The following is a 70,147-nucleotide window of genomic DNA, read 5'->3' as shown; positions in this document are numbered from 1 at the left end:
TTCCCTCTGCGGAAGCCATGCCCACTCCAATCCCCGCCGCGCCGCTTCCCGCACACACACACCCCCTGCCGCACACACACACACAACCCCACGCTCCATCACTCCCCCCACCGCCACACACACACGCGCAACCCCACTCCCCCCCGCTGCCGCACACACACACGCAACCCCACGCTCCATCACTCCCCCCGCCGCCGCACACACACACACACAACCCCACCCTCCATCACTCCCCCGCCGCCGCACACACACACGCAACCCCACTTCCCCGCCGCCGCACACACACATGCAACCCCACGCTCCATCACTCCCCCCGCCGCCGCACACACACACACAACCCCACGCTCCATCACTCCCCTGCTGCCGCACACACACACGCAACCCCATGCTCCATCACTCCTTCCGCTGCCGCACACACACACGCAACCCCACACTCCATCACTCCCCTGCCCCAATCTTACCTCCTTTTACTTCATGCCACCTCCAAACCCCACCCCTTCCCTTCCCGCCCTGTCAAAATCCAGGAAAGACAGGAAGGAAGGAAAGAAGGAAGAAAGAGAAAGGGAGATAAAGAAAAGGGGGAAGGAAGGAAAGTTAGAGAAAAAAGGAAGAAGAAAAGGAAAGAAAAGGAAAGATGGAAGGAAAGAAAAGAGAGACAGCAGAAGAGAAAGAAAAAGGGGGAAGGAAGGAAAGAGGTAGAGAAGGAAGAAATGAGAGACAGAGGGAGGGAAAGAAAAAGGGGGAAGGAAGGAAGGCGAGAAGGAAAGGAAAAAGGGAACAAAGGAAGGAAAGAGGGAGTGAAGGAAGAGCGAAGATGTAGAGAAAGAGGGAGGAAAGGAAAGAAGGAAAGAGAGAAGGAAGAAAAGAGACCAGAAGAGAAAGAAAAAGGGGGAAGGAAAGAAGGAGAGAAGGAAAGAAAAAAGGAAATGAAGGAAGGAAAGAGGGAGTGAAGGATGGGGGAAGATGTAGAGAAAGAGGGAGGGAAGGAAAGAAGGAAAGAGAGAAGGAAGAAAAGAGACCAGAAGAGAAAGAAAAAGGGGGAAGGAAGGAAAGAGAGAAGGAAGAGGAGAAGGAAAGATGGGAGGGAAGGAAGGAAGGAGGGAAAGAAGGAGAGAAAGAGGGAAGGTTGGCCACAGCAACGCGTGGCGGGTAAAGGTTGTTATTTCTATGATTATTATGATGCTATTATTCCTATGAGACCCTTTTAGGGGGAATGGGAGAGGTGTCAGGTCCCAGAGGCAATGCACTGCATTATTGTTATTGTTATGATGGTGGTGAAATAAAAGGAAATAAAAAGAGAAAGAAGGAAGCAAACAGGGAGGGAAGAAAGGCAAAGGAAGAAAGGGGGAGGGAATGAAGGAAAGAGAAGGATGAAACCAAGTAGTGAAAGAAGGAAAGAAAGAAAGAGGTAGAGAAGGAAGAAAGGAGAGAAAGGGGGAGGAAAAGGGGGAAGGAATAGGTAGGTACCTCTCTTTCATAATAGTTCAGATATCTACCTCAACTTTGATAAGTTTTACTATAAGCCACAGCAACGTGTGGCAGGGCATAGCTAGTGATATTATAAATATTATAGATATATTGTGTTGTATTGTATTATATTATATTATTAGAATAGCACAGGAGACAAGGTGGAACTGTCTTCTGGCCCCCTCTCTCTTCACTCTGACCCAGAGCAGCAGTTAGTGCACGGGGAGGGTCCCCAACTGATGACATATGCAGGAGACAAAATGGAATATATATAATGTTGGTCCTCTGCATGTACAGATTCTGCATCCACTACTTGAAAATATTTTCCTCCTCTGCAAAAAAAATCCAAAAGGAAAAGCTTGTTTTTTCCAATTTATATAAGAGACATCATTTTGTTATGCCATTGTACATAAGGGACTTGAGAATCCACAGATTTTGCTATCTGTGTAGGGTCTTGGAACCAAACTCCTGCGGATACCAAAGGACCACTTGTAGATCAGTTCATACATCTGGGTTGTTGTAGGTTTTCTGGGCTATATGGCCATGTTCTAGAGGCATTTTCTCCTGACATTTCACCTGCATCTATGGCAAGCATCCTCAGAGGTAGTGAGGTTGCTTGCCATAGATCTAGGCGAAACGTCAGGAGAAAATGCCTCTAGAACATGGCCATATAGCCCGGAAAACCTACAACAACCCAGTGATTCCGACCATGAAAGTCTTCGACAATACAAATTCATACATCTCTGAGTACCTTTTATCCCTGTAGTAATTTCTAGATTGTAACTTCTGCATTCCCTCACCATGTTTATGGGCAAATAAGAGAGGTAGCCGCTTGCACAACAGGCAGACAAATCTCAATTTCAGCTGGACAACAGCATCTCTTCCTTGGGCTTATCACATGACGTCATTCCTTTCCTGCTGCTCTCTTGGTGAGAAACAGCTTGGAAAGCATTTCTCTTACAGGCACAAATAATCCATTAATGACCTCCTTTTGTTAAAAGAGATGCTTTTTAGGAATGACGTCATGTGATGAGTCCAAGGGCATCAGCCTGTTGTCTCACAACCTTCACGTTGTGAAGCAAACTGGAACATACACTTTGAAGATAATCTCTTATCAGCATTCATATTATGCTGCTTTGACTTAATCCATGGTCCTGCGCTTGATCTTTCCCACTGCCTATTAGCCACCTTCACCTTCCTCCCCATGTATGCTCTACTCAGCGAATGTGTACAGTCCAATCTTTTATATTTATTTTTGAAACAAATATGCAATAACAGTAAAATAAAAAAATGAAAAAATGAAGATTGTTTGTTATTTGGGGGGAGGGATTTGACATTTGTCTAGCTATAGATGATAGGGACTGGACAGGGGAAGCCTATAGGCAGAGGACAGAATCAGAGGTCATCTTTAGTGATCAGCAAAGGATGTTAGGGGAGAACGCCAGATCTGACAAGCCTTGCGTTTAGACACTAGTATTTTATGAACATTCAAAAAGGCACACTTTACTCTGATTGGTGCAAATCAAGATCCACTGTCTTATCGTTTAGATGTACATGCCCTGTTGGCATGTTTTATAGCTTATGATTAGTGGAGTGTGTATGGTGAGAACTTTAATAGCTTTTTCATTGGAGGAAACCTTGTGTCTGAACCATCCTCTTTAGGCTGGCAAAGGTTTCCGAGTCAGGGAAATGGGTGCTAGAAAGAGAAATGATGGAATTGATTACTATCAGGGAGGAATGAATCCTAATTCATCTAAAACACAGACATGTGCTTTTCATCTTAAGAGCAGACAAGCATCTCAAGCTCTGAAGATTACCTGGGAAGAAATCCCACCAGAGCACTGCAGGACACCCAAATACCTGGGAGTTACCCTGGACTGTGCTCTGACCTACAAGAAGCACTGCTTGAATATCAAGCAAAAAATGTGCCCTAGAAACGATATCGTACGAAAGCTGACTGGCACAACCTGGGGATCACAACCAGATACAATGAAGAAATCTGCCCTTGTGCTTTGCTACTCTTCTGCTGAGTACACATTCCCAGTGTGGAACACATCTCACCACACTAAACAGTGTATGTGGCTCTTAATGAGACATGCCACATTATCACAGGATGTCTGTGCTGTACACCACAAGAGAAATTACACTGTTTAGCCGATATTGCACCACCTGACATCCACTGGGAAGTAGCAGCCAATAATGAAAGTACCAAGGCAGCGACATCTCCAACCCATCCCCTGTTCGGATATATCAGCCAGCACGCCTACACCTTAAATCAAGAAATAGTTTCTTAAGATCTACAGAGATGCTTGCAGGAACACCTCAGCAAGCGTGAGTCCAAAAGTGGCACGCTAAAACCCAGAACCTCCACCCATGGCTGATACAAAGTGAGAGACTCCCTCCTGGGCACACAGAAGACTGGGCGACTTGGAAGGCGCTGAACAGACTGCTCTGGCACCACGAGATGGAGAGCTAGCCTTAAGAAATGGAGCCACAAAGTGGAGTCCACGCCATGCGAGTGTGGAGAAGAGGAAACCACAGACCACTTATTACAATGTAGTATGAGTCCTGCCACATGCACAATGGAGGACCTCATTATAGCAACACCAGAGGCACTTCAAGTGGCCAGCTATGGTCAAAGGACATTTAATATAATGCCAAGTTTTAAAACTTTGTGTTTTTAAAAAATACATTAAAATAAATTACATTACATTAAAATAAATTACAACTGTACTTCTTGGTTCGATAAACAATTAGGGAGGAATGGCCCTTAGGTGGCGGGATCTCCTCATTTCCTTGATGAAACAATGGGGAGTGTAGCTGTGGTGATGGGCTTCAGAGTCACTTTGTGTGGAATTCATTGAGCCCCTGGATATCCGCTGCAGGCTGATTGAATATTGGCATTCTGATATATTATTCAGCGTGGTGGCTTGGCTGAAGAGGAAGTTCTCTGCCTTGTGTGATAAACTCCATAGACCAAAACACCTGAAAGATACAGATATTTACCCTTGCTTTAGTCCACAGCATCACAGAACATTTCATCTATGATGACTCACCTAAAAGCTCTGCTATAGAGTCAACATTAAAACAGGCAATCAATTTTTGTCACCTGGAAAAGTGCCAAGACTGTCTGTCTCCTAGTCACAATCCAGTGTATTTTCTAGATCGAGGTAATGCATTTACCTGTGTTCTAGCCATATGTATACATCAGGCAAAGGGGATAAAAAAGGAAATATCACCACATTTTACATGATACGGAAAAACAGTTGCTGTGGCCTAGTCTTGTAGTAAATGAGTTTACCATTTGCTGTAAAACCTGCATAATTCTCATGGGAGTAGACAAGATCTATAATTCTGAGAACTTTCTTCATTCATCAGGTTATAAACTGCAGAAGATGTAGTTTTTAAAACTTTTAAAGCAATTTAAAAAACAATAATGTTCAAATCTCTGAAACTTTTCTGCAGCTCATATTTTCATGGTGTCTGGTCCCCCTCTCATGTTGATTTGTCCACAATATGAGGTGCTTGAAATACTGGCCAGAGTTCACAAAGAGGTCATCTTGCTTCATGTTTCATATATACATACATACATACAATTTATTAATAATACATAGGCACACATAGGGAAATCCATAGAAAGGAGGGGGACCTGTGCTGGCGGAGGCCTCTCACTATGGAGTTTTTGGGGAAACATACAGAGTGGGGCTCAAAGATCAGACTGGGGACCTGTGTTCGTGGAAGTCAGGCTGTTCCCGAGGGATTTGATGAGGGGTCCCTTGCAGGCAAGGGGTTTGGGGGATCCCTAAGACTAAAAGAAAGGTGCAAGGAGGTTTTGGGGGACATGCAGGATGGGGAAGAGGGGTCCCTTCCACCTAAGAGTTCATAAAGGGTAACACGGGGTTCAGCAAGGTACCGCTCAGCCAATTATCAATTCATAAAAATGATCCAAGTCATAAAAATGATCCAAAAGGTTGGCAGAAGGCTTGGGGTTCATGAGTGACACAAAGGGGGTCCCTGGGGTCAGTGGGCACCACTCAGGGCGATGCACACAGGGACGGGGAATCACACGCCAATGTTCAGTGGAACCGTGAGACTGTTTTAATTTTGATTTATATGTTTATTAAATTTAATGATGCATTGTGTTTATTGTATAACTATGGCATTGAATTTTTGCCAAAACTTTTAAGCTGGTCTGAGTCCCCCACGGGGTGAGAACAGTGGGGCAGAAATAAGTAAATAAGTAAATAAATAAATAAAGTGTCCAGACCTTGAACCAGTGCTTGGCTGCTGTGTCGGACTGGATGAGAGCTAACAAATTGAAACTGAATCCAGACAAGACAGAGGTCCTACTGGTCAGTCGTAAGGCCGAACAGGGCATAGGGTTACAGCCTGTGTTAGACGGGGTTACACTCCCCATGAAGACGCAGGTTCGCAGCTTGGGAGTGATCCTGGATTCATTGCTGAGCTGGGGAGGCCCTGCTCTCGACCCCACCTCTATCACAAGTGAGATGTATACGAAAGCTGACTGGCACAACCTGGGGATCACAACCACACACAGTGAAGACATCTGCCCTTGCGCTATGCTACTCTGCTGCTGAGTATGCATGCCCAGTGTGGAACACATCTCACCACACTAAAACAGTAGATGTGCCTCTTAATGAGACATGCCGCATTATCACAGGGTGTCTGCGCCCCACACCACTGGAGAAATTATACTGCTTAGCCGGTCAGAGGCGGCCCTAGGTAATTTTCAATGGTAAGCAAACAGTATTTTGCCCCCCCCCCCCAACCAATCATTGATATATATTTTCTGTTCGTTGTGGGAGTTCTGTGTGCCATATTTGGTTCAATTCCATCATTGGTGGAGTTCAGAATGCTCTTTGATTGTAGGTGAATAATACATCCCAGTAACTAAACTTGCCGCATTTGCTCCCTTGCCTAACCCGCTTTCGGTCCAGAGGCATGCCTGAAGACCCCGGCGTGTTCACCAAAAGTCACCTCTTCTCCTGACTTTCTCCTCAGCCATTGGGACCAAGAGAGAGAGAGAGGACCTTCTTGTGGCAACACCAGAGGCACTCCAAGTGGCCAGATACTGGTCAAAGGACATTTAACCAACTACCATGTTTGCAAAATCTGTGTGTTTTTTTCTTTTTCTTTTTAATCTGTGTGCTTGTTTTGTTCTGTTAGAATTGTAACACAATGGTATGGTTGCTGATGACACGATAAATAATTAAATAACAAGTGAGATTGGTGGGGACGAGGAGCAGGGCCTTCTCGGTGGTGGCCCCTCACCTGTGGAATTCACTCCCCGGGAAAATTAGATCATTGACATCCCTCCTCTCTTTTAGAAGGAAATTAAAAACATGGTTGTGGGACCAGGCTTTCGGGCAATCTGGTGGTTAGATAAGGACAATGGCGACCAGAATCAACAGTACTTGACAATGTGGAATGAATTTACGGACTCTGAGATGGCGAACGCTGAGCATTAGATCGTTTTTATTGATTTTGATGTATATACTGACCGTTTTAATTGTTATAATTGCTGGTTACATGTTTTATCCATTGTTATGTTTATGTTGAATATTTATGTGAATTGTGCCTTTGTAAGCCGCCCTGAGTCCCCCCTCGGGGGTTGAGAAGGGCAGGGTAGAAATGCCCGAAATAAATAAATAAATAAGGTGCTATATTTTTACATGAGAGCAGAGCTCTATAGGAATTTTTAGGTCTTCCAGCACAACTCTTAAGGACTGCTTCCACTGCAAGCTGAACAAAGAGTCATATTGAATGATATAGAGACTGCTAGAGAGGTGTTTTCTCCAGAAATCTCTAGGTCCTCCAGTCTTGCTATAAAGTCATACTGGATGACTTAGAGATTCCTAAAAAGAACATTTTAAATCAATTTTTGGGATAATCAAATCTGTAAATCTGTAAAAGTTAAAACTGGAAATGTGGAGGGGTGACTATGGTCATGGATCTCCCACATCGTAGCTGATTTTGCCCTACAGCCTTTAATTCAGAGATGAGGAACTTTTAATAATAATAATAATAATAATAATAATAACATTTTTAATATCCCGCCACCATCTTCCCAAAGGGACTCGGGGCGGCTTACATGGGGACCAATCCCAGCATAAACAAAGTTTACAAACTAAAACACAATTAAAAACATAATAACATAAATCAATCTAAATAAAACTAACAGAGTATAAAAACACCAAAAAATGAATCAAACAACCTCAATGGCCAGTGACCAGGACTATGGTGGGCATGAAAAAATTAGATAAGGCTGGGCAAGGACTTGTGCAAAACGCAGGCTATAGGGCTGGGGGTAAAATGCTGAATGAACCTAGTCAATAAGTTAGGGCTGAGCAGCCCTGATCAGCAACTAAAACCTTTAGTCTCCAGATGTTTCAGATTTCAATTACATTAACCTCTACACTGCATCTATTAGGGAGTTCACATCCAAAATATCCAGAGGGCAAAGTTTCCCATCCCCGCATTAACTAAAAGATGATACCTCTAAGTCAGTGATTCCCAACCTGGGAGTCAGGACCCCTTGGGGGGTCACAAGGAGGTGTCACCAAAGACCATCAGAAAATACAATATTTTCTATTGGTCATGGGAGTTTTGTGTGGGACGTTTGGCCCAATTCTATCGTTGGTGGAGTTCACAATGCTCTTTGATTGTAGGTGAACTATAAATCTCAGCAACTAAAATTCCCAAATGTCAAGGCCTATTTCCCTCAAACTCCACTAATGTTCATATTTATTGAGTATCCGTGCCAAGTTTGGTCCAGCTCCATCATTGTTTGAGTCCACAATTCTCCCTGGATGTAGGTGAGCTACAATTCCAAAACTCAAGGTCAATGCCCACCAAACCGTTCCAGTATTTTGTGTTGGTCATGGGAGTTCCATGTGCCAAGTTTGGCCCAATTCTATCATTGGTGGGGTTCAGAATGCTCTTTGATTGTAGGTGAACTATAAATCCCAGCGACTACAACTCCCAAATGTCAAGGCCTATTTCCCCCAAACTCCATCAACGTGCACATTTGCGCATATTTAGTATTCATGCCAAGTTTAGTCCAGATGCATCATTGTTTGAGTCCACAGTGCTCTCTGGATGTAGGTGAACTACAACTCCCAAACTCAAGGTCTATGCCCACCAAACCCTTCCAGTATTTTCTATTGGTCATGGAAGTTCTGTGTGCCAAGTTGGGTTCAATTCCATCATTGGTGGAGTTCAGAATGCTCTTTGATTGTAGGTCAACTACAAATTCCAGCAACTACAACTCCCAAATGACAAAATCAACCCCCTTCCCCAACCCCACCAGTATTCAAATTTGGACATTTCGGGTATTTGTGGCCAATTTGATCCAGTGAATGAAAATACATCCTGCATATCAGATATTTACATTACGATTCATAACAGTAGCAAAGTAACAGTTAGGAAGTAGCAACAAAAATAATTTTATGGTTGGGGTCACCACAACATGAGGAACTGTATTAAAGGGTTGCGGCATTAGGAAGGTTGAGAAACACTGCTCTAAGTAAAGATCCCAAAACAACAAGTAACCCTCTTCTCCGTTTTAGACAATATTAACTCCTAATAATACACTTAGTTAGGAAATTGTATTTTACTCCCAGAACCTCGAATTGAATCCTTATCTGCAAGTTCCTGTTTCAACTAAATGTTGACGTTTCCATGGTTTTGTTTTCGACATCACACCAAAATTATAGCACACTTTGCAGTCGTTCATTGAAATCCCCTTTCTTTTCATGCTCTGCAAATGTTCAGCCATTTCCAGCCCAGTTACTTGGTACTTCTCCCCAGAGAGTCTTAAGCTCTTTAAGTATCTCCAGGTTGCCAGATTTCTTATATTCCCTCCCTCTCATTCTCTCCAGGAAACTAATTTTATATCTTAAACTCTCAAGATTAGCTTGACAGCATCCTCCGTGTGTTCGGTGCAATCGCCCAGTAAAACGCTGCCTAATTGCTGCTTTTGCAGAATCCCAATGTGATAGTATTTGTCTTTCGACTATCGTTCTGGACAATAAATTCTTCTCAGGCTGGAACGAGTAAGCTTTACTGTTGAAAGCCAAGCTGCCTGCAAAACTAGCTCTTTATCTAAGAACCCAAGTAACTATGGTTGTACTTCATACTCAATGGCAAAGTGGTCTATATCAACAGTATGGCCTCCAGGACAGACCTGGGGGTCCTATCCTCATTTATAGGTGGAATTGCCTGTGTTTACTTCCTATCTAATGTGCCATGGAATTGTACTTAACTTGTTACATAAAGATATCTTAGGTCCCTTCCTCACAGCTGTACAAAATCCACACTGAACTGGATTAAATGGCAGTGTGGAGTCAGATAACCCAGTTCAATGCAGATATTGTGGATTATGTTTTGATATTCTGGGTTATATGGCTTTGTGGAAGTGTTGTCGGGAAGTTTAGAATGGCTGTGGATAGTGAGATCCAAGCCACTGTGTGTTTAGCCTGGTGAGAAAAAGAAGCCAATATCCCAGAATAAATCTCACCAAGTTGAAGCAGAAGCCACCGAGGTTTTATTTCTATTCTAGCTGGAAAAGGATGACGGCTGCATTAATTTGCTGAAGAAACCGCCATGTATTTTAGGCAGAAAAATACAGAATATATAGTTTTCCATTCATATTTCCCTGTGCCCACTCCCTGAGCCGGCTTCGCTGTGATTGGCTGTGATGCCAGCAAGCCAGAGGAGCAGCCAGGGACCGAGGCTGTTCGTCCAATCAGAGCCAGGGTCTCGCTTCGGCCGCTCAGCCAATGATGAGAGAGGAGGCAGGCAACAGTGGAAACAATGAGAAAATGTCATGATGATGGGTTATGAATGGCCCTTTCCGCGCCTGTATGATAAGTGACCAAGGCGATAGCTTGAGCCTTCCAGCCTTGATCCTGGCTATTGTCCTGAGTTTTGAGACAAAATCTGTGTCTGGCCCCGAAGAGCCAGTTCCATTGTCAAGGAGTCCTGTAATATTGACTTGTTGATGGGATCTGGGATTTCTTTTCTGAGATGGGGAATGGTACAGTGGGGGAGAAGCGGCGACAATCCTGGATTCATCGCTGAGCCTGGAACCCCAGGTTTCGGTGGTGGCCAGGGGAGCTTTTGAACAGTTAAAGCTTGTGCACCAGTTAAAGCAGCTGCGCCCGTACCTTGTCTGATCTGGCAACAGTGGTCCACGCTCTTGTTACGTCCCAAATAGATTACTGCAACACACTCTATGTGAGGCTGCCTTTGAAGACTGTTCGGAAACTTCAACTAATCCAACGGGCTGCAGCCAGATTACTAACCGGAGTGACATACAGGGAGCACACACCACCCCCTTGTTGTGTCAGCTCCACTGGCTGCCGATCCAAACTCAATTCAAAGTGCTGGTTTTGACCTATAAAGCTTTATACGGTTCTAGCCCAGCTTACTTGTCCAAACGCATCTCTCACTACGTCCCGCCTTGCAGTTTAAGATCATCCAGGACCGGGGAGACCCTACTCTTGCTCCCAAAGTGTGGGTCGGGACACATGAGTGTGTCCACTGCAGTGTGTAACAGAAAATGACACAAGATTAAAAATTATATGTGTGTGTGTGTATGAGAAAGATTTCCATGAGATATGTTGCATTCCTATACATTTCGTTATTACAAATCTGCCCAGGCCTGGTCTAGACTTTAGAATTTATTTATTTTATTTTACTATATTTGTATACCGCCCTCCTCAGCCCTTAGGCGACTCAGGGCAGTTTACAATGGCAACTATTCGATACCTAAAAACACCAAAAAAACACTAAAACATAATATAAAACCATAATACGAATACTAGAAGCATTCAATTAATGCACTTTGGTCCCACTTTATCAGCTAGCTGTTTTAAAATATGCTATGATTCTGTATATGTATTACTATAGCTATATTTATGACTCTGATTCTGTGATTTATTTATTTGTGTTTTAAGAGCCTCTACAGATTCCCAAAAGGTTCCAGGGAAACAGCTTTACAGCCCTGAGGACTTCCGGAGGGAATAACAGCTCTGCTCATCTCCAGCTAAGTGATTACAGGCCTGTTGGCACGTCTACTAGGTTCTGAGACGCAGTTCAGCCGGTAGTGGACTCAAGTCAGTCAGGTTTAGGTTCACAGCAGCCTGGGAGGAGCTAAAAAGGGGATTTTTCCTTTGAGCAAAGTTTTTGAAGATAGTGCCTGTTTCCTTTAAACAAGATTGCAAGACCTAATAGTCTGTTAAGAAAGCTTACAATTCCTGTTTGTTCATTAATAAAGAACTGTTATATTTAAGCTCAAGCCTCAAAAAGACTGCTTAGTAAGGGGGATTTTCCTAAAGGCTTCTTTTCTGGGCCCCTGGCTTCCCGCTGGATGCAAGCCTAACATCCTCTCTTAAAAGCACCTCATTTCGGCTCCAGCGGTGACAGAACAATAGTGTAGGTCGCGACACATTAGTGTGTCCGCTGCAGTGCGTAACAGGAAATGACACAAGATTAAAAATTATATGTGTGTGTATGAGAAAGATTTCCATGAGATATGTTGCATTCCTATACATTTCGTTATTACAAATTGGGCCCAGGCCTGGTCTAGACTTTAGAATTTATTTATTTATTTTACTATATTTGTATACCGTCCTTCTCAGCCCTTAGGCGACTCAGGGCAGTTTACAATGGCAACGATTCAATGCCTAAAAACACCATAAAGGTAAAGGTAGTCCCCTGACATTAAGTCTAGTCATGTCTGACTCTGGGGTGTGGTGCTCATCTCCATTTCTAAGCCGAAGAGCCAGCGTTGTCCGCAGACACCTCCAAGGTCATGTGGTCATATAAACTTGGATGTTTGAACAGGCATTCGGTTAAACAGTGCAATGAATGTGATGATTACAGGAATGGAAATTTGGACGACAGATTGGATCACGACTCCAGTTATGAGATGTATTGTGTTGTCTAGGGTTGTGTCAATATTGTATATTATGCTTTTATGGTTTTAAATTGTATATCGTTGATTGTTTTTTATCCTTGTTGTAAACCGTGTTGAGTCGCCTGTTGGGCTGAGAAACTGCGGTATACAAGTAAAGTAAAGTAAATAAATAAATAAATGACTGCATGGAGCACCGTTACCTTCCCGCCAGAGCGGTTCCTATTGATCTACTTACATTTGCATGTTTTCGAACTGCTAGGTTGGCAGAAGCTAGGGCTGACAGCGGAAGCTCACGCTGCTCCCCGGAATCGAAGCTGCGACCTTTCAATCAACAAGCTCAGCAGCTCAGTGTTTTAACCCACTGCGCCACCGGGGGCTCCTTAAAAACACCACAAAACATATAAAAACATTAACACATAATATAAAACCATAGTAAGAATACTATAAGCATTCAATTAATGCACTTTGGTCCCACTTTATGAGCTAATTGTTTTACAATATGCTATGATTTTGTATATTTATGACTATGATTCTGTGATTTATTGGAGAGCCCAGCCAGCCATGTTATCTTCCTGAGGAGAACCTTCTCCAAAGGCCACCAAAGCAGACTGAGACGGTTTGGATCAGGCAGTGGGTGGAGCTACAGGGGGCGGAGCCACAGACGCTCTCGCCCCTCCCTTCGCTGTCTCCATGGTAACCAATCGCCGCCACTGCCCTTCGCTCCCACCAAAGACCCAACGCCTCGGCTACCGCGAGTGCGCATGCGCCCGCGCCCACCAGCTCTCCTAAAGGGGAGGCTGCACCAACCGATAGGCCCACCGCTCTTCCATTCATTGCTTTCTCCCCCCTCCACTTTTTCCCTCTTTTTCTTTTTTATTCGCTCGAGTCGGGATGATGTCCAACGACAACCTTCTCCCGTCACCAGGAATCATCCTTAAAAAAAGACGTCCCTCCTGATTCAAAGTAAGTCCTTATATATATAAATAGAGGGCCGGGAATGGGGGAGAAAGATCTCCCCCTTAACGTTTTGTCGCAAAGCAGGATGGGAGTCGTAGTCTTAGCGGCAACTGCTTTGTACGATCGCCTGTGGAACCGCGGGCCTCCGAGAAACTACAAAACCCAGAAAGCTTTGCGGGAAGATAATCAGATTCATTTTGGCTCTTACACCTTGAGGCCTGCCCTCCCCCCGTTTATCCTAATAGAATGGCTGGCCAATGGGAGGCCCTCTGGCAGGTAACCGTTATTTGTAGGAAAGGGCAGAGGGAGGGGTGGCTGGTGTTTGGAAAGGCACCCGAATAACGGTGATGGGGAAGCCCCGCCCCACTGTGATTGACAATTCGTTCTGCCAATGACAGTGGCTGATTATTTGGGGCTATATGCCAAGGTGTGCCAAGTATGTAGAGAGGATATAGACCAGACCTGGGACAGCTTGAGCCCTCCAGGTGTTTTGGACTTCAATTCCCACCATTCCTAACAGCCTCAGGCCCCTTCCTTTTCCCCCTCGGCTGCTTAAGCGGCCGAGGGGGAAAAGGAAAAGGCCTGAGGCTGTTAGGAATGGTGGGAATTGAAGTCCAAAACACCTGGAGGGCCAAAATTGGCCCAGGCCTGATATAGACTAAAAGGTGGCATAGAGTAAGGCAGGAATTAGATGCAAACAGAGGCTGCCAAATAGATGACAGGAGATTGAAGGGTTTCTTACATACTATATATAGGTCTTCCTTTGAAATATTGTTACCTGGGGCCGACAAATACAAGGCTGGGGTAAAAATTGCTGGGAGAAACATTAACAAGCTTAAATATGCAGATGATACCACTTTGATGGCCGAAAGCGAGGAGGAGCTTTCTAATCAAGAAGAAAGTGCAGAAGCTGAGTTGCAGTTAAACATAAAAAAAACCCCCAGGATTATGACAACAAGACTGATTGATAACTGGCAAATACAGGGAGAAAATGTGGAGGCAGTATTTATTTATTTATTTATTTATTTATCGTGTCAGGCAGCCGAGCAGTTGTACTACATTTTTGACAGAACAAACAAACAAACAAACATACAAAAGACACAGAGTTTGCAAGCTTGGCAGTTGATTGACTGTCCTTTGACCAGTATTTGGCCACTTGGTGTGCCTCTGGTGTTGCCGCAAGAAGATCCTCCATTGTGCATGTAGCAGGGCTCAGGTTGCATTGCAGCAGGTGGTCTGTAGTTTGCTCTTCTCCACACTCGCATGTTGTGGATTCCACTTTGTCACCCCATTTCTTAAGGTTGGCTCTGCATCTTATGGTGCCAGAGTGTAGTCTGTTCAGTAGTTTGTTCAGTGGAGGCAGTGACAAGCTTTTTATTTCTAGGTGCAAAGATTACTGCAGATGCGGACTGCAGCCAGGAAATCAGAAGATGCTTACTTCTTGGGAGGAGAGCAATGACCAATCTTGATAAAATAGTGAAGAGTAGAGAGATCACACTGGCAACAACGATCTGCATAGTAAAAGCAATGGTATTCCTCGTAGTAACCTACGGATGTGAGAGCTGGATGATAAGGAAGGCTGAGCAAAGGAAGATAAATGCTTTTGAACTGTGGTGTTGTAGGAATGTTCCGTGAGTGCCTTGGACCGTGAGAAGATCAAACCAGTCCATATTCCAGAAAATAATGCCTAACTGCTCACTGGAGAGAAGGATAGTAGAGGCAAAGTATTTTGGCCACATAATGAGAAGACAGGAAAGCTTGGAGAAGACAATGATGCTGGGGAAAATGGAAGGAAAGAGGCCAACCAAAGGCAAGATGGATGGATGGTATCCTTGAAGAGACTGGCTTGACCTTGAAGGAGCTGGGGGTGGTGATGGTCGATGGAGCTCTGGCGTGGGCTGGTCCATGAGGTCACGAAGAGTCGGAAGCGACTGAAAAATGAACAACAACAAGGAAACTCACTACAAGGGCTTTACACGTTGTGTAGTTTTATTGACTTTGATATTTTGTCAGTCTAACATCATTAGGAAGGGAATTCCATAGATGAGGAGCCACCATTGAGAAGGGTTTATTCTTTTTAATCTGTCTGGCAAGCCTGAGCTCATTTCACAACTTAGCCTTACAATCCTTTCCCGTACATATGTTGGTCATTTGTTTGAATTCCTCTATGGTGATTTTCCCCTTTTCCATTTCTTATGCATGTCTCTTAAATCTTAACTCAGTTAAAAGTTCTTTGGACATCCATTCTGGTTGCTTTACACTTCTCTTATTTTTTCTCCTTGCTGGCATTGTTTGCAACTATGCTTTCAGTATTTCACTTTTTAAAAACCTCCCATCCACCATTTGCTCTCTTCTCTTCTAGTATTCCTGTCCATGCTCAATATTTCCTTAAATTTCCTGAAGTCAGCTCTCCTAAAGTCTGGAATACTTTATGCATGGCTTTGCTGATACTTGTTGCATGATCATGGATCCAAGGCAGGTTTCTGAGTATTAATGCCTGATTTTATTATGATGTTCTTTTATGCTGTTCTCATTCATTGTGTTGATACGTTTTTATGATAGTCAACTAACACTCAATCATTAATGACGTTGCATTCATAACCTTGACTCAGTCATCAATCCACATAGAAACTGCAGTCAAGACATCAGAAGAATAACTGGAAGGGCAACTATGAAGAAACTAGATAAGACCCTCAAGAGGACAATGAAGTAAAGCAACCCATTTGAAATGTGGTGCTGGAGGAGAGTTCTAACCCTCACCGTAAGCCTGTCAAAAAGACAAATAGATGAGCCTGAGAGCAAATCAAGTTGGAACTCTTTATTACAGGCCAAAATGACTAATCCAAACCTACTTCATTTTGGATATACAAAAAACCCTGGAGAAGACAATAATACTTGGTAAAGCTGAAGGTAATAGGAAAAACGAAATGCTGTATTTCTGTTTTATTGGCTATTCTAAAGCTTTTAACTGAATGGATCATAATAAATTGTGGCAAGAACTTGGTGGTAAGGGGATACCAAGTCACCTTGTCAATCTTCTGAGGAATCTGTATAATGACCAAGTAGCAACAGTAAGAACAGACCACGGAACAACAGACTGGTTCACTATTGGGAAAGGAGTACAGAAGGACTGTATACTCTCATCCTACCTATTCAACTTGTATGCAAATCTGGGGAGAAGCGGATGAGCTCCCTCTATCAGCTCCAGCTCCACATGCGGGGACATGAGAGAAGCCTCCCACAAGGATGATTAAAACATCAAATCATCTGGGCGTCCCCTGGGCAACGTCCTTGCAGGTGGCCAATTCTCTCACACCAGAAGCGACTTGCAGTTTCTCAAGTCACTCCTGACACACACACACACACAAAAACTTGTATGCAGAACACATCATGCAATATGTAGGGCTTGATGAATCCAAGACAGGAGTTAAAATTGCTGGAAGAGACATTAATAAACTTAGATATGCAGATGATACCACTTTGATGGCTGAAAGCGAGGAGGAGCTGAGGAGCTTTATAAACAAGGTGAAAGAAGTGCAAAAGCTGGGTTGCAGTTAAACATCAAAGGAACAAAGATTATGGCAACCAAACGGATTGATAACTGGCAAATAGAGGGAGAAAACGTGGAGGCAGTGGCAGACTTTGTATTTCTAGGTGCAAAGATTACGACAGATGCAGACTGCAGCCAAGAAGTCAGAAGACATTTACTTCTTGGGAAGAGAGCAATGACCAATCTCTATAAAATAGTTAAGAATCATAGAGTTGGAAGAGACATCGTGGGGCATCCAGTCCAACTCCCTGCCAAGAAGCAGGAAAGTCGCATTCAAAGAGTACAGACATCACACTGGCAATGAAGATCCACATAGTTAAAGCAATTGTATTCCCCGTAGTAACCTATGGATCATAAGGAAGGCTGAGCAAGGTAGATTGACACTTTTGAACTGTGGTGTTGGAGGAAAATTCTGAGAGTGCCTTGGACCGCAAGAAGATCAAACCAGTCCATACTCCAGAAAACATGCCTGATTTCTCACTGGAGAGAAGAATATTAGAGGCAAAGGTGAAGTACTTTGGCCACATAATCAGAAGACAGGAAAACTTGGAGAAGATAATGATGCAGGGGGAAAAGGAAGGAAAAAGGAAGAGGGGCCGACCAAGAGCAAGATGTATGGACGTTATCCTTGAGGGGATTGGTTTGACCTTGAAGGAGCTGGGGTTGGCAATGTTATGAAGAGTCGGAAGCCACTGAACAAATAAACAACAACAATGTTAAAGATGGATTGACTCAATATGAGTTTGCAAGATCTGAGTAAGGCTGTTAATAACATGCTCTCTTAGTGGTTTGTCATTACCTTGGGAAGAGAAAAAAACACCCACCCTTTTAATTTCTTCTGTGTTTCTCCTCCTTCCCACCTGTGAGAGAATAGATCTAGGTGAATGAACTTTGCTTCATGCAATAGAGGGAGCCTGACTTGATTTCAACTTGGCAAAAGATCTGTAGATGTCCATGTTGCACTCTGTATGAGTTGTTTTCTCTTAATTTGTGGAGACATGAGACCTTGAACAATCCAGACTTCTAGTTATATTTGTTATTAGTAGGGCATCATTGACATTGCCATAGCAACTTGTCTCTTTCTTGTGCCAAAAATATCTGGATGACATTAGCCTGTCTGTTGCAATGCTCTCCAAAGTATTCTGGAGGGCTTTGCTGTATCTCAAGTGCATTAAATGGTTTGGAATGATTGTCCTGGAAAGCAGCCAGCTACAAGTAATTAACAGATGTGTACATTAGAGCAAAAGCCTGTTGGTAAGCCAAAGCTTGCAAGAATGCTGTGTTAACTGCTTTATGATGGGCAGTCAGAATATTGTTATTTATGACCATCTTGTGGTTTTTTGGAAGATGTAGAAAATCAGGACCAGTATAGATGAATAGAATTAAAAGAGTGCTGGAACCTGTTTACTTGGATAAAATGTTTTTGTCAGAAAACAATATATTGGAAGAAAGGTTTATCCTTGCACATAGTCTGCAAGCTTGATATACTTCTCCTTTAGCCATGTTTGTGTTTCCCAAGGCATCTAAGAAACAACGCCACCAAATTTTGGCAGAATGCCCAGGAAGAGCCAACAAACATCTTGTTTAAAACAAACATCTTGCTTTGCTTTAAATATCTTGAAGTGGTTTGCCACTGAATTTTGGTGTCAACCTGCTACACTTCATTGCAAGCAAAACCAATGCTTTTTCAAAATGGTATTTCCCCAATTTGCAACAGAATTCTGACATAGAGTGATAGTATGAGTGCAACTTGCATGAGGTCCTTGGGAGTAAAATGGGTTCTGCATCCAACATATTTATCCATCCCTGCCCTGTGCTTCCAGGTCATATTCTTATGTTTATTTATTTTTTCATGAAGAGCTAAGTATGATAATATGTTTCAATCTAAGGGTTCATATTCTACACTATAGAATTAATGCAGTTTAACATTACTTTAACTGGTTCAATGCTATAGAATCCTGGGATTTGTAATTGGGTGAGGCACCAGAACTCTGTGGCAGAGATGCTAAAGATCTTTTTAAATTACAATTCCCTTGATTCAAATATGGTGTCAGACCATACTAATTCTATCATGTAGATGCACCTTAAGACAAAAACTGTTTAAAATATATTAATCATAGAGTCAACTTTGTCTGCAGCTAACATTCTTTGTCATACACCTGGATAAAATTTCCAGCGATAATAATAGACTTCATAATTGTCAAAACAACACTAAATAATGCACAGTGTCAAAACTTGCAGCTGTTGATTGAATTATTTGTTTTACTTCATGCAATAACGGAGTGTTCATGAATGTGTGTGTCATTGTAGATTTCTCAAAGAAGATGAATTTGGCTGAGATTTGTGATAATGCTAAAAAAGGAAGAGAATACGCACTGCTTGGGAATTATGACTCTTCAATGGTTTATTACCAGGGTGTCATACAGCAAATTCAACGACACTGTCAGTCAATCAGAGACCCAGCACTAAGGAGCAAATGGCAACAGGTACAGTGAAGCAGTAGTTGGGTGGGAATAATTATCCACATATTTTACAAAGTATATATAGTAGGTTCCTTGTATCTGCTAGAGTTTGGTTCTAGCATCTGTGAATGCTCAAGTCCCATGATATATAATGACATAGTAAAATTGTGTCCCTTATATAACATGGCAAAATGAAGGTTTGCTTTTTTCTTTAAAAAATGTGGATGATTGCATTTGTGAATGCAAATTCTGTGGATATGAAAAGCTAACTGTACAGCTATCTTTGGCTGGTATGATTATTGCAGAACAGAATATGAACGTGGGACCCAAGATGGCCGAGTCATTAGCAAAACTTTAACAATCATTTTCATAATTTATGGTTCATAAAATTCCTTTGTTCAAGTGGTAAATTTAACCTCATCACTACAAAAGAAATCTTTCTCAGATGATAGTGCCAATTTCAGAACAGAACTTCTCAGGTTGCTTTTGAGAAATGATAACCCCTGAAATATTCTGGACCTAATATTAGAAAGCAAAACTGAATTCCATCAAGTCTTTAACATGTTGATTGCATATGGAGTTTGCTATATTGAACTTCATAATTTCTTTTTCAGATTTCAGTGTATTTTTCCACATTTTAAATGAAGGAAATGTAACTTCAAATGAAATCAAATTTCTTTGTTGTTGTTATCCTCTTATTCAGACTTTTATCTTTTGGGATATATTTATTTACAGTATTTATATTCCGTCCTTCTCACCCCGAAGGGAACGCAGAGCAGATTACAGAACACATATACGGCAAATATTCAATGCCATTATACACTGACAAGATAGACAACTGTACATAGATAGAGGTATATATAGGCTTTCCCATCTTCTGCATCTTGGAGGCTGTACTCTGTTCCAGCCATGGGGTGGGGTTTGGTGGGGGTGGGGGGCTGTCACTCCACTTTCCCTGCCAAAGAGCTTTGTTCATAAACTTCCTCCTTGATCTAATTGCCGGCCTTAAATACCTCCCTGCTTAAGCGGTACCTATTTATCTACTCACATTGCTATTTTCAAAACTGCTAGATAGGCAGAAGACCTGGGCTTCGAACTGTCAACCTTTCAGCTAGCAAGATTTACGCAGCTGGCGGTTAACCTTCTGTGCTAAGTGAATATATTCATTTGCTAGTGATTTACACCAGTGTATCGAAATGGAAGCATCTAATTAACTCTTTCTACTGTCTTTCTTCCTGCATTTTTCTTTCTCATCCTTCACATGTGAATCCATCTTCCTGAGTATTACTTTGATCCTTTTTTTTTAAGGAAAGGCATTCATTTTTAAGGAAAGGCTGAATTTTACAGCTGATTCTCCCCCTTCTACCTCATCTCATCTTGATCTCATTTAATGTGCAGGAAGCTATGGGAGATGAGCTGATGCACAAAAATCATTGCCCTTGTCAGGACATTATATTATGTGATCAAATTTTTGTGGCACAAGTAGTGGGGTTTTTTATAAGTGTTCGGTTTTCTGCAGTGTGTCTTTTATTGGTGTCAGTTATGCATTTTATCTTTCTGAGATAGAAGAAGGAAGCTGTGTCATAAATCATATTATAACCTCCATTTTAGGGCCCAATACAATTCAAAGCATACTTATAAAAAGTATGTTCCATGGAGTGGGGGGGGGGTGTAGTTGTTTTAAATTTGGGTTATAAGTGATCATCTTTTTCAGCTCTAGTTCTGGTTTCTCTAATGTATTCTAAACTCAATACATTAAAAAGAAAAAGACAATTGTATTATTTCAATCTCTCTCTCTTTAAAAGTCCATCACAATCACTTCCTTAAGGCTTTATATAGAGCTTTTGCTTGTTGGTAGAAACAGAAAAGCATTCTAGCATCCTTAGAGAGAGAGAGTTCCTAAGTATGGGAGCAGTCACCCAAAAGGCCATCTCCCTTAATCTCATCAAATGAGTCTTCAAAGGTAATGGAGTACAGATATGACCCTCGAGAAGATCTTAAGACCTTGGACAAGTTCACATAAGAGGGCCAGAGCTTGAATTTAATAATAATAACAATAATAAACAACTTTATTTGTAACCCGCTCTATCTCATCAAGGGGACTCAGGGCAGTTTCCAGAACAAAAGTGGCAAACATTCAATACCATAATGAACAAACAAAACAGATCAAAACAATAAATAAATAGCATCAGTATAAAACTTATATTTTAAGAATACTTAAAAACAGATAAGCCTCAACATACACATGTCCATCATGACAAAATCCAAATAATTAAAGTGCATTAAAGGTATAAAATGATGAGTGATGCTGTATAAAATAACTTAATGGTGATCAACAGCAGCCAGACGGCATCGGAGTGGATTCCCTGTAGTGAGGTTATATATTATGATATTCTAATCCTCCTCCTCTCCGTAGGCTAAGGTGCAGATATGGTTTTTAAAAGTTTTTTTAAAAAAATCAGAGGAGAGGGAGGGCATTTTTACTTCTTTAGGGAAGGAGTTTCAGAGGCAGAGGGCGATCACGGAGAAGGCGCCCTCTCTCATCCCCACCGCTTGAGATGGAGGTGGGACCGAGAAGAGAGCCTCCTCCATTGACCACAGTGCCCGTGTTGGCTTATATGCAGAGATGCAGTTAGTTAAATACCTGGGCCCAAACGATTTCATTCTTCTCAATAATATCTTCCAGTGTCAATTTTCTGTTAGCAAATCTCACTTTGACATCTTTCCTAAACTGATCATTCTGCAATTGATGGTAGCAGAACTAGTCACTTATCCCTATCTCATCTCTCAGTTTTAATTTCCATTGATATTTTTCTTTAGTTAAATACTCCCTGTAAGTTCTTATTTCCTCATTGGATATTGGCCTAAGTACTACTTCCAATGGATGGAGCCATAAAAGGGTTTTAAATTCCATCTCTTATACCTTTTCCAGATCCTTAGAAGGCTAGATGTTATTGGGTATCTGTTAAATTCTTTGTTTACCTTATCTTTTCCATACTATAAGTAAGCATTCCACTCATATCTTAGGTTAACCTAGGTTAGGTTAAGCCCTCTAGGTTAAGTGTGGTCCTTGAGTTTAATCAATTCCTTTAATCAGCTAAATCCTGCTGCTTCATAGTAGTATCTAAAGTCTGGGAGTGCTAAACCTCCTCCATCTTTTGTATTTATTAAATTCTTTTATACAATTCTGACTTTTTTGCCAGCCCATATGAATTTAACCACATCTTTGCATCACTGTTCAAAGACCTTTACACATTTCATAAATTGGTGAGTTTGGAATAAGAACAACATTTTGCGTAATACCATCAATACTATCCTCCCCATCCAGGTTAATTGAGATACAGGTTGACCATCCTTTATCTGGAATTCTGAAATCTGAAATACTGTATTTACTTGAATATAATGCACCATGAAATGTAATGTGCACCTCAGTTTTGAATGTGTGCATTACAAAAAAAAAAGGATTTGTTGTCAAACATAACGTGAAGCAGTGGAGGCCATGAAAAAGTTGATGGGAAGCCATGCCTCTTATTCAGTCCAGGTTAGAAGCTGGTGGTGGCAGTGAAAAGGCTGGTGGGAAGCCGCACCCCTCTGTCAAGGCCTTCCCACCAGCCTTCTCGTGGCCACCATTAGCTTCCCACTAGCTTTTTCATAGCCACAGCTGCCTCTTCCCTCTCTGTCCTCAGATCGGATCCCTTGCCCAACAGCACATTGGGCACGATTCTAACACAACATAAAATCGAATGCACACCCCAATTTTAGCGATGTATTTTAGTAAATATGGTACTCCAAAATTGTACATATGGATGGCTGGGACAGTGATATTTTTGCTTTCTGGTGGTTCAGTGTACATTACTGCATTAGATGCTTCAGTACAGAATTCTAGGTACTTCACTAAAATAGAAATCCCAGCAGATACACATTAGTGTAAACAATGGGAAGTATGTCTTCCTTATCCTGTTGACCTCATTTGTGTTAGAGATAGATTGTGCATGACTCAGTCTTTAGGGTAAAAGGATCTGTTTCTTTTTAAGGTTCGTCAAGAATTGCTGGAAGAATATGAGCAAGTAAAAAGCATTGTCAACACTTTAGAGAGTTTTAAAATAGACAGACCTACAGATATTCCTGTGTCTTATCAAGATGACCATTTTAGGGATCCAGCTGTTTGGCCACCGCCTGTTCCAGCTGAGCACAGGTAACAGATTGCGAGATGAATGATGGGTTTTAATAAGCATAGCTGGAGAGTCTGTGAAGTGTAATGGCATAATAAATAAACCATTCTTTACCCTGTTTCCCTACTAGCTACACATTTGTTTAGTAGCTTGTTTCCATGGTTTACACATACTTTTTTCACTAATAAGATATTTTGGAGGCTTAAGTCCTGATATTGCTGCTTCCTACAAACCTGTAATTATCTCATTGGGGTCTTATTTTAAAAATGCATTTCTATCGTTTGCAGAATTAAAACAATTTTCTTTAGCCCAATAGAGAGGAAAATTTAGTTTTCTCGGGACATTTTGGACCATCACCCTCCACAGTCCCTTATTCCATTAACAGTACAGGATGGACTGATGGGAACTGTAGGCCAAAACATCCAGAAAGTAATTGGTTCCTAGCCTCCTTCTCAAACTTTGACCATCACCTGATGGTTCCTGTGTGTTCAACCTGTGTATTCTGAATATCAGCTTTGTCTATTGGATGGGGCATCAAATGAGAAGGTAAAGTATTTTGATTCATGATTTTCTTGACTTGACAGAGCTCCACCCCAGATAAAACGCCCCAATCGAGAGGTGAAGCCCCTGAGGAGAGAATCACCAGGATTGCAGCGAGGACCTGTGGGCAGAGCTCAACCAATATCAAAAAATGAAAAACCGGCCAGCAGTCGAGAGAGGGAATCTAAAGGAAAAGGAAAAGATGAAAAGGCAAGATTTCTAAACCTAGAAAGAGTTTTATATAGTAGCATTTAATTTTAGAAGACTGAGAGGAGTGCCATCTTTACTTATAAAAGAGAGAATCTCTTTTCATTTATTCTCTGGTATTTTAACTGTTTGATTTGCTGTGATGCTTTTGATTTAATTTATATATATTTTCATTTTATTTATATTTTTATTATTTCTCCCAGAATTAAATTGCTCTGAAGTATTCTTTGTGAATAAAACATGAAGTATATATTGGGAATGGGAGATTTCTGATACTAAAAGCCCATCTCTCTATTTTAGTATTTGAAAGGGGTTCAGCTAACTCAGGGCCCTTCCACTCAGCCATATAACCCAGAATATCAAGGCAGAAAATCCTACAATATCTGCATTGACCTGGGTTGTCTCAGTTCACACTGCTATTTATTAAAGTTCAAAGCAGATAATGTGGAAGGGGCCTCAGAGACCAGATTGTAATGGAATGGGTTGCAAGAGATGCTATTCCCATTGAACAAGTGACACGGGAAATAATTTCAAATTCAATAGTATTTAGCAGTTGCTTTAAAATGTTTTCTTTTTACCAGGGGAGATACAGAGTAGAGAGAGGAGGAAATTTTCCCTTTCCACAGCTGGATATATACACATTGTCTTCATGCATGTTCACCTTGTCTCATAATCATACTTGTGCTTAGAGATTAAGACTGATTTTTGCTGCACATCTGCTTGACCCATCTATGTACTTTCTGGGCTTGCATATTTTTAGCTGGATTTCAGTGTTTGCAATACAATGACATAGACATGGTGCTTCTAGTATCATATCTGATGACATTTCCTCTTAATTCTTGAAAAACTAACTTAGGAGATATGGCTGATATAGTGCTAAGGAATGTTGTCTACTGTCTCTGGTTGATGATGATACTGTCTAATTGCCAAATACCCACTATTTTGCAAGTCATTGAGGGCTCTGGTGGCCTAGCTGTGGGTTTTAATGGGTGAAACCTACTGCCCAGTCCATTTCATTTTTGGTTTAGGCATTAAGGTAGAATCAGTTTTGATTATCTTTTGGATGAACTTATCCGAAGGGCAGTGAATTGTGATTTCATTGTCTTTAATGATCTATCATTAGCGTTTTATATCAACCATGTTATTATCAGGGAATTATTTTGTGGGTAGTAAATTATTTTGTTGGAGGTACTTCAATAATTCTGCTTCTACTAATTCAATAATTCTGCTTCTACTTATGAGTTGATTTCGAGGGGTGAAATTTCATTACCCAGGTGCTTGAAGTATATGGTGCCTTATGGCATCATTTGTCTCCCTTGCTATTTAAAATCTGTGTGGAGCTGTGGGTTACAATCACTAAGGGTTTTTAAATAGAGTGTTATGAGTATGCTCACAACAGCTAACTCTTTTTTCTCTTTAATATCTGAATTGAATGAGGCTGTATCATTAGTCATTGTCTAGACACAGTAATGTACTAGATGAGGATCAATAAAGACTGAATCCTAGTAATATAGAGGCGTTATGGGCAAGTGGTTCTTGGGTCAAGGAGATGAGTCAACAACCTTCAGAAAGAACAGGTTTGTAGTCTGGAAAATTCTTTTTGTCACTTAAGATCCAAATGACCTCAGTGTTTATGGGTGCCTTTTATTAACTTTGTCACATTCATAAGGTATAGAAATTTATGGATAAAATAATCTTGCTGTAATGGCACATGTATTTATCACTTCCAAGACTGGATTATTGTAATGGTTATTGTAATGAACTTCATGCATAGCTGCCTTCAAGGTTAGTCTGGAAGCTGCAGTTGATATCAACTGCCTACCCCCCACTTGCTTCCTATAGTATGATAGCTTGGAGAACACAAGATAAGGTGTTAGTGGTAGCATTGCAGGCCCTGGACATTTGAAGCCCAGGTTATTTGAGAAGCTGTTTCTTACACTCCTTTTGAACTTCCTTGATTTTAAGTGACAATTTTCTCATGGTGAAACATACTCATTTGAATAATCTGGCAACCATTCAGAAAAAGGCATTGGGTGTATTGGCTTCTGTCCTTTGTAATATACTGTCTCTAGAATTAAGGCAGGGAATAATAGTTTTCCAGTGTGATTGTATGGCCAACTTGGTTGGAGGAAGTAGCAACACTTGTATATAGAGCAGTTAGAGAAAGAGGGAATCCTGCTGTATTTTTATCTTTCATCTCTGGTTTTTAGATTTAAATAATTGAAGGTGTTCTGCTTCCTGCCTACATGGAGGGGTCACTTTCCCCCTTCTTCCCAAAAGTCTTAAGCGCTTTTATTACCATTTGAGAAGGGAGCATCATGAAGCTTCTCTTCCTCAAGAGATCATACAGATATGAGATCCAGCATTAGGGGCTCTTTTACCAATGTTAGGTGACTTTCTATTTACTCTTTTAACTGTAGATCACTTTCCTCTTTTCCTAAAAGTCTTCAGTGCTTTATGAGCTTTGTTTTGAGAAGAGAGCATCATGAGGTTCATCTCTGCCTCAAGATGCCTGATTTTTAATTGGGATTTTTAAAATAGTGTTTATATTTAATCCTGTTTTACTCTTTGCATATTGCTATATTTTAAATTGTGTGCAGATACATTTATGTTAAGCTGCTTTGAGTCTCCTGCGGGAGAGATTAAGCAAGGTATAAATAAATGTTGTTATTATTATTGAACCGTTTATGTACATACAAAAAGAAATATCTTTCACTCACTTACTGGGGTTAGTTTTGTTGATCAAGCATTCTGATAGTTCCATTTTGTTCAAAGAATTTTGTCACTAGAGAAGACTCCACCTTGAATCCTTGATAGGGAGAAAGGTAGCATAGAAATCAAATCAAATCAAATCATTCAATAGCTGAGATTGCAAAATAGAAAAGTGTTACTTTTTAAAATCCTGCGTACATATACATCTTAATAAACTGCTGCAAACGCTCTTGTGATTCATTCACGTTAGTGTATTGTCTCCTATACTTTCACCCAATGCAAGGCCTGGTAGACTTTGGGAGAAGGAGATTGGAATTCAGCAAAGCTTGCAGTGTAGCCTCACACAGGCTGAACTGTTTTCCCATGCTCCATTGTCTGCTGAGGTTCAGCATCTTTTTGACAATTTCCTGCTTTAAATGGGATTTCAGTGTGCTTTGTTATGCAGAAGAAAACTGAACATTGAAGATTTATGAATTGCTCTACTCTCACTCCTGTTTTTATAAAGGTGTTTGGAAAAGAAGCGTGCTGAAAGTTGCCTGCAGCTTCCAAAGTGAAAAAGGGAAACCATCAGCTCCTGTCTCATCTACCTTCTATATCTCTGTCTTGTTGTCCTCTGTTATCTGTGCCTCACCAGCTGTGTCTGATTTTCTTTCTATTTATGCTTTCTAGAAAGCAACTAAGGGTGCTTTCTCAGTTGATAGAAATGCACAGAGAACAAATGGCATTCTAATTCTGCCCAGCTTGGCTAAAACTGACAAACTCTGTAATGGTTCTTCAGCATCACTGACTCCTTTGGTGCAGTATGACTCGCTGCTGCTGTGTCATCAACTTCAGTACACCTCCATACTTGAAAGTATACCTCAGGGCCCTTCCACACAGCCCTATATCCCAGAATATCAAGACAGAAAACCCCATAATATCTGCTTTGAACTAAGTTATCTGAGTCCACACTGCCAGTTCAAAGCAGATATTGTGGGGTTTTCTGCCTTGATATTCTGGGATATAGGGCTGTGTGGAAGGACCCCCAGTTAACAAAGCTGATGTATTCCTGGGTTTTACTTCTTTAACAAAAACTTTGGCACCAGAGGTAGAAAGAACATGAATAGGGAGTATAGGGAGATTCCTACACCACAAAAAAGAAGAGCAGGTCACTCTATTTCAGCAAACTTTTTATTCAATACTAACTTTATGCACATGTGAAATGAAAACAGGTAAGCTAAACAAAAATATGTTCAGTCTCTTAGAGACCACTGGAAAGTTTATTCCAAATTGCCCAGATAGAATGGAGCAATACCCAATAACAGTTTAAGAAAAAGAAAATAACTACAGAAATAGTTTTTTTTTAAAAAAAATGAACTAATTTGTTTGCTTCCAACACTTTGATCTAGGGAAAGAAGATCCCTCAGGATGGTGCTGGTGATAGTGAAATTCAAAAATTTGATGGAGCAGGATATGACAAAGATCTGGTTGAGGCACTTGAAAGAGACATCGTGTCCAGAAATCTAAGTATTCACTGGTACAGTGCTTGCTTTATAATATGAGAGATGTTTTGACTTCATTCCTCCTGCAGAGTCATATCCCATAATCCTTGATATTTGGGCAATCGTTATGGCTGAGAAAAAACCAGGCAACGTTAATAATGGCATTGTAAGCTGCTCTGAGATTTGTTATAATGGGGTGTTGACTTTTTCATGTTACAGCCACCAAACTGAACTATTTTCATCAGCATTTTCACTCACATTTTTAAATAGTAGTCATGATAATGGAAGAATTCTACATGATAATGGAAGAAATCTACAAACATGTCATCGAAATTTGGGATTGAATAAGAGTTAGAATCATATCTGAGAAATATAGCTGGAAATGTTGTTAATTCTCAAGTATTGTTTGAATTTTTTTATTGCAAAGTTGTCTTTAGATGGCTATTCTGTAGGCCTTTCTGGCTCAGTAGCAAACTGATGTTTATTCCACCTAAAAGACGAGGATCCCAAAATCTCGCAGTTAACATTTCACCATGTTCTTGTAAAATGGCATCTTACCCATTTCTTGTGTGTTCACATGAAGGTGCAAGGAATTATAGTACTTATAGATTCTTTGAGAAGTCTACATTTTAAAATAGAATCAGTAATATTATAGACAGAAGAGATGTAGGCTTTTGTTAAGTTTGGATCTTCTGGTCGATCTCTAAGTGACTTGCAGTAAGTCAGCAAGGATTTCTGATCTGTGACTGTATAACACTTTGCTGACCTTGAGAGCAAGGTAGGATTGTCTTTCACCTGCAAAGTCATTGCCATCTTCACTATTTTTCTGGGGCCAAGGTTGGAGGCATTCCTTTTTTTTTTAATTGTCTTGGGCAAAACACCTCAGTTGTCAAGCCTGAGACATCTAAGGAGGTCCTTGTCTTCAAACAATGAATAAATGAAATAGTTCTGTATATCACATCATGATGTCATTGTTTAGACACTGGAGATTGTCTCTAGATATGGATGCCCAAGCCATTCATGGAAGAAGTAAGCCTATATGGTAGTCGCATGCTCTAGCAAGCTTGTTACTTTTTCCGTTCTTCTACAGTTAACTGTGTCGACAACTCAGATCACAAAGCAAGTCAGTCATCTTAAAACAGTGAGCAAAAGGTTCATTTTAAGTATTCGTGTGCAACAATGCTCAAAAGAATTATAACATATTACCTAAATAATTAGGCTTCCCAGTAATGTATTTTTAACTGAACTCTCAGTGACAGGGTTAGCTGAAAGTCATTTTCCTCCATGCCCTTTACACAGAAGGTCACTTAAAAATGCTGTTATATACCAGTGCCCTTCATAAGAATTTGCTGTAACTTACCTGATGAAAGATTTTATTTTATTTGTATTCTAAATCTGTCTTGTTCTTGCACAGGGATGACATAGCTGATTTGGAAGAAGCCAAAAAATTATTAAGGGAAGCAGTTGTCCTTCCGATGTGGATGCCGGATTTTTTCAAAGGGATCAGGCGACCTTGGAAGGTGAGATGTTTCAGTGCTTACAATTTGTGTGTGAAATGATAAAAACAAAGTTATACGTATGCCTACTAGTAGGATTGTAGGATGATCTTCTGTGTCTGTCACCTTATGGAGCTATCTGGAGTTTGGTCCAGATCTGTCATTGTTTGAGTCCACACTGCTCTCTGGATGTAGGCGAACTACAACTCCAAAACTCATGGTCAATGCCCACCAGACCCTTCCAGTATTTTCTGTTGGTCATGGGAGTTCTGTGTGCCAAGTTTGGTTCAATTCCATCATTCGTGGAGTTCAGAATGCTCTTTGATTTTCTTGTTGTTTATCCATTTTCTTGTTGTTTATCCATCGCTTCTGACTCTTTGTGACCTCATGGACCAGCCCACCCCCAGCTCCTTCAAGGTCAAGCCAGTCTTGTCTTGTCCTTGGTTGGCCTCTCTTCCCTTTTCCTTCCCTTTTCCCCAGAATCATTAACTTCTCCAAGCTTTCTGGTCTTCTCATTATGTGGCCAAGGTACTCCATCTTTGCCTCTAATATCCTTCCTTCCAATGAGCAGTCAGGCATTATTTCCTGGAGTAAGGACTGGTTTGATCTTCTTGTAGTCCAAGGCACTCTCAGAATTTTCCTCCAACACCACAGTTCAAAAATGTCTATTTTCCTTTTCTCAGCCTTCCTTATGGTCATGGGAGTTCTTTGATTGTAAGTTAACTATAAATTAACTACAACTCCCAAATAACAAAATCAACCTCTCAACCCACCAGTATTCAAATTTGGGCGTATTGGGTATTTGTGCCAAATTTGGTCCAGTGAATGAAAATATATCCCGCATATCAGATATTTACATTACAATTCATAACAGTTATGAAGTAGCAATTAAAGTAATTTATTGTTTGGGGTCACCACAACATGAGGAACTGTATTAAGGGGTCGCAACATTAGGAAGGTAGAGAAACACTAGTAGCTCAGAGCAACTCTATATGCCATCAGTCATTTACTGTATATTTCTGTTGGTGTGATGAACTGGTCATGTGACAGTAAGAATTAACCACCTCTCAGGAAACTGGAAAACTAAATGTGGGCTAGTTAAAAAGAGTAAATCCCAAATTTGAGAAAAACATGCATTGATATCTTTTACTCTTGGCCTCCGACTCTAGCACAAGGAAGAAGCTTTTTATTCCGTTGTTGTTGGTTTTTCTTTAAACAGTAGAAATAAGGCTTAGGTATAATTCACAGAGCATAATAACTCAGATAGCAACTGGCCAACTGTTTCTGTATAGTTGGGATTCTTCTGAGAACAATTCCTAGTCAGCTTCTTTTATTTTTGAAGTAGATATTCAATATGAAAGGCAGTGCTCCTCCCAGGTGAGTGCCAACATCGGTAGATATATTTGTGCAGACATCAGAGAATTGACATCTTTTCTTACTTTTGAAGTTTTCTTTGAGCCAAGAGATTCCAGGCTCAAGTTGTGCTTCCCACTGTTTCACTAGCAATTGTTACAGCGGCAAGAAACATCCCTGCTGTGATTCCATCAAAATGCCCTCCCCCCTGCAGCATGCTTGAGTATCAACATGGAAAATTCCTAGATTTTTCAGAACTGGGGGAAAGAACAGGTTTTGTGTGAAGCATTTTAAGTACCATATATACTCATGTATAAGCCAATAATAAAAATAATAATAATCTCTTTCTTATACCCTGCCACCATCTCCTGGAAAGGACTTGGGGTAGCTTACAAGTGGGACAGAAATCCACAAACATAAAAGCAAAACCAGTGCATAAAACAAAACATATTAAAATAGGAGCATCATAAAATACAATGGCCAAGATAAAACAAACAAGACATAACAAAATAGAACAGATTCCATTGGAGCTCCATCTGATCAGGTTCAACAAAAACAGTGACCAAGATTTCTAAAATAGGCATGGCCAAGCTATAAGAGGGCTGGGCAAAGGGTAGCGCAAATAGCATACCATAGGTCCGGGGAAGTGGATGAAGTGCAAAACAGAGTACTATCTGGTGACTTGGGGATTGGGCATGTATAACTAGGGACTAATCTCAAATGCTTGCTAGAACATCCAGGTTTTCAAATCCCTGTAAAAGGAGAACAGTGTGGGGGCTTCCCTAATCTCCCTGGGGTGGGTGTTCCAAAGTGGGGGCCACCACCAAGAAGGCACTCTCCCTCATCCCCACCAACTGTGCTTGTGGTGGTGGCAGAAGTGAGAGGAGGGCCTCCCTGGCAAATCTTAGAGCCCGCGCAAGCAAGGGCAGATTTAGGGGCCAAAATTATGGATTTTGATATGACTAGTGAAACATTGAGGGTCATTATGCTCAGGGGGTGTTACCCAAATCCACCTTAGGTTGCTTTTCAGCTTTGAAAAAAAATAAGTTGTATGAATGGAACACCATACAGATGAGCAATTTGATTCCTGTATAGCAGGAGCTCAGAGTGGTGGCTTGAAGGGCCTTTTTCGGTTCTTTCTGATCTCATGTGATACTGGTTGTGATAGAGATGTGATACCCTGATCATTCTTGGTCACAGAAAGAGTGGGACAAGGGTTGCATGATTCTCACCCCTGCATGTAGATAGGATTTTAAAGAGCCTCTGCAAGTCTCTCTGCATTTGTGTTGTCTGTAGATGACTTGAGGCAGTTGAGTGCCAGGTGCCAATGCCACCCTTTGAATAGCTGCTGTTGTCCACTTTTGTGTGTGTCAGAAGTGACTTGAGAAACTGCAAGTCACTTCTGCTATAAGAGAATTGGCCATCTGCAAGGACGTTGCCCAGGGGATGCCTGGATCTTTGAGCAGCCTGTGGGAGGCTTCTCTCATGTCACTGCATGGCAAGCTAGAGCTGACAGACAGGAGCTCACCCCTCTCCCTGTATTCGAACCGCCGACCTTTTAATCAGCAGTCCTGCCGGCACAAGGGTTTAACCCAGTGTTTCTCAACCTTCCTAATGCCGTGACCCCTTAATACAGTTCCTCATGTTGTGGTGACCCCCAACCACAACATTATCTTCGTTGCTACTTCATAACTGTAATTTTGCTACTGTTATGAATCGTAATGTAAATATCTGAAATGCAGGATGTATTTTCATTCATTGGACCATATTTGGCACAAATACCCAATATGCCCAAATTTGAATGTTGGTGGAGTTGGGGGGGATTGATTTTGTTATTTGGGAGTTGTAGTTGCTTGGATTTATAATTAACCTACAATCAGAGAGCATTCTGAACTCCACCAATGATGGAATTGAACCAAACTTGTCACACAGAGCTCCCATGGCCAACAGAAAACACTGGAAGGGTTTGGTGGCCATTGACCTTGAGTTTTGGAGTTGTAGTTTGCCTACATCCAGAGAACACTGTGGATTCAGGCAATGGTGGATCTGGACCAAACTTGGTTCCAATACTCAATATGCCCAAATGTGAACACTGGTGGATTTTCGGGAAAATAGACCTTGACATTGGGAATTGTAGTTGCTGGGATGTATAGTTCACTTATAACCAATAAGCATTCTGGCCCCACCCATGATAGAAATGGGCCACACTTCCCACACAGAACCCCCATGACCAACAGAAAATACTGTGTTTTCTGATGGTCTTTGGTAACCCCTTTAACAGCCCCTCGCAACCCTCCCAGGGGTCCTGACCCCCCAGGTTGAGAAACACTATTTTAACCCATTTCACCACCGGGGTCTCCTTGTTGTCCACTGATTCACATATATCAGTAACTAAGAGAAAATTGAAATTTTATTTGATGCACTTATTAACCGCCATTCTCAGCCCATAAGGGCGACTCATGGCGGTGATAAGGGCGACTCATGGCGGTGAGTTAGTGAAATGGTGGTGTTAGTGAATAATTTTTTAAAGCCTATCTATCTGAACTATTAGCAATATCCATTTATTAAGGTCCTCTCAGGGGATCCTCACCCTCTTACTCTTTGCTATTCAATGGGTATTGTCTAGTGACCAGAGAGCAAGCAAACCTTTTTGGGTTTGGCTTTTCCTTTCTAGAAGAATTTAGTTGACACCAAATATTGTTGTCAGTGCTGCACACAAATATTTTTGTTGTTTCAGGCTTTGACGTTTTTTTGGGGTTCTATTGCTTTTGTTATTTTATTGTATTTAATAATGGATGCTTTAGATTTTGGAGTGAGTTTTTATACTGCGAGATTTCTATATGGTATATTAAAGTTATTTTAATTTTTTTGAGCTGGGATTCATTACACTGGCCAAAAATGTAATTATCTTATGAAAAATAAGATCTTATTTATCTTCTGTTGCCTTTCCTTTCAATTTCAGGACAACATCTGCAGCCTTAGAAGAAGCATTTAAATACTAATATGAACATTTGTGATTTAATTAGCTACAAATCTACATTGGAACATGCATTTAAGAACACACTTAGATAGTTAAGAGTGGTAATAAGAGTTAATGTAAAATCTAGACACAGTGAGTTTATTATTTCCAAAGAATTGGGGGGAAAACAATTCTTGAGTAATTGCATTTTCAGTCATTTGTTTTTATATGCCTTCATATTATTGTTTCACAGCTAATTTCCCCCTGAAGGAAAAGACAAAAATTAATTTAGAGAGTGTGGTTAGCTTTTAACTGATTATCCTATTGCGATAATGTTTTGTATAAGATAGTAATTGTATCAAGTCGACTATGGTGTGTCAGAATCATTTGATTTGCAACAAAATACAGAAATTCTTCTGAAAGCTTCTGGTTCACCTTCGTAATGCCACAACCCCTTAATACAGTTCCTCATGTTGTGGTGACCCCAAACAATAAATTACTTTAGTTGCTACTCCATAACTGTAATTTTGCTACTGTTATGAATTGTAATGTAAATATCTGATATGCTGGATGTATTTTCATTCAATAGACCAAATTTGGCACAAATACCCAATACGCCCAAATTTGAATACTGGTGGGGTGGGGGGAGGGGATTGAATTTGTCATTTGGGAGTTGTAGTTGCAGGGATTTATCGTTAACCTACAATCAAAGAGCATTCTGAACTCCACCAACAATGGAGTTGAACCAAACTTGACACACAGAACTCCTATGACCAACATAAAATACTGAAAGGGTTTGGTGGCATTGACTTTGAGTTTTGAAATTGTAGTTCACTTACCTCCAGAGAGCACTGTGGACTCAAACAATGATGGCACAAATCCTCAATATACCCAAATGTGAACACTGGTGGAGTTTGGGGGAAATATACATTGACATTAGAGAATTGTAATTGCTGGGATTTATAGTTCACCCACAATAAAAGAGGACTCTGAATCCAGCCCAAAATGGATCTGCACCAAACTTGGCACACTACCTACACGGCCAACATTGAATACTGGTGCGGGTTGGAGGGAGCTACAATTCTGGGAGTTGTAGTTCTCCAACGCCCAAAAAGAAGAGAAAGACAGGCGGAGAAATCTTCAGACTTTTTTGCCAAAGGGGTTTCTAAGACCATCAGAAGTATGTGCTTTCAGATGGTCTTTGGTGACCCCTCTGAAACCCCACTTATGACCCCCCAGGTTGAGAAACACTGTTCTAATTAGTCTGTAATCTGACTAAATTTGCAGAAGTATGAATGATGTGCAGCAACAGCACAGTGCTAGATGACAGAATATCATGGCAAACATGTCTTAATTGAGAGCTTGAAAATGTTATATTTGAACTGCAGATACCAGAATCCTCACCATTATGTACATGACCATTTTGGCTGTGGGATTATGAGCATTGTAGTTAAAAAAAGAAGAAGAGAGAGAGATACCCTTTAAAATCTTTTTTTTATTATTGTGATTTTTCTGAGAGAATCTAGTACCTCAGTTACACGTGGTCCTTGGAAAATGTCCATATGTCTATATATTGCAGCTCAACAGTGTGAGAACATTGGGAGAATTACTGAATAATGGATGAGGATGAGGTTATCTTTATTTCCATCTTCCTAGTCTCTAATGATTTCCCAGCATCCCAGTCTGTTGTTACAGGGAAGAGATATGGCCACGTAGCAGAGCAAGCTGCAAGGATTTGTTTGTAAGGTTTGTAAAGGAAAATCTGAAGGATAAATGTTTGGATACGTAGGTTACAGTTAGTTTTTCAGGGGTCCATGTGCACTGTAGAATTAATGCCACTTTAACTGCCATGGGTCAGTGCTGTGGATTCCTGGGGTTTTTAGTTTTACAAGGATGTTTAGTCTTCTCACTCTATCAAAGAAAGCTGGGGCCTCACCAAGTTACAACTCCCAGGATTTCATAGTATTGAGCCATGACTGTTAAAGTGGTATCAAACTTTATTAATTCTGTAAACCAGATGCACCCTGGGTTAAAGAGAAGAGGCAAAGATGGCACAGGGAGGAAACAGTTATTTGAAATACAAAATATATATTTTTATTTACTTTTTAAAAAGTAGTGCTTAGTCTTTGGCCTTTCTGATTTCTTTGAAAGGCAAACGAGTTAATAACAGTTTCCTAAATAAACAAATTCTACAGATATTAGCAGAATTTCACTTAGGTTATTTGTTGGATCCATGTATGGTATAAGTAGTTGTATGGCTAAAGAAAGAATCCTATGAAACTCAGAACATTAGCATCCTGCCAGAACAGATTATCCCATCCTCCCTGCTCCCCTGGCAGCTTTGGCTCACATCTGTCACTTTGAAATACTTTGATTTTCTCTTCGGTGTTTTTGGAAAATCCCTTTGTACTTTCATTGCCTGTTAATAGGTTATGTGTTTCGCTTTTAGCTATGTAGTTAAGTAGAAGACGTATTTTAAAATACAGTTGTGGATACTTGCTTCTCTGTCTAGGATTCCTATTTATTCATCTCTCAACTCACTAGAGTCCCTGATCGATAGAAGAACCCCTGTTTTCCCCATTATTCAAAAACAGCAAAATTATATGCATAGTGTTGCATATATGCGAGCATGCAGGATTTGTAGGTAGCCAATTCACATGGCAGAGGGCCCTTCTACACTGCCATATAATCCAGAATATTAAGGCAGGCAATTCACATTATCTGCTTTGAAAAGAATTATATGAGTCTACACTGCGATATAATCCTTCTCAAACCTTGGAACCACAAGTGCTGTATGACTGCAGTCCCCATTATCCCCAGTCTGCATGGCGGATAATCAAAAGTGATGGGAGTTGTCCTTGAATGACATCTGGGACCCAAATTTGGAGAAAAAGTGAAGAGTACGCCAGCCACTATGTAAAGTAATTATAGTTGGCCCTCAGTATCCACGAATGCTCCAACCCTTTAAAAGCAACCATAAGGCTGATGTAGCCCTCAATGAAAACGTGTTTGACACCCCTGGTCTAGACCAATTCATTTAATTTAATCATATTCTACTTTTAGCTAATTTGAATCTGGCCTGTCCATATCTATTCAGTGGTCTGCATTTAATTTCAGGGAGTGCTGATGGTTGGTCCTCCTGGCACCGGGAAAACCATGTTAGCGAAGGCTGTTGCTACAGAATGTGGAACAACTTTCTTTAACGTATCTTCGTCCACCCTGACGTCAAAATACCGAGGCGAGTCTGAAAAATTAGTCCGCTTGTTGTTTGAGATGGTATGTAATGTTGATATTTAAGTAGCACATATTTTTATTATGTCACAAATATTTCCATCATTCCAATATGTTGCCTCATGTTTAGGGTTAAATGAAACAATCAGTGAAATGAAACAACAGCAGTTAAATGACACAATCCATGTGAAATATGTAATAGGACTGGTACTGTTGATGCATCCTGGTCAACACTGTCAGGAGGAAATGTTAGATCTCTGCAATGGCCTCTCAAATACCGTCAAATTGGTTTGCCACATTTTGTCTAAATCAGAGTGAAAGAAGTCATACAAACTAAATTGTGCTCTCTCCATAAGAATGCTGAATTCAGAAGTGTTATGGTGGAGTGTTTTAACTGTTGTGCCATGCCTTGAGCTATGAGGAGAGGTGGATGATGATGATGATGATGATGACCTGCATTTGAAATAACACGACTGAGGTTGTGGCCAATTCATCTTTTGAGGAACTGCACATGCTGTTTTCTTGGAAATTTTACACTACTTATAGTCTTGACCTTTCTGTCATCTTTTGTTTTTTATTTGTTTCTTCTAAAACTTTTCATTTTATCGTTTGCAACTGCCACATTCATTTTGTAGCTCTTATAATATGCAGAATAACATCTATGTCCAGTTAGGTAGGTGACTGTATCACACATTTACAAAAGGAAACTGGTTTGAAAGAGATGGATATACACATATTAATAAGTGAAAATATTGCATCCTTCAGTAGTCCTGAAAACACCAGCAGACCTCTCCTGTGTCCCTGACTCCTCTCAATTTCTCTAAATTCCAAACACAGAGGAGAACACTTTGGTCTATTTTTATAACATCAGAACAATGGAAACTTGTCACATTTTATTGATATTTGATTAGAAGCATTTTAAATGACAGCTCTGATAGCATACAGAACTTATTTTATAGTCACAGAGATGGGACCAAAGTGTTTCTATTCTAATCTACCAGAATAATTTTATTAAATGGAAATTTGCAAAAAATTATGTTCCAGATTATGGATGTTAAGTATACCACTTTCAAGCACAACAAGTACATACACAGTCTAGCTGTTGTACCAATACTGCAGTGGTGCTACCTATGGTCAATGTTGCCCAAAACCTTTTCCACTAGTCGCTCCTATATTTTGTATGCTGATTGGTTTTTAAACGTAATAGCTACAAAAGGCTTCAAAAACATTTTATCAATATTTTCCTTGGCGGTCTCCCCCTTAGTGCATGTGTATGTGTATATGTGTGTGTGTATATATATATTTAATGGGTTTGGTTTTAACGTTTTTGTTTATTTACCAATGAATTCATATATGGCATTGAAGTGTTGCCTTTGTCAGGTTGCCCTGAGTCCCCTTCGGGGTTGAGAAAGATGGGATATAAATGCGGCAATTAAATAAATGTGTGTATATATATATATATATATGTGTGTGTGTGTGTGTGTGTGTGTGTGTTTTATATATAAATATATATGTTTTATATATAAATATATATGTTTATATATAAATAATTTTTACCCTGCTTTGAGTCTCATCCGGGGTGAGAAAGGCGGGGTACAAATGTCATAAATAAATAAATGTGTCAGCATAACATTGTCACTTTCAGATGTGACTGTAGCACTGTTCAATTTTTCATGTTATGGGATTATATTCATGCAAGTCATTTTTATCTTTGTTTCAAGGCTAGATTTTATGCACCTACAACCATTTTTATTGATGAAATCGACTCTATCTGTAGTCGCAGAGGCACTTCGGACGAACATGAAGCAAGCCGTAGAGTCAAGTCTGAGCTGCTTGTTCAGATGGATGGTAATGAGTGTTCGAGTCTAAATTAGAGCTGCCTTTTCAGTCATTTAAATTGTTTTCTACCTCAAATTGGTGAATGAGTACAGGCAATTGATAAATAATTGGGTTCTCCTGATTGATATATTCAGTTGTACAAATAGATCCATTCTTTCCTTTAGGAGTAGGAGGTGCTCTTGAGAATGATGACCCTTCAAGGATGGTGATGGTGTTAGCTGCTACAAATTTTCCCTGGGACATTGATGAAGCTTTGAGACGGAGACTAGAGAAGAGGATTTATATCCCATTGCCAACAGGTTGGGAATGCCCTATCCTCTAAATTTAATTTTCAAGCATGTGTTTTCCTTAGTGTGCTATTAAATAATCTTTAGACACTCCTGTTACCAACATTGCATTTTCACTGTTTAATAACTTGCCTCTTTTCTTTCTTTCTTTTTTTAATGCTTGAGATTGCAAAATGAAAGTATTTTATTGCAGCCTGGTTGAGAGTAAAACTATGACTTCTGAATGCAGATTCATTTAATGAGCATGGAATTATTCTGAATGTTTCAGAAGCAATCCAGGAAGGAGCCTCAAAGGGAGCCTATAGACCTCTCTAAAGAAATATTGGCATGCTCTTTTCAATGAATTCAGAAAAACACCAATCCACGAATTTTCACTCACAGGCTTGTCATGTTGTAAATCAACTCTTGCCTGACCTTTATGACTCGATTTCAAGCCCTTCAGATAGCAGCTTTCTGGTTGTTCTCCTGCCTGAGGATGTCTCATCATAGATTGCTTTTCTTGGCTGTCGGTCATATCTGCTATTAATTTCTGGATTCTTTATCATGTTAGGCTTGTATAGTTGTGTTTCCTCTTCAGTCTGCTTGCTTCCCATTGTAAGATAACAAAATAAAAGTGCCATATGACAGCAGTTGTAATTGAACTTGCGGGAGGGAATGACCTTTGTAAGTTGTACCGCATGCCTCTTGTAGCTCGTAGGCTATGACATTTAATGGCAAATTGATGCATGAAATGTGGCAACTAGTGACAGTAGCATCCCTTAAGAGGTTTTCCCTCTTTCCCTGACAAAGTTTAGGAATCATTTGTCATCTGGTAATGTTGATGAGGGCTATCCCTACCCTTTGTTCCCATTATTGGTTGCTATTGCTGGAATAAGCTCTCCCATGGGACGTTAAACTGTATTTATCTAAATGGTAACAAAGGAGTGGAAAGAGATGCACAATTTGCAATAACGTTGAAGCAATGGGTAAAAATATACTTTTCCCCCTTGCTTATTTAGAAAACTAGATTTTTTTTTCTTTTTTGGAAATGTGATTTTAGTATTCTTTATAGATTGAAAATCACTTTGTTAGCTTAGGAAAAATAAATGTATTATACATATTTATTTTGCATAAAATTATTACATTTGAATTCCGTTTCAGTTTTTGATTTTACAAATGGAGCTACAACATTCTGAACTGTAGGAAACCTCTTTGATTTTGCCAGTTTATTGAGAGAAAGCTAAAATTAATAAAAACATAAGAAAGTAAAGGTAGAGATTTTCCCCTAACATTAAGTCCAGTCGTATCCAACTCTGTGGGTTGGTGCACATCTCCATTCCTAAACCAAAGAGCCGGCATTGTCTGTAGACACTTCCAAGGTCATATGGCTGGCATGACTGCATCAAGTGCCATTACCTTCCTGCTAGAGTGGTGCGTATTGATCTACTCACATTTGCATGTTTTCAAACTGCTGGGTTGGCAAAAGCTGGTACTGACAGCAGAAGCTCATGCCGCTCCTCGGATTTGAACTTGTGACCTTGTAAGCCGCCCAAGTCTCTTCAGGGAGATGGTTGCAGGATACGCATAAAGTTTATTATTAAGTTTATTTAGACCTCTTTATCAATGATAACTTGATAAATCAGACTTGATTCCCTCAGTCTACTTCAGTTGAAATTTACAAAGATTTAGATCTTGGTTTCCTTTGTCAATTGACACAGTATTGGTATTTTAAAACTTGTCATCAGCAAATTGTGTTACCGGTTACTGTTGTTGACAAATGGTTTACCAGTCCCTGCCCATAAAATCTAATTATAGAGGTAAATATTAAACAATCATTACATTTTTGCACATCTGGTTTAACTCAAATGCACTTTTTTTTCAGCAAAAGGCAGAGCAGAGCTTCTTAAGATAAATCTTCGGGAAGTAGAACTGGATCCAGACATCAGCCTAGAAGAAATTGCTGAGAAAATTGAAGGCTACTCTGGTGCTGATATCACTAATGTTTGCAGGTATCTTATTTCTTATATTTGCAAGCTAAAGAAACGTCAGATTGCTAGATGAACTGTCTTTCCTAAACACATATCTGAGGACACTGCCACACTCAGGATTCTCTGCTTTGCTTCACGACTTGAGATCCTTTTCACACCAAATTATTTACAGAGGAACCAACTGTATATGTGCTAGATGAAATCCTGGGTTCTGTTTTAGGGTATGCAGTCTGTTCAGACTGGATACTCATTCTCTTGATAACTGTCCCTTTATAATTGGCTTTGAACGCTAATACGTATTCAGCATTCCTCTTTGACTGAATGTTTGCAGGAGACAACTGGCAATGTGGATCATGTTACCAATTTAGGAAATTAGCAATGTTTTTTAAATCACTTTCTGAAGAATCCCAAGGTTTACTAGAAAACAATTGGAAAGTGCATTATAGCAGTTTAAAAATTACATTAATATATATACAATCTTCAATTGTCTGAAAATTCTGTATATTATTTTTGGAATATTTTTTTCGCTCTCAAATTGCAGGTGTGGGTTGGATCCATGTTTTAGAGTAGACATTATTAGGACTTAATGGGCATCAGATGCCATAGCATGCAGCCACAAAAGGTTATGGCAGAAAAATACTTTTATTTCCCAAGATGTCATTAATTTATTTTTTATATGACAAGCCAGCACATTTTCCCCTGGATTTTTTTTTTACATTAGGACTTTAGTCTTCTCTACCTTATCCCATGGATTTCATTGGGTCTGCTTTAAGTATGACTACCATCCGTATCCGTTAAGAAATTGTGCATCAAGAGGTGGCAAAATTAAAGGAGGGTGTTTTGGATGGAATGAACATTCTTATTCTTTGTACTAGATGTTTGTGTCTAAAGTAGCACTTAAATTGGCTTTTCAAAGTTTAAGGAACTAGGTGTACTAGATTTTTGTACCTAAAGTAGCATTTGAGATTGGCTTTTCAAAGTTTAAGAAACTGCTGAAATGGACAAATAACACGTTTTGGAGAAATGCTATATTTCTCTTTCCTTGGATGAATGGGAAGCAAAAGCAGAACTAATAATAAGCAATAAACAGCAAGGGTCAAAATGCATGTGTGTCCTCCTGTTCAAAACTTCTGTGGAAAATAATACCCTCAAACTGCTTTCTAAAATTGAAAAGAAAAGCAGACGCATCTCCATATGGAGGAATCTTTTAACATCTGTGCATTACTAATTAAAATACCTTGTTTCTATCATACATAACTACTGCACTTTCTGACAGAGAGAATTCTTAGAACGTGGTCTCTGAGGATAACCCGAAGAGCTGGTTTAGCTGTATCGTTTGGATATGTTTGAAGAGTGAGCGAGGAGGTTACTAAGCAACAACAAGGACTCCAGTACTGACAAAGCCACTTGGCTGAACTGTCACGCTTGCTGTGTTTGTTTCCTCATTCTGCTCTTGGCTGGATTAAAGCAGTTGGGGCCATGGGGCCCTTCCAGAAAGAAGGCTTCTCTCTGTGACACTCTGTAGGCTCCACGGTTGGCAGGGCTGACTTTGTGCTGGAGCAGATCAGCCTTGGGAGCCCTCCTTGGGGCCACAGCCACCCCTCTGGAGATTCCTCCCTGTGCGTTTGCACTTGGAGGGTTAGAGAAGTGACCCCAATGTGCCATTTGCCCCTTCACTTGCTCCACAACAAGAATGGCCAGTAATGGTTGTAAACAATGTCAACTCTTGGGAAGTGTAGGAGAAGAGCTGCAGTCTCCTGTCCCAAAAGCATGTCTCTATTGGCAGTAGCACCATGCATTAATTTAAATTTAAATTTAATTTAAAGCATTTATATTCCGCCCTTCACACCCCAAAGGGGACTCCAGGCGGAGCAAAACATATATATGGCAAACATTCAATGCCGGAACATAAAATAAACTATAAATATGCATAAATACTAAAACCAGTAATCTCTTATTTTAAAATCAATTGTTTAAACAATGTTTATATGCACAAGAATAACAATGTTAATACAAGAGGTATGTGTGTGTTTGTGAATCAGTGTGGGGATCCTGACCACTCTGGAGCCTTTGTCCCTGTTGCACAATTAATGATCTAGATTTTGAGGGGAATCTACATTCATCCTAAGGAGCAGGATTAACAGTAACCTCATCTTAAAAACACTTGGAAGGAAACTTAACCTGTAATGCAGATTTCCAGGCTAATTAAAGCTATCAGACGAGGGGCCACCACTGAGAAGGCCCTGTCTCTCATCCCCACCAGTCGCTCTTGCGAGGGTGGTGGGACTGAGAGCAGGGCCTCCCCAATGATCTTAACTGTCGTGGTGGATCATAAAGGGTGATAGGTTCGGACAGGTAAGCTGGGCCGGAACTGTTTAGGGCTTTATAGGCTAAAGCCAGCATTTTGAATTGTGCTTGGAAGCAGACTGGCAGACAGTGGAGCTGATGTAACAAAGGGGTTGTGTGCTCCCTGTACGACGCTCCAGCGAGCAATCTGGCTGCCGCCTGTTGAACCAATTGAAACTTCCAAATAGTCTTCAAAGACAACTCCACGTAAAGCACGTTGCAGTAGTCTGTATGGGATGTAACAAGAGCGCGGACTACCATGGGTACCAAAATCTGTGAATGCTCAAGTCTCAATATATGAAATGGACTAGTAAAATAGCATCCCTTGTATAAAATGACAAACCATTTAAAGATGTGCTGGAGAGAACCTGAAAATCTGTGAAATGGTGGGAGTCTACAGCAAAATGTCTTTGTACATCAGAGTAGAGCTTTTCACACAGGAAAATTAGGGTTTTTCTTTTTGGATTTTTCCCGCTTTAACATTTACAAGTCATGACTGCACTTGATTTTCTCTGCAGACACTTTTGTGGATTTCAGTGCTTGCATTATATCCATGTTGGGGGCAGAGGTGTGGAATCCTGTCTCACCAGGGGAGCTGGGCAAATAGATAAAGAGTAAATGCATTACACAGCCATGTTGGAGGCCTGCAATGCACAAACCAGAATCAACATAGCTGTTAACACATGCTGCTAACAATTAAGAATACTTGAGAACTTCATTCACTCTACAATTTAAAGCAAATGACCCTATTTACATTTTCTGGAACTAATGTGTGAATTTGAAAGCAATTATTCTTCAGATTAAGTACCTCTCTAAATTTCACCTTGAACAGTGTGTGCATAAATGCAGATGGGGATGAGTATAGTTTTAAATGCAGATTTTCCTGTGGTTGTAGAAGTCCTAGTAAAAAGAATGGAATGAGATTATGATTGAACACATGAGATACTGACACGGCCTAAAATCTGACTGACCCTTCCGTCCCTTTTCATCACTGACTCCTGTGTGCTTTCTTTTCCATTTTAGGGATGCCTCTTTGATGGCCATGAGGCGGCGCATTAATGGCTTATCCCCAGAAGAGATCCGTGCGCTATCTAAAGAAGAGCTGCTGATGCCTGTTACCAAGGGAGACTTTGACCTGGCTCTGAAGAAAATCTCCAAGTCTGTGTCAGCTGCAGACCTGGAGAAATATGAGAAGTGGATGTCAGAATTCGGATCTGCTTAACCTCTGAGACATCTCTTTACAAGAGATTTTAGCATTTCAATTACAAAACATTGTAAAGACTTAGAAAACTTTTAAGGCTTGAGTTTTTTTCCTATGGACAACACCCCCTCCCCTCTATTTTGTTGCACTTTAAAAGGGAACAAAAAGAAATGTTAACACAGTGAGACCGTAATATTTTTTAGACAAATGCTAAAACAGTTAACATAGAAAGTTGAGTTGTCTGCACTTGTGAATGGCAGTTTACTGATTTTCATATGAATGTGTGTTTTTTCAAGGCTTTTGCCTGGCAATCGGTTATAATCTTTTATGAAGAATATTTAACAGAAATTATAGCCTAAGTGTTGGGCCACATTGTTGGCTATTTAAATAAGGTCCCAGCCTTCTTGAAGGTAGCACTGAATCTTTTATTCTTTGTTTCTGCTTTTCTCCCTGATTTGAAGAGGTTATCGGTATAAACCAATGAAAATGCTAAAAGTCACTTTCCACCTGTCTTGCTGTTATGGTTATACTGGGATTTGCTGTGATTCTGCTAATCATGTGATAGGGAGGCTCATGGTTCCAAACATGTCATGTGTACTTGTGGCTCATCACAGGGAGTTTGGGGGAGCATTTTTTTTGTTCCTCAATGTGAATACTTTTTTCTTCTGCGCTTTCACCTGTTATCACAGCCAGCATCCGTGTAAAGGCAACATACTGAGTATAAAGTGTAAAGTAGGCCGTAAAGGGAGATCCTATTCCACCATGTTCATGAGACTGGGAATCTCAAATCCCAAGTTTTGGCTCTTGTTTCTGTTTTCACCTCTTATAAATCTGCTATTTATTCTCTATACTGTAAGCAAGGTATATACTGAAATATAATGGCCAAACAAGGGACAGATGTTGCAGTGCTTTAATTTCCAGGCGCTCCTAAGACCGACTGATTTACATCTTGTACTGTTTCATCCAAATGTCCATGTTTTTAGTTCACTGGGATTTGGGAATCTTTAACTTTCCAGATGTTTTGGACTTCAGTTCCCATAAGCCACACCTGTTACAACTAGAAGTAAGGGATAATGGGAGTTGTGCTTAAAACCCTTGGAAGATAGAAAGGTCCATTTTAAACTAACCCTTTTCTAATTTATGTTTTATAAAAATTTGTTGCAATATAGGACATGGAAGTGGATTCTTGAGAAATCAACTTGCAGAGCTGTCCGTCCTTGAAATCCAGGAATACTCTTACCACGCTTCTTATATTTCTGGTGTATTTTAAACATGCCACCCTCCCTTTTAAAGCAGTTGCTTCAAATATGAAATATTGATGCTAATTTTTGTAGGCCTTTCCACTGACAATGACTTAGGCCTGTTCAGCTAATGTGCATAGTTCGCTTCCCAAAATAGATCCTCTGTGTCTTCAGGTATGATGGGATTAGTTCTCCAAGTTATTTGTGTATTCACATTGGAGAAGGATGTAAAATCAGAAAACCCTGATTTTGAATTTGTTCTCAAATATTTACAATCTTTGCACTTGAACTAAATATGCCTGATGTTACATTACACTGCACTTTGACAGGTAATTATATAAAATGATTAATAAGTATTCCTAAGCCATATTTTCATTTGTTTGGCTAGTTGCTTTAAAATACTTTTTTTCCTTAGAAAAGTTATCCTTTCAGACATTCTTAGGGAGAAGACTTTTTCAAATAACAAGCATGCCTGTCTTCCATTTCTGATATGGCAAACTGCATGGAGAGTGTAATGACCCATTTAACTAATCTTTACCATTCTTGCTAAATTGCATAGAGACAAAAGCAGGCAAAGTGTAGCCAGTATGATATGTGTGGCTCCCAATATCTTTTTTTGTACCCCCACAACCTTTATTGAAGCTTGCTACCAGGAACAGAAATTTGGCAAATGGTTTAATTTCCATCCCTAGAAGCATCCAGGTGGGGCGGTTTTGAAATAAAACAAGGTACATGGCCCACATCCTCACCCAGGACAGTAGATGTGGCTTTTCAGCCCGTTCCATGTTTGATTTTTCATTATTTCTTCACATTTTCCAGTTGAGTATGTTAGGGAATAGTCTTTACTGGATCATGTGTATGTGGCGGAAATATGGCCTCCCAATTCTGCAATGTTTTCCTCCCTGATATAGGTCAAGACCTAGAATAATCTGATGGGAAAACTCCAAAATGTGAGTGATTGAAAGCTCACATTAGCTGGTCTTCTTGAACTTAACTTTCCACAATGCTAAATCTGTTACATGGGGCAATCTTTTTTCTTGGCAGAGGATTAGTTTAATTTCACCCCAAATTGCCAAGTTGGTGTGGCTCATTCAGCATTTGCATTACAAGGGCTTCATGTCTTTTCATAACCAACTCATTTCTTGTCATAACCAACTTCATTTTTGCTGGCTAGGACTAGAGATTTGGTTTGTTAGAAGAGTGACACCAGTACTTATGTGACCAAATATGGCCAGATATTTAGGTTGCGTTTGCAGCACTTGTATTCTGACTATTTAACAAATTATTGTTTTATATAGAAGGTATCCTACGTTAATACTGTGAATGACAGATTGTGTTTGTGTCCAAGAAAAGGCAGCTCTATTGTTCATAGAAGGAATCATAATAAATATCTTAACGACAATGTATTTTCTTTAGTATTGTTTGGTAGTGCTACAACATTTGGGATTCATTTGGGCTAAGTATGCTGTAAAGCTCTGGACATATAAGAACAGTTAGGCATCTAATAGTGTTTTGGTTTGAGATGCATTATCTCTATTTATGCCTCTCACTGTGGTCGCTTTTGAAAGTAATGGTGACTCTGACATTAGTCTTCAAGCACAAGTAAAATACAAAGCTGATTTAGGACCCACTCCTGTTTTGTAAAAGGAACTGCACAATTCATTTTCTGTACAGGCAGTCCCTGAGTTACAAACATCCAACTTACGTACAATTCTAGTTACAAAGTGGGGCGAGACAACAGGAAGTGAGAGGAAATCTCCTATGAAGGTAAATTGACTCCTGTAAAAGTTATTTTATGGAAAAGGTGTCTCTGTTGAAACTGCATCACCGATCCTTGTTTTCACAACAAGCCAAATTTTTCAAAACACAGTTGTCACAGAGACAAAAAGTGAGGTGAAAACTTCTGAACAGGCACAGACAGCAAAACAAATGTTACAGTGCTGTTAACCCTTCTCTCTGCTATCCAAAACTTTTTTTTAATCGGCTGGACTTAAAAAAAATGTACTTGTTCCAACTTACATACAAATCAGCTTACTCACAAATCTGGGTACTGCCTGTACATAGAAATAGCACAAATTGCACATAGGACCCATTTTACACTGACCATATAATGCAGTCTAAAAAAGCATTATATGGTGAGTGTAGTTAAAACTGCAGTATGCAGCAACTGGACGTAAGGTATTCAGGCTAAACCAAGTTGGTATCCAACATAGTGTTGCTGTAGGTCAAGGACTGGCAACTGTAGATTTCCAAATATTTTTCTCTTACAGCTCCTATGAGCCTGCTTCGGCAAATACAATTATGAATGATTATAGAAATTATTGTCAAAATATTTCTGTAGAGCTGTTAATCTGCCCTTGTGAACAGAAATGTTTGGATTGAAAGGAGTATAATCCAGGGTTGCTATTGTCAGATTAAATTATTTCCCTGTGATAATTGGATTTTTAAAAATAAAATAAGTAACTTTTAAAACAGCTATAAAAAAATCTCATTTTTATCCACAACCATAAGACACACATAGACTATCCCTTATCCAAAATGTTTGGGATCAGACGTGTTTTGGATTTTGGATATTAAAATTTTTGGAATACTTCAGATGAGGCATCTTGAAGATGCTACTCATGTTTAAACATAAAAGTCATTTTTGTTTCCTGTATTCCTTATAAAAAGGTAAAGGTTTTCCCTGACATTACGTTTAGCTGTGTCTAACTCTTGGGGGTGGTGCTATCTCAATTTCTAAGTCAAATAGCTGGCGTTGTCTGTAGACACCTCCTAGGTTATGTGGCCAGCATGACTGCATGGAGCGCTTTTACCTTCCCGCAGACACGATACCTATTGATCTACTCACATTTACATGTTTTGAACTGCTAAGTTGGCAGAAGCTGGGCCTAACAGCAGGCGCTCATCCCGCTCCCCGGATTTGAACCACCAACCTTTTGGTCAGCAAGTTCAGCAGCTCAGCACTTTAACCCACTGCACCACTAGGGGCCCATATTCCTTATATACATAACCTGAATGTCATTTTATGCATTTTTAAAAAATGTTTTTATACATGAAACAAAGTTTTTGTCCCTTGAACCATCAGAAAGCAAAGGTGTAGCTATATTAGCCGTCCATGTGGATATTTTGGGGTTTTAGAGTATTTTGGATTTCTGGATAAGGAATGCTTCACCTTTACTCATTTCCTGAACCATCTTCCCCTGCTGTTTGTGCCGCAAAGGGAAGAATGAAAAAAGAAACAAGTACCTGTGTGACTCTGTCCTCCCACTCCACCTGCTATGGTGTTGATAGTATCTTTGGGATGATTTCAACTGGAAAAAGAAAGGCTAGCCTCAAAATTGGCATCTCTCTTTAACCTGCCAACTCCTTTTTAAAAATAGAAGAAAACAATCACAGACTTCCTGCATTGTGCCTTGTTTCAACCCACAAAGAAGCATGAATCATATGTACTGTTAGAGGAAGTTAAAAAAAAAGGGTTACACTGCCAGCTTATATAAGTGAGTAAACCAAAGTGGTGTTCTTCACAATACCTCCTTGTATAGAAATCACATTTATGTTTTCTCATCACAGATGTTCTTGCCCATACTCAATGGGGATTTAGCATTTTGCTCACTGGCTATGCCGCTGTATTCCGTGACACATTTTCGAACAGAGAAGATTGTGTGTGAGGTCTTAGCAAAAAGAGAGGTCATTGTGACGATGAAGATGAGAAGAAATAAGCTGTGTGCCAAATGGTCTGGATATGTAATAGAAACCATAGCAACACCAAGGAAGGGTTTTAAATATAACACATATAAGCTAAGTGAATTGCACTCAGGACTTCCAGGCAGGCAGGATTCAGGCTAAACCTGTTACGGTTGATCCAAGCAAAGAAGGCAATCATGTACTCATCATCACCAGGCAAGAGAATGGGCTACTATGGGAATAAAAAGGAATAAAAGTATTTTGGGGTGGGCAAGCTGTGTCTCACATTGGTAGAAAATTGCAGTGCCTATTTTACTGTTTTAAAAGTGTTTTTAAAGAAAAATGGGGGGACGGCAATGTTGGACAGCACTGAAATAATCAGTTTTTTAAAAGTCAGGGTACAATACAATACAAAACTCTATTATGGTCACCCAGCACAAAGTGGGGCACATGCACCTTGGGATGGGGAAACACAGCTCCACAGTTATTAAAAAACAGAGTGGTGAGTTTGTATGGAAGGACTCTTGCCCTGCTACCTCCCTTCTGGTGCCATCACTGAATAAAAGGAGAGAAAGCATATCAGTACTGTACAATGTAGTGGTCTATGGAATGATGGTTGTTCATAAGGTATTAGCTGGTGGTCTTTGTAGAGTTTCCAGGACAAACAAACAAACGCTGGTACCCAATAGGCAACGTGATAATGATCTCAGACACAAAGGGATCCCTGCTCTGCCCCCTACTTCATCAGATATCTGATGGATTACTTCAGATATCCACTGAAATAGATTACTTTTGTCAAATACAATGTTGCATTCTAGCCTTGGGACACCTTTTCACCCAGCAGCACACCAGAGTCCAGTAGTACTAAATGCAACAGTTTATTAAGAGAAACAGGTAAAAAGAGAAAAAGGCATTTTCCAAAAGAGCAGTAGGAAAGGAAAATAGCAATAGTCCATATACAAAAGAACAGCAAAAATGGCCAAATACATGAAATCAAAGAAGTCAAGATCACAGGCATAAATTCATAAGCATGAGGCAGATTGGACTAAATTCTCAGACATGTTAGACGACATGATCACATCGGTCGCGCCAGTCCCTGAGGAATACGAACATTTTATTGAAATAGTGAAAACCTGCTCACGGGCCTCTATACCGAGAGGCTGCAGAACCCACTACCTCCAGGGCATTACTTCTGAAACAGCTGCCTTGTTGGAAAACTATTACAGGCTCCACAACGAAGACCCATTCAGTGAGCAGACTCTTCAGGCAGCGCAGAGCATTGTGTCCTCCATCTCTGAAGCCAAGAAAGAACAGTGGATCAAGCTGATCACAGAGGTCGACATGGGCAGGAGCAGCCAGAAGGCGTGGAGGCTGCTGAGACGGCTGAGCAACGATCCCTCACAAACTAATACCCATGCCAACATAAAGGCAGATCAGATAGCACACCAACTCTTGAAGAATGGGAAACCCAACCTTGCCACCAAAGTAGGAAAGAAACCAATAGCCAGACAGCCGGAGATTGAGAACAACAACCTCCATGAACCCTTTACATCTACTGAATTGGACATGGCTCTCAACAAATGTAAGAATGGCAAAGCAGCTGGCTTGGATGATCTACGGATGGAACAAATCAAGAACTTTGGCCAAAAAGCAAGGCGCTGGCTGCTGGAGCTGATGAACAACTGCACTGCATCCTGTCAGATCCCCAAAATCTGGAGGAAAGCAAGAGTCATCGCCATCTTGAAGCCAGGCAAAGACCGTAATGACCCAAAAAGCTACAGACCAGTCTCCCTGTTGTGCCATCTCTACAAAGTTCTGGAGAGACTTATTCTGCATAGAATTATGGAAAATATAGACCCCTGTCTGATCCCACAGCAAGCTGGCTTCAGAAAAGGCAAAAGCTGCACATCGCAAGTGCTGAACCTGACCCAGCACATAGAAGATGGCTTTGAAAGGCAGCAGATCACAGGAGCTGTCTTCATAGACTTGTCAGCAGCCTATGATACTGTGAACCACCGCCTCCTCCTGAGAAAAATGTATAATATCACAAAGGACTACCACCTCACCCGCCTCATAGGAAACCTGCTACAAAACAGGAGCTTTTTTGTTGAGTTCCAGGGCCAGAGAAGCAGATGGCGGAAACAGAAGAACGGCCTGCCTCAGGGGAGCGTGCTTGCTCCATCCATGTTCAACATCTACACAAATGACCAGCCACTGCCAGAAGGGACAGAGAGTTTCATCTATGCTGACGATTGTGCCATTACTGCTCAAGCAGGGAGCTTTGAGATGGTAGAACAGAAGCTCTCCGAAGCTCTAGGTGTTCTTACTGCCTATTACAGGGAAAACCATCTGATCCCTAATCCATCTAAAACACAGACATGCGCCTTTCACCTTAAGAACAGACAAGCATCCCGAGCTCTGAGGATTACCTGGGAAGGAATCCCACTGGAGCATTGCAGCGCACCCAAATACCTGGGAGTCACTTTGGACCGTGCTCTGACCTACAAGAAGCACTGCCTGAACTTCAAACAAAAAGTGGGCGCTAGAAACAACATCATACGAAAGCTGACTGGCACAACCTGGGGATCACAACCAGACACAGTGAAGACATCTGCCCTTGCGCTATGCTACTCTGCTGCTGAGTATGCATGCCCAGTGTGGAACACATCTCATCACACTAAAACAGTGGATGTGGCTCTTAATGAGACATGCCGCATTATCACGGGGTGTCTGCGACCCACACCACTGGAGAAATTACACTGCTTAGCCGGTATTGCACCACCTGACATCCGCCGGGAAGTAGCAGCCAATAGTGAAAGGACCAAGGCAGAGACATCTCCAGCTCATCCCCTGTTTGGGTATCAGCCAGCACGTCAACGACTTAAATCAAGACATAGTTTTCTTAGAACTACAGAGACACTCGCTGGAACACCCCAGCAAGCGAGAGTCCAAAAGTGGCAGGCCCAAACCCAGCACCTCAATTCATGGGTGATACCAGATGAGAGACTCCCCCCTGGGCACTCAGAAGACTGGGCGACTTGGAAGGCGCTGAACAGATTGCGCTCTGGCACCACGAGATGCAGAGCCAATCTTAAGAAATGGGGCTACAGGGTGGAATCCTCGGCATGCGAGTGCGGAGAAGAACAAACCACTGACCACCTGCTGCAATGCACCCTGAGCCCTGCCACATGCACAATGGAGGACCTTCTTGCGGCAACCCCAGAGGCACTCCAAGTGGCCAGATACTGGTCAAAGGACATTTAACCAAATACCAAATTTACAAAATCTGTGTGGTTTTTTTTCTTTCTTTTTTTTTCTTTTTCTTTTTAATCTCTGTGTTTGTTTTGCTCTGTTGGAATTGTAATACAATGGTTGCTGATGACACGATAAATAAAAAAAAAAAAAGCATGAAAGCGAGAACTTTTTCTAAGGCAAAACTCTTTCAGGAACATAAGCAACACAGGAAACTTGAATCATGAACTTGAGAGCTAACACCTGAACCTGAATCTTTTGGCAACCTTGTCTGTTCTGATGCACCAAGTAAACATTGCTCAATTTAACCCAAGTCCAACCAAGAAGTCATGAGATCATGCTTCATACACCTGGGTTTCAAGGACTTCTCACAGAGCCACTCTGAGCGCCTAATTAATATATCCTTCACTCCCTCTGTGTGGAGACCTAATCTGATATCATGGGAAAACTCCCCATTAGTTGAAAGCCAATTCCTATGACAAATTGACTTTTCTCCTGTTACTAAGGAATGGACATTGGAATCCAAAACACCCTTTGTCTCATCTTCAACTGCCTGTACTTCACTCTGATCTAAGGCCTGCAATTAATCCTGATCACACACAGACTCCTCCATAGGAATCTCATTATCCTCCTCATCCTCTGAGAAATCCCCAGCATCTTGATGGACCCCAACATACAACTTATTAACTTGTGGTATAGGACAATTAAGGACAGTGAGCATGTTTACAGCATATAAAGCTACAAAAGATGTGGTCAGATTATTGTTCATCTAGCTTTGCCTAATTTACTCAGTGTGTTCCCTATTTTTGTTCCTCCAGATATTTTGGAGTTCAAGTTTCAGAAGTTCTAGCCAGGACTTCTAATAGGAAGGGATTATGGATGATGGAGTCCAAAACATTATGGTGAGCGAAATTTTCTCCACTCCTGTTGGGCTTGGAATGGTAGTGGTCATTCACAGTTTCAGTTATGAGTCTCTTTTGTAATCTAATTCAGAAACGGACAAATTACAGCCATTCTGATGATGTTAGGACAACAGCTCCCATCAGGTTTACCCAGCATAGCCAATGGCAAGGAATCCTGGAAACTGCAGTCCAGTACCATCTGGAGGGCTCCAGTTTGCCCATTCTTAATTCAGAAAATATTGTTATGAGGCTTCAAATCACTTTTGGTGATCCTTATGAAATTCATAATGGGGTTTTCTTGGCAAGGTTGTTTAGAGTAGCTTTACTTTCCTCTGAAGCTGAGAAAGTGTGACTTGTAGTCAATCCATGCAAAATCGACTGGTGTTCTTCCACAAACCTGCATCACTTCAACAGCATGATAGAGCATGCCAGGAGGAGTTCCAGCAGTTTGCCTCTGCCCAAATATACTCTAATGCTGAATTAATTGAGTACATGTTAATTTTGTTCTTCGAAATCCATTTGCTCTATTGAAAGTAATCTGAGGATAAAGAGGAACATTTTTAAAGCAGCGGATTAATTAAGTCTTTTTCTCTGCCAAACTGGGATGGTGATGAGTGAGCCTTTAAGAAACTGGGTACTTGGAGTCATTTTTCAGTTCTGAAATGATTAGGAATGAGAAATGCTTACTGATCTACTTCATCCAGAAATCTAGCACTTATTTCTGTTCTACCTTGTCTTCACAACTAATCTATTGTTGTACCTGTAGGAGGCATCAACTAATCTAAAAACCTTAATGAACAGTTAGGTGCCCAAGGGAGGATCTCATTCCCATAGTGAGTTCCAGCTTCTCTCTCTTTAGCAGTGAGAGATGCAAAGGCAGAAATAACAAAACTCAGGCTGCATCCATTCAGTTCGTCTCCATGTCTGCATATTGCTCCCTAGGCAAAGGCTGGACAGCTGGTTGTTCATTAATGTTGCTTAGATAACTAATACGTAACATACGTATTTAGACTGAGTGGGAACAGTTGGGCTTTTGAGCCACATGCTGTCTGCAGGATGAGGACATCCTGTGTGGCTTTCAACTCCCTGAAGTTTTTGTGGGGAGGGATTTATGAAAACTAATTTCTGGTTGTTTACCAGGTACTTGTTTCTTTTTTCATTTTTAATTACTGCAGCTCTATGATTTAGGAGAGCTGAAAAAAGGTCTCACTGGTTAATCTTAACCAAACTATGTTTACAGCAGAGTTACAGCATTGTCTACCCTACCTATTCAACTTGTATGCAGAACACAGGGCTTGATGAATCCAAGGCTGGAGTAAAAATTGTGGAAGAAACCTTAATAACTTTAGATATGCAGATGATATCACTTTGATGGCTGAAAGTGAAGAGGAGCTGAGGAGCCTTATAACCAAGGTGAAAGAAGAAAGTGCAAAAACTGGTTTGCGGTTAAGCATTAAAAAAAACCCCCAAGATTATGGCAACCAGACTGATTGATAACTGGCAAATAGAGGAGAAAACGTGTAGGCAGCGATAGACTTTGTATTTCTAGGTGCAAAGATTACTGTGGATGCAAACTGAAGCCAGGAAATCAGAAGACATTTACTTTTTATGAGGAGAGCAATGACCAATCTTGATAAAATAGTTAAGAGTGGAGACATCACACTGACAATGAAGATAGGCATAGTTAAAGTAATGGTAATAACCTAAGGATGCGAGAGCTGGACCCAGGCACGTAGCCAGGATTTTGATTCGGGGGGGGGGGGGGGCTGAGTTTGATTCGAGGGGGCAGGCTGAGTCTGGGTGAAAGAGTGTCTACCCTAGGAAACCTTTTGTATCATTACCCCAATACCCCCATGCATACGGGTTATATTGAGAATGGTGAACAGATCATGATACTAATAAACATAACAATTTAAATAATGTACCAGTAAGGCCTTCTCGCGGACCACCATGATAATTTCGGGGGGGGGGGGGGGGCTGAAGCCCCTATAGCCCTCCACCCTGGCTACATGCCTGGCTGGACCATAAGGAAAGCTGAGCAAAAGAAGATATATGCTTTTGAACTGTGTTGCTGAAGGAAAATTCTGAGAGTGCCTTGGACTTTGAGAAGATCAAACCAGTTCATACTCCAGAAAATAAAGCTCGGCTACTCATTGGAGGGAAGGATATTAGAGGTAAAGATGAAGCACTTTGACCACATAATGAGAAGACAGGAAAGCTTGGAGAAGATAATGATGCTGGGGGAAACGGAAGGAAAGAGGAAGAGAGGCCAACCAAGGGCAAGATGGATGAATGTTATCCTTGAAGTGACTTGCTTGAACTTGAAGGAGCTGGGGGTGGCGATGGCCAACAGGTAGTTCTGGTGTGGGCTGGTCCATGAGGTCACGAAGAGTCAGAAGTGACTGAACAGACAAACAACGTTTAGCTGAGATTAGTAAACCATTTTGCGATTCTCTGCTATCATTTCATCAGTGGTCAATGCGTAGATTGTAAGTGGTCCTCATTTTTGGTAAAAAGAAGCATAATTTCCTTTGAGAATGATGATGATGATGAAATTTATTTATATCCCACTTTTTCTCTCTAAAAAGCGATAAAACAACACTAAAAACAATACAACTTACAGCTGAAAACCTAAAAAGCATATGAACACTAAAATAGGATTAAACATAAAAACTATTTAAAATAGTTAAACATATTAAAAACACATTATCATATATAACACACTACAAGTACAATATCATAAACAATATTCTGTTCCAGCAAACTTAGGTAGAAAGACAGTTCCTTTCCTAAACAACATGTGTTATGCACATTTTGTTTTCAAAGGAAATCATATTGTATTTTTCCATTAGTGAGGAAAATTAACATGTTTCTATTTCTTTTTAAATGTGTATATGTGAAAGGAAATTTGTCCCCAGAACCCATAGAAATGCTAGAATACACTGGAACTTTCTCCTATACATTCCCTATGGATAAATTGTGGGATATTTCTAAGCAAACACTTATGTCATCATGCATGTAATCTTCTTTGGAGTGCTGTGAAAAACACTCACAGTTCCATCTATTTAAGGCCAGGCTTTGTTCTGAATCCAGAAGGAAACCTTCTAGCCATTGAAATATATCTGGCTGGTTCAGTTCAGTTTGGCTCAAGGAAGTCTCTCCAGGGCCCTCTGAGAAATCTATTTACGGTGTGCGAAGATTCAACACCATGAAGATTAACGCATTATCAGCAGATGGCACCACCACTTGGCTCTTTCTGATGTTATGCTTTCACTCCTAAAGAGCTGTGTGTGAATATATCTATTTGCTCTAATTATCTTGGCTTCTTCTTCTAAGATGACGCTCAGGGCTTGTGGTGTTATGTTCCTCATTTTCCCAAATTGGCTCCTCTAAAAGTGCTGGAGGTGGTGACTGGCCTCTTCAGTACAGGCACATTTCGCAAGAGTTTGGAAATAGTTACAAATAAGTTATTGCATTTTTAACCACTTTACATTGCAATTGTAGTATAATTTGGGATCATGTTTGTAGGGGCATAAACACAGATTTCAGGAAAGTTACTTTGGGACTGCAACTCTCCACACTTTCCAGGTAGCCATGTTGGGTGTGTATTCTGGGATTTATAGTTCCCAAAGTAACTTTCTAAGGTCTGAACTATAAAATTGATTTATTTTTACACAACCTCTTTTTCCATAGTAAAAATAAATATCACTTAGTTTTAAAGGTGCTGCTGATGAAGGCATGATGAAAATACCTGATACACATACTGGAAAATATATATTGGATGTAACCATATTAGAAATAGGAATTAGAAAATATATAGGATGTATGTATGCATGAACTTCACTTCACTTCACTTGGCTTCTAAAAAGCTGCAAATTAAGATGCCACAAAGAGGCTAGAGAGAGGCCAGAAAGAGGTCTATGGAAAAGAATGTCTCTGGCATCTGGCAAATATAATGACTGGTACCGAGCAGAGTTTATCATAAGATTAATGAGCCTGGCTATCAAGAGGCTTCTTCAGGACTATCTCAAGATGGATGGAAGCTATTGCTATCAGTAGCCTGGTAGACATTCTGGCACTATGAGGTATAGGATGGTGTTGAAGTTAAAGTTGAAGGTGTTGAAGTTAAAATATGCTATTGGAGTCAATGTAAAAGTGGAATTTTGTGACACACATTGTGATGCTTGTATGATTCATGCATATTATTTTAAAGGGTATATAAACCAAGGCAATTCTTTTGTTCAGTACTCTGTTTCCTGGACTACCAGCAGGGTCCATATCTGGTTGTCGCCAACCGAGAATAAACCGTGCTTTTACAGACCTCAGGAACTCTCTTTTGTCTCTTTTCCTCAGACCTTCTCCCTGCCATTTCACTGCCACATTTTCTTTCTTTCCTTCCTTCCTTCCTTCCTTCCTTCCTTCCTTCCTTCCTTCCTTCCTTCCTTCCTTCCTTCCTGAGAATGGGGTCCCATCTACAATGCCATATAATGCAGTTTGAAAATGTATTACATGAATGTGAAGATGGGGCCTAACATGGCTACTTTTTGAGTGGTGGGGGAAGATATTAGATATATTCTAGGACAGTTGCTTGTAGTATTTTGATTGTTTTTTAAAAAATGAACCTACATTAATTATTTTTATTACTTTTCAATAATAAGGAAGTAGAGTTACTTAAAAAATATATAGCAGCAACCGCCTTCTAAGTGAGGAGGCCTGAAATAGTAAATGGGGTTATTTTTAAAAAAACAGTAACTTTCTCTACTCTGCATTTTACTCCATATAAAGGGTAAACATCCTTTTGAAATTGAGGAATTGAATGTGGTTACAGATAGTGAGATCCAGGCAGTGGATAGCGAGCCACAACCTGTGGATATCGAGGTCTGATAGGTGAATAACGAAACCTGGTTGTCAGCCGCTGAGAGTCCGTGCCTGGCAAGACAAAAAGCTATAACCCAATGTTCCCCAATCAAAGAAATCTCACTGGTGAAGAAGAAGCCACAGAGGAGTATATTCAGTTCAGCCAGAAAAGATGACAGCTAGCGGTAAGCCGCTCAAAGAAGCTGACATGTTTGATACAAGTAAAACATACATTTTTATACTGTACAGTCTTTTGTTTTTTCTGCACAGATACAGCTGGGGCCGGCTTTGTGCTGATTGGTGAAGCTGGTCTTGACGTCATGTCCAGCTGGGGGAACTCTTTCTGTGAAGTGGGATTGTGGCACCCGACAGCCAATCAGGGAGTGTTCCTCGCTTCCGATTCGGATTTCTGCTCTCCAATGGCTGACGGGGGAAGGGGGAGGGCACAATTACTAGTAGGACAAAAGACTACTAGCAAAATGTCCACATGCTTTGTGTTCTACACTGTGGAATTAATGCAGCGTGATCCCACTTTAGCTGCTATGGCTTTAATATTATGGAAACATGGAAGTTGTAGATTGGTGAAGCACCAGCACTCTTAGACAGAGAAGGCTAAAGAAATGGTAAAACTGCTAATTCCAAGCTGCCATAGTGTTGAGCCATGACAGTTTAAGTGTCCCAGTTCTCATCTGTGAAATGTAGGTGAATGAATATCCATCTCTTGTGTGCATGTTGTGCCATTTCTCCTGCATTAACAGACTTCCAGCTTGAACACAATAAAAATAAAGAGTGGTTATGCTTTAATAACTCAGAGGCATATGAAAAGGCACATGAAAAGCCTAGGTACATTAATTTTACTGTCAGTCCCATTACTCATTGCTAGGAGCAGGTTCAATTCCAGTCATTAATTCTACTGGGCACTCTGCTGTTATTGTGTGTGCCTCCAAGTCACTTGGAAACGTATGGCAAGTCCATGAATTTTGGCAAGATTTTTGGAGGCAAGGAGTACTCAGAAGTGGTTTTACCAGTTCCTTCCTCTCCTATTTGCCAAGTCTTAAAAACATTTACAAGGTGATTTTCTATATAAAACTGTTGGGAAGTGTGAGAGCTAGCAATGCATTTAAGAAGCAGGGCAATTAGTATTCCCAAGCAAAAGGTGAGCTACAACCAATCCGATGCGATCACCACTCCATCCACATGGTCTTTCAGGAAAATGAGTAAAATTAGCTTTTATTATAAAAATGTATGGAATAGGTCTGCACAAAAATTTGAAAGTTTTAATATTTCATTTTGAGAGAATATATGATCTCCAAACGTGGAGAAAAGAGAAAGAACTAAGTATTTATTTATTTATTTATAGTATTTATATTTCTCCCTTCTCACAACTGTAGTAGATAGAGGTATATATAGGCTTTCCTATCTTTGGCAACTTGGAGCTGTACTCAGTTCTGACCACCAGTGTGTGTGTGCGTGTGTGTGCGTGTGCGCGCTGTTGCTCCACCTTACCTGCCGAAGAGCTTTGTTCGTAAACTTCCTCCTTGATTGAATCACCGGCATTTTTCTGGCATTTCCTTATGGGTGCCTTAAATATCTCCCCACTTAAAGCGGTACCTATTTATTTACTCACATTGCTGTTTTCGAAATTGCTAGGTATGTAAAAGCTGGGCTAAAGGACAGGAACTCACCCCAACCCAGGCTTTGAACTGTCAACCTTTCAGTTGGCAAGATTTACTGCAGCTGGCGGTTAACCTGCTGTGCTAAAGCCCGACCCTGCATACAGTTGGTCTTCCATATTTGTGGGTTTATCTTTTGTAGATTTTACTATTCACTGATTTGATTAATATGTTCTCTTTAGGAATCTCAAAGTTCATTGGCATGACACTATGGACAACTTCATCCAGAAGTTGGACGACCTAGAGTTTGCTAGAGAGGTGTTCTCTTGAGGTAAAGAATAGCATTATTAATTCGTAGCTTTTCCACTTTTAGAGGGGTCCTGGGCCCCTAACTTCACAGAAAGTGGAGGGCTCACTGTACTACAAAATGGAAGATGGATAAATTCAAACTAACTGCAAGAGAGAGAGACTGAGAAGAACAACAGGAAATGACACAAACACATTCTATGCTCAAATTCTTAAAGGCATGCAAACTAGCTACTGCTGAATATAGTAACAGTATTCTGACAGATCTGAAGCCAATTAAATTGCATTTCGGATACAGTCGGATACTTAAGGCTATAAAAACCAGCAGGCTTTGTGAGCAGTAGTTTGCCATGAAAGTCATCGTCATCAGATGGTCAGGACCCGCAGCCATGATCACAGCAGCAATATTCTAAGTTTGCCAGCTTTTGGTTGTTTAAAAATTTAACAGGGTCTCCACAGACAGGGATTTAGCAGGTTGAATTTCCCTCTGAAGTAGAAATAAAATAGGGGGAAGCTTCACCTGTTGATTTCTGGCACCTGTGTGGCATTTTAAAGCACTTGTGCATGCATGCTATATAGCTCTAAACGGTTCAGGACCTGCCTATCTATGTGACTGCATCCTCCCATAAGAGCCCACACAGTCCTTAAGGTCTTCTGGGGATGCTCTTCTCTCGCTCCCACCCTCGTCTCAGCCGTGGTTGGTGGGGACGAGGGAAAGGGCATTCTTGGTGGTGGCCCCTCATCTCTGGAATTCCCTCCCCAGGGAGATTAGGCTGGCACCCTCCTTATCCACATTCTGTAAGGAACTAAAGACGTGGGTGTTTCATTGTGCATTAGACTGACGATTCCTTTGACAGATGGTCCCTAACCATGACATGAATTCAAGTTCCTATTTTTGATTACTACACTTTTAAGTTAAGCTGAAATGATCCTGTTATCATTGCTCTATTCCTATGCTACTAAATGTTCTATCCACCTTTTTGACCTCTAACTTGTTTCCGCACTGGTCCCCTCTCCCCCAAAAATGAGTCTAGAAGTATCTCTGTTGTTGCTTATGATGTTTGTTTATTATTGTTGTTGATGATGCTATTCTTATGTTGTTTTAATATTTTATTGTTCTGGTTTTAATTGTATGTTGCCTTGGGCTTGGCCCCATGTAAGCCGCCCCGAGTCCCTTCGGGGAGATGGAGGCGGGGTAGAAAAATAAAGTTGTTGTTGTTGTTGTTGTTGTTGTTGTTGTTGTTGTTGTTGTTCTTCTTCTTCTTCTTCTTCTTCTTCTTCTTCTTCTTCTTCATGCCCACCTATCCATCCATATTGATACCTACAGTAGAGTCTTGCTTATCTGACATAAATGGGATGGTAAACGTCGGATAAATGAAAATGTCAGATAATATGAGACCTAGAATACTAACAACAGGGACTCAAAGGGTTAAGGCAAGGCAACACCTCAGGGCTAGAGCTGCCCAGCAGGAAGTGCCCAGATGCAGAAGAGGAGCGTGGAAATCACAGAGGGAAGGAGGTAGGATGCTTCCGCTTCCAGTCTTTTCCACCTTTCCTTCCTCCTTCTCCTCCTTGCCTTTTTCACTTATTGAGAATGGAGAGTTGGGGAGCGCTCCTTTAATTGAAGGGGAAATGCTGGAGGATAAGAGCGTCGGATGAGATGGAATGTCAGATAAGCGAAGATCGGATAAGCGAGACTCTACTGTACTTTGGTTGGAAAATGTATATGTAGGACAATTCTTACATCGCCATGGAAGAGAGGAAAAGCACCTAAGTCAGTAGAGAACATTTTGATGCCAACCTCCAGAATAATTGATTAATGAACTACTTTATGAAGGCACCAGTTTCTGTGGATAGTCACCGTTTATTCTGATATACGAAATGTTCACACAGCTAGATTTACATTCAAAAGGTGTGGATTTTAAGCACATGAAAGTGAAAAGCAGGCTAGGATAATGAAGAAAATAGTCACTGGATGCAAAAGGAACACCTTTGACTTGATGAGCTGATTAACACAAAGATTCCTCTATGAATTAGGCAATCCGGTTTGTATCTTCTGTGACCAAAATAGGGATGAAGGGTTATATCACACTACAGCTCATCAAGGCAAAAATGTCTGTGATTCTGCTTGCTGATCTGTTATTAATAACCAGTGTTGATGTAATTATCACTGCCTTACTTTCTGAATTTCAGCTCCCTTTGACCTCACTGAAGCTGTAAGAGGAAATCAGCCACATCTCCGCATTAAGCTACTCATCAGAGGAAGAATGACTGGACACTGGAAAAATACTTGATTTTAATAGCATCTTCCTCTTCATTAACAACAAGGATGAAACTGTGGGCAGATTCTCTACCATGCTGGCTATTTTTGTTTTGTTTTCCCTTGCAGTCCATATGTGTTCTCATATGGTTATGATCCAATTTCCAACACCACACTGTCACACTCTTGTGAATATAGCTCTCCTTATCATTAGGACATTATCATTGGAGCCCCCGGTGGTGCAATGGGTTAAACCCTTGTGCCGACAGGACTGAAGACCGACAGGTCAGAGGTTCAAATCCGGGGAGAGTGTGGATGAGCTCCCTCTGTCAGCTCCAGCTCTCCATGCGAGGACATGAGAGAAGCCTCCAACAAGGATGGGAGGCTGGCATCCCCTGGGCAATGTCCTTGCAGACAGTCAATTCTCTCACACCAGAAGCAACTTGCAGTTTCTCAAGTTGCTCCTGACACACACACAAAATCAGGGGTCCTCAAACTTTTTAAACAGAGGGCCAGGTCACAGTCCCTCAAACTGTTGGAGGGCCGGATTATAAAACCCATGCCATCCAACTACATCTAACCTTTGTTAGATGGTATTTTAAAGACAAATGCAACTAGTGTGATGCCTTCATACCTTAATTCTGAGTGAATGGAGAATGGACCATGTTGAATTTCTGCATGCCATGCAGATGCTAAGAAACAGGACAGAAAAGAAGTGAGATACTAAATAATCAGAATATTTTTCTTCCCTCATATGGATTTTCTTCTTCCTTCCTATTGGCATTGTAGCTTCTACAATTTGCCTGCTCTCTCTGGTTGTCATGACAATTCAAGACATTTTACCATGTAAAGGAGGAAAATTCAAAGGGCTGAATGAGCGAGAGCCTTGCACAGAGCGCCTACTCAGCACACTTGTCAGTTACCCTTCAATTAATCTGTCGCTTTGCCTAGACACTGCTTAGCCCATCTAACTTGTTTTGAATTATTTACAGATGAGTGGGTCAGAACCTGAAGTGATACATTTTAATTTTAAGAACTTGCTTTATTTTAAACAACAGCAGTAGAAACTAATTCTCAAAGAGTTGTTTATCTAGATGCCTTTTTCTTTACACTCTTAATGATGGATTGCAACAACTTCGCCAATTTTATGTTAATCTAAATTTTAGTAACTTGGAGACTTGAACAGAATGAAGGTATTGGAACTGTGGATGTCTTTTGAAGAGGGAGCAGGCTTGATTTCTGCTGCACTGGAAACTAGGATTAGTAGCAACGGGTTCAAATTACAGGAAAGGAGATTCCACCTGAACATTAGGAAGAACTTCCTGACCACACAAGCTGTTCAACAGTGGAACTCTCTGCCTCAGAGTGTGGTAGAAGCTCCTTCTTTGGAAGCTTTTAAACAGAGACTGGATGGCCATCTGTCAGGGATACTTTGTGCTTTTCCTGCATGGCAGGGGGCTGGACTAGATGGCCCATGTGGTCTCTTCCAACATTATTATTCTATGATTCTAAAATACATAATGATATGTCACACATAATATTACAAATAGTAAAAAAATAATTTAAAAAACCAAGGAAAAATCTATCAAAAAGTGTTATAATTTTGGGAAAGCATCCAGAATTCAACTAACAGCATATAGTGTAGTGCCACCTCTAATATTTAATATGTATCTATAGAAATACATTTTAATATGTGTATTTGTGGTATGACATACCCTCCGGAGCCCCCGGTGCTGCAATGGGTTAAACCCTTGTGCCCGCTGAAGTGCTGATTGAAAGATCGACAGTTTGAATCCGGGAAGCGGGTTTTTTTTTTTTGTCGTGTCAGGAGCAACCGCTCCTGTTGTGAGACAATTGGTCATCTGCAAAGACGTTGCCCAGGGGACGCCTGGATGATTTTTGATGTTTTATCATCCTTGTGGGAGGCTTCTCTCATGTCCCCGCATGAGGAGCTGGAGCTAATAGAGGGAGCTCATCCGCCTCTCCCCGGATTCGAACCTGCGACCTGACAGTCTCCAGTCCTGCCGGCACAGTGCTTTAACCCACTGCGCCACCAGTGGCTCCTGGGAAGCGGGGTGAGCTCCTATCTGTCAGCTCCAGCTTCCCATTTGGGGACAAGAGAGAAGCCTTCCACAGGATAGTAAAACATCAAACATTTGGGCATCTCCTCTCTCCTCCCTCTGAGTAATCTGAGCCCAAACTACTGCATTGTAGCAGGTGGTCTGTCATTTGCTCTTCTCCACACTCGCATATCATGGACTCCACTTTGTGGCCCCATTTCTTAAGGCGGGCTCTGCATCTTGTGGTGTCTGTTCAGTGCCTTCCAAGTCACCCAGTCTTTTATGTGCCCAGGAGGGAGTCTCTCATCTGGTATCATCCATGGATTGAGGCTCTGGGTTCTAGCCTGCCACTTTTGGACTCTTGCTTGCTGAGGTGTTCCCTGCAGATCTAAAAAAACACCCTTTTTCTTGATGGCATGCTGGCTGATATCCGAACAAGGGATGGGCTGAAGATATCACTTGTGAAAATCACAGTTTTAGAAAAAGTTACTACAATTGTTTGTCCATGTTTTTGGCTATTCCTCTAATTAGCCACAACATTGTGACCACCATAGGTGTACTATATAAATGGCCTAGTGAAAGACTTACATGTGGCTTATAATTTGCCCTTTCTCCCAACAACTAGCTTGCTGCTTCAGGAGAAATAGAAGGTACGATACCATCAACTGGAAACTAATTAAATTGCCTTATGTTTCCAGAATGGGAAGCAGGCACTGATTTATTCTTTGCTTCAGGGAACATGTCTTGGGCTAGTCCTGCTGGTGTTACCTTTTGTTACATACAACGTAATAATGTCTTGGCTTGTAACAGTACTAGATTTACTTGGCTCAAATAACTAGATGTATTGTCGAAGGCTTTCATGGCCAGAATCACTGGGTTGTTGTAGTTTTCCCGGGCTATATGGCCATGTTCTAGAAGCATTCTCTCCTGACGTTTCACCTGCATCTAGGACAGGCATCCTCAGAGGATGTGAGATATTTAGCATCATTTGAAGGTCTGGAGGATTGACATATTTCTAGGTATTTGTTCACTCAGTTGCTGTTCCACAAACAATTATTCTTGGGGTTTAGCATGGTGGAGCTGCCCTCTACTGTTCTGGTTATGTAAGAATGTGCAATTGTTCTGGAAACACCGTTTATCATTTTTAAAAGCTTTCCTTGTTATCTTAATCTGGATCAGAACAATGGTCTACCTGCTTCCATAACAAGCCCTTTGCCTTTAAAATTCAGGACAGCAGTCAGAATTTCTGTCTCAGCGTTCAGCCACTTTTTGTGGAATGACCAATGACTGGCCAATCTGAAACAAAGGAACTTCAGAGACAGACTCCAATTTGAAACAGAAAAATAGAAATTAAAGAAGAATTTAGTTTTGCCCTACATCCTGCTCTTAGTCCCAATGAGAGCACAGCCATTGAGTCGCCTTTGTGTTTTAAAACATTGGCTGGCATCCTGCTTAACATATACAATATCACAAAATGTACTTATGATCTACTAACCATTGGGGATTCATGTTTATAGATCACAACCTCAAAAACCTTGCCATGCAGTTTGGCAGTACCCTGAAGAAACTGTTTCCGAGGTGCTGAGGATCAGTGTGATAGGAAATGACATTTGCAGGGCTCTCCTGATTGTAGTATACCTAGAGACAAGCAGTTGTGACAGGGTCCCTTGGGGTCTCTCCAGCTGCCTGTCCTTGAAGGGCCTCACAGCTAGACGAGCACCGCAAACATCACTCCCCAGAGCCCTGATCTCCAAAAGCACAAGAAAATGTGTGTTGGGTTGTTGCCAGATTGCAAAGGAAAGCTTTGTGCGTGGAGGGGGGCAATTGGCATTGTGAGACGTAACTACTGTGATTTATTTATTTATTTATCGTGTCAGTATCAACCAGACAATTGTATTACATTTTAAACAATTTTTAACAAACAGACAAAACAGGGATTGCAAGCTTGGTAGTTGATTAAATGTCCTTTGACCAGTAGCTGGCCACTTGGAGTGCCTCTGGTGTTGCTGCAAGAAGGTGCATGTGGCGGAGCTCAGGTTGCATTGCAGCAGGTGGTCTGTGGTTTGCTCTTCTCCACACTCACATGTCATGGATTCCACTTTGTAGCCCCATTTTTTGAGGATGGCTCTGCATCTCGTGGTGCCAGAGCACAGTCTGTTCAACACCTTCTAAGTCGCCCAGTTTTCTGTGTGCCCAGGGGGGAGTCTCTCATTTGGTATCAGCCATTGATTGAGCCTGCCACTTTTGGACTCTCGCTTGCTGCGGTGTTCCAACGAGTGTCTCTGTAGATCTTAGAAAACTATTTCTTGATTTAAGTCATTGACATGCTGGGGACATGAGAGAAGCCTCCTCGTAGGATTGCAAGACATCTGGGCGTCCCCTGGGCAACGTCTTCGTAGACGGCTGATTCTCTCACTCCAGAAGCAACCAGAAGCGACTTGCAGCATGAAAACTATTGTGATGGCGCTTCATCATCATAGTTATGTTCACAATGTTATAACCTCAGTTAACAAAACTTTACACAAAATATTCCATTATATAACTGAACCAAGCTTTGCCTACCTTACTTAGGCGATCCCTCGTAACTCAAGGATGATGGTCTTCCAGATGTGGTGTCTTGGTGGTGGGGCTGTAGGTGGTTGAGGAGCCCTATTCTTGATCCGCATGTTCTCCCACAGTGAGGACATCAGTTTCCAGATGGAAAGCGGTCTCGGTCAGAGTTGGCTTGACACACCTCTTGGCACGTTTCTCCCTTTCAATCTCCATTTGTGCCTCTTTGAATTCTGCAGCACTGCTGGTCACAGCTGACCTTCAGTTAGAGCACTCAAGGACCAGGGCTTCCCAGTTCTTGGTGTCTATGCCACATTTTTAAGGTTGGTTTTAAGCCCATCTTTAAATCACTTTTCCTGTCCATCAACATTCCATTTCTTGAGTTTAGAGTAGAGTAACTGCTTTGGGAGACGGTGATCGAGCATTTGTCCACCATCATGATTTTTAACAGGAGAAAGATAAAGGCCTATTATAGAGAGAGGCAAAATAATAATAATAATAATAATAATAATAATAATAATAATAATAACCTTTATTTGTTTCCCCGCCTCCATCTCCCCAATGGGGACTCGGAGCGGCTTACATGAGGCCAAGCCCAAATGACAATTACAATAAAGAAAAACCAAAAACACAAACCGAAAACGCGAACAACAAACAATAACATCATAGTTGCATAAAACACATGAATACATAGTGATATGAAAAAGAATATCATAGGTTTATCTTCAATTGTTATCAAGGGGTTATTTTTTTTATTTGAATACATCTCCCCAGAGTTCTCTGTACATCATCAGCACTGCATTTAGACCTCCACCTTAGCCTTCAACAACTGATTGAACAATAACTGTAGTTGGGAATAACCAACAAGATACTGGCCTTTGTCCCCCTATGGCTTGAGAAGGGTCAATGGCTGTTCGTCTTCCTACAAGTCTCAATTATCTCATTGGTGCAAAGATATCAAGATCCCCCATGATATTCTTGCAAACAAGCTGATAAAATGTGAGCTAGAAAGTGCTATTATTAGGTGTATTTGTAAGTGGATGATGGACCGAACCCAAATAGAGTCAAACTGACTGGAGAACTGAGCCAAAATTAACAATATGAATTGCAACAGGGATGAATATAAAGACTTCATGTAGACACAAAAAGTGAAATGCACACATACAGGACAGTGACAGTGACATAAGAAAATGAAAATGACCTATTAGACTTAGGAAATCACAGTCTAATATGGTGCCCAAAAAGCCCAGCATACAATATCCAGATCAAGGGAAACAATACTCTGCCTTGGTCAGGCCTCTCCTACGGCAATGTGTGTGGTTCTGGGCAACACAGTTTAAGAATGACATTGACAAATTGTGTTCAGAGCAGAGTGACAAAAATAGTAAACAGACTGGAATCCAAGCCTTATGAGGAACAGCATCTGTCTGTATAGTCCCATATACTCCTATCAACTGGCAGCTGTCAACTCCAGAGGTGGGCCGCTACTGTTACTGACCATGAGGTAGATTGATGGAGAGAAATTCAGATCACGGAGAAGCATCAGTGAAAAGGAGGGAAGAAATGAATGTATACTTTCAGATGAAATGCTCTGAGAGACGATCTTAGACTTAGACTGCAAGGCGGGATGTAGAGGGAGATATGTTCAGACAGGTAAGCTGGACCATTGACAAAATGTTGCCAGTAACATAATGGCATTCAGTCAAGTCAATTCACACATGTAGACTAAGATCCTTTATGCCTGTCTTGATCCTGCCATCCTTGCAAATACGTTTGGCGGGGACGAGGGACAGGGCCTTCTCAGTGTTGGCCCCCCGCTTGTGGAACTCGCTCCTTAGTGAGATTAGGTTGGCTTCATCCCTCCTTTCCCTTAGGAAGAAGCTTAAATCATGGTTCTGGGCCCAGGAATTTGGGCAGCAGGCACGACAGCACTTGCAATGTTATGAGAATTGACTATGGACAGGCTTTGAATCGGGTCTTTGGATGCTGAATTGGACTTGGAAATGGCTATACGGTTGATAATAATGTTTTCAGTCATTTTTAACCTAATGTTTTATTCATTGTCTAATTGCCTTGTTATATTTTGTTTTTGTATGTGCGGCATCGAATTGTTGCTGGTTGAAAGCTGTCCTGAGTTTCCCCTCGGGGGTTTGAAATGTTTGAAATAAAACAATAACAAATACATTCTATGCCATCTAGTTAACTCTGGCAAGACTATCAAAGATTTACTGAGATGAGTTTAGTTACTAACTT

At 40.7% G+C, this 70,147-nt stretch overlaps 1 protein-coding gene across 3 annotated transcripts; it reads left to right on the top strand.

The window, feature by feature from the left end:
• Positions 1-13,113: 13,113 nt before the first annotated feature.
• Positions 13,114-47,812, top strand: KATNAL1 (katanin catalytic subunit A1 like 1). 3 transcript variants are annotated; one of them, XM_060770874.2, is made up of 11 exons: positions 13,114-13,372; positions 19,227-19,402; positions 23,413-23,573; positions 24,135-24,300; positions 28,398-28,525; positions 29,905-30,010; positions 37,416-37,574; positions 39,251-39,377; positions 39,533-39,667; positions 41,517-41,643; positions 44,992-47,812. In XM_060770874.2, the coding sequence occupies exons 2-11, from the start codon at positions 19,241-19,243 to the stop codon at positions 45,188-45,190; spliced, it is 1,470 nt and encodes a 489-aa protein (XP_060626857.1). In that variant the 5' UTR covers positions 13,114-13,372; positions 19,227-19,240; the 3' UTR covers positions 45,191-47,812. The 3 variants fall into 3 exon arrangements, with proteins under 3 accessions (XP_060626857.1, XP_060626856.1, XP_060626858.1); XM_060770873.2 differs by lacking the exon at positions 13,114-13,372 and adding an exon at positions 13,549-13,642; XM_060770875.2 differs by lacking the exon at positions 13,114-13,372 and adding an exon at positions 15,992-16,276.
• The last annotated feature ends 22,335 nt before the right edge of the window (positions 47,813-70,147 follow it).

The sequence above is a fragment of the Anolis sagrei genome, chromosome 3 (assembly GCF_037176765.1).
Source record: "Anolis sagrei isolate rAnoSag1 chromosome 3, rAnoSag1.mat, whole genome shotgun sequence".
Classification (NCBI taxonomy): Eukaryota; Metazoa; Chordata; class Lepidosauria; order Squamata; family Dactyloidae; genus Anolis; species Anolis sagrei.
The sequence above is the reverse complement of the archived record's forward strand: the minus strand, read 5'-3'. Positions and strand labels throughout refer to the sequence as shown.

What these genes read in the sequence shown, in the direction of transcription:
- KATNAL1 (XM_060770873.2), top strand. An exon ending in GAAAAGGAAAAGATGAAAAG is followed by an intron (nt 24,301 to 28,397) that starts GCAAGATTTCTA and finishes ACTTTGATCTAG; the next exon opens with GGAAAGAAGATCCCTCAGGA. An exon ending in GCTGCTTGTTCAGATGGATG is followed by an intron (nt 39,378 to 39,532) that starts GTAATGAGTGTT and finishes TCTTTCCTTTAG; the next exon opens with GAGTAGGAGGTGCTCTTGAG.